Source organism: Sinocyclocheilus grahami, unplaced genomic scaffold, assembly GCF_001515645.1.
Source record: "Sinocyclocheilus grahami isolate Dianchi unplaced genomic scaffold, SAMN03320097.WGS_v1.1 scaffold204.1, whole genome shotgun sequence".
Taxonomy (NCBI): domain Eukaryota; kingdom Metazoa; phylum Chordata; class Actinopteri; order Cypriniformes; family Cyprinidae; genus Sinocyclocheilus; species Sinocyclocheilus grahami.
In genome coordinates this window covers 116639-174553 of record NW_015505383.1, presented here as the reverse complement: position 1 = coordinate 174553, position 57915 = coordinate 116639, and the positions used below count along the sequence as shown (strand labels likewise).

Sequence of the window (57915 nt, the reverse complement as noted above, 5' to 3'; positions counted from 1 at the left end):
ATATATATATGTGTGTGTGTGTGTGTGTGTGTGTGTGTGTGTGTGTGTGAGTGTGTGTGTGTGTGTGTATGTGTGAGTGTGTGTGAGTGTGTGTGTGTGTAAAGTTACCTAGATACATTAACAGGTTTCACAGTCAGCTTCAGGTCACAAGAACATTTGTCATCAGAGCCACAGTCCTTTACAAAAGGGATCTGAGCAAATTTTGACAGTTTAAAATCTTTGAAACAATATATGTTGGACTGATGCTCTTAATTAAATTCAGAGGGAATCTTACAAAAAATTCCCAAGCTTTGGGCTGAAATGCATCCAGGGCAGGGCCGGTGTCTGGATTTTGTGGACTGATGTCAACTCGCAAAGCAACTGGACTAACAAAATCAGGAGTCTCCTATTAAACAGTAAAACCAATGATGTGAAATGATCGTTCAAGCACTTTGAAATTAAATAAAGCTGAAGTACAGTGAGTATTGTTATTCTGAGCAGGCGTCTGTGGCAAATGGCTAAAACTCACCTGCACATAGACATTATGATCTACACAGCTTTCTTCGTCAGAGACGCTGAACGATTTCTGGATAAGACGCTCTGAGTTGTCAAACTGGGCTCTTGAAGTGGCTCTAGATGACTGCAAGTCAGCGTCAAGTGTCAAGTTGTACTTGATATCTGAAGAAAAGTGCATTTCCATTCACTTCCATGGAGATTTTTGGAGAAATCAGCATACTGTATATGAGATACAAAACACATGAGAGATGGCCTTACCTACTTTACCCACTAATACTGTGGGTCTAAATTTTGACCTGAAACAGACTTTGGCATCAACACACGACACCATCCTTCCTCCAAACATGCAAGGTTTACTCAGAATGCTGATCTTCTCAGGGCTGAAGGAGACCGTCGCTGTGACAGCTGCAACTCCCCTTGACCTGAGATCACAAATACTGTATGAAACATCACAGTTTCAGTATGATTTTATAGATCTTAAACAACTAGACCGAGATCCTCACCAGAGCTGCACTGCCTTCCCAGCCGCTCCGACTGAAATATCAGGGATTGAGTCATCGTTCATATCGCCTTGACTATCTAAAGAGCGTCCAAAGAACCGAAGCACCGGGTCCAGTTTGGATCCAAGTATTTTCTGCAGAAAATAACAAGACAGAAAAATAAGACTTGTTTAGTATGAAGATCAATGAGAAACAAGATTCTATGATTGAAAAAGAAGGAAAAAAGAGGAAATGTTAATATATCTTAGCTCTTACAAATGTACTCTTTGTATTCATATACAGTATGGTTTGAAAAACATTTACACCATTTTCAAGAAAATCTATTATTTAATGACTCTTTTTTTAAACAAATAATTCGTAAATTAATAATGAATTATTTCATATTTTTGTGGAGCTGCACCACATGACATTTTACAACCTGAGATAACCTTGCCTTGTCATAAAAGACATTTAAAAAAAAAAAGACCTCTCCCTGATATCATTTTATGCTTTTTTTCCTGTATGTAACTTGCACCGTCTTTCATTTAGTGGACAAATGTTTTTCAAATATTAATAAGAAAAATATCATTTATTTTATTTCAGACAGTTGCCAAGTCAAACTTTTCTCATTTTCTTTTAATTTAACCTGATGTACTAAAATAACTAATACTGCAGATAAAAATGATACTTTAACTTCAATTAAAATAAAACTAATCTAAAACTAAAAAATATAGAAATAAAAACTATATATATATATATATATAATATTATTAGTGCATTCTACCTGTGAGCTCTGCTTTCTGATGGTTTTTCTGTCTCCATTGTAGATGTAAACGGCACCTTGGCCATTGCCTTCCAGCGGAGCACCAACCACCACGTCACTGAAGCCGTCCAGGTTTAGATCGGGGACGACAGTGATGGCCGTCCCAAACCGAGCATTCTCCAACATGGAGGGTCCCTCTAACCTGCCCTGGTTGCTTAAGATGCCCTGAGAACAATATGAGGCAAGATAGTCAGGTTTTTTAGGACCTGCTTTGAGTGAAGATTTGTTTTTTTGAACAGTAAACCTGTTTCACCTTGGTAATGGTGAAGAGGTGGACTCTTCCGGTTTCAGATTTCTCCTCGCTCATGTACATCGGAGCTCCGACCAGCAGCAGATCTGTCACACTGTCAGTGTCCACATCAACAGGACAGAGAACGCTGCCAAAATAAGAGCCGATCTGCAAACCACAGAACACAATGATCTATGACAGGACTTCACTGTCTAATGAAACTAAAGCTGATTACAGGTCACAGAGAGACGAGTTTACCTGATCTCCTCTCTGTGAATCTATGATGACGGGCTGATTCTGGCTGTTGATACTGTAAACTATGACCTGTCCTCTATGAACGGCACGAGGAGCACCGGCCACATAAAACTCAGACGAGCCGTCCATCACAGACGTGACAGAGTATCCTGAACACATGACAGGGGAAAATGTTATGCATTTGTTTGATCAAAAATACTGTAAAAAGCAGTAATATTGTGAAATATTATTATAATTTAAAACAACTGTTTACTATTTGAATATATTTAAAATTTTAATTTATTTCTGTAATCAAAGCTGAATTTTCAGCATCATTACTCCAGTCTTCAGTGTCACACGATCCTTCAGAAATCATTCAGATATGCTGATTTGCTGCTCAAGAAACATTTATGATCATCAATGTGGAAAACAGTTGTGCTGCTTCATACTTTTGTGAAACTTTCCATTTTTTTCAGGATTCTTTGATGAATAAAAAAGTTCAAAAGAACAGCATTTACTTGAAATGATTAAATAATATTTTTTGATCGATGTAACGCATCCTTGCTGAGTATAAGTATTAATTTATTTTAAAATAAAATCTTCCCGACCCCAAACGTTTGAACTGTAGCAGAGATGTGAATATAACGTTACATGACCTCTATATTTGCTTTTTATAATGAAAATTACTTTACAGATAATTTTTCTGGCTGGCTCACCAAGTAATGAGCTGTGGTTTCTGTCATCCAAGATTTTCTCAAAAGCATTTTTGAGGAAAATGTGTGATTTCCCAGCTGTTTGATGGACGACGGTCCCGCTCCATCCATACGCTCCAACAGCACCCAGCATGATCACATCCTGTGGGATAAAATGCCACCCCGTCATGCCTTCATTTCTTCTGAATCAGTATGGTACATTACAAATTAGTTTGACTACTCAATCAGATATGTTGAACGATTATTTGCACCTTTTTATTGGTCTGGTGTGCGCTGAATCCTACTTGGGACATCTCCAGTTGAAACTCCTGACCTTGACTGGTGCCTCAAATCAAACAAGACCAAATCGTCAAATGCTTATCATAACTTAAAGCTGTATTTTAGGTTAAAAAAAGTGACCTGTTGTCACTGGATGAACAAATGCATTATTCATTTGGCATACGTGAATGCAAGATTTACCCTCAATGTTAAAGATTCTGTCCCCCAGAGTTCCTGCGATATTGATTAGCGCTTTCTCTGATGACACATTAAACATGTAGTTCTCTGTTGGAGTGCTAGCGATCAATTCAATCTCCTCGATGAATTTTTGAATATTGGCACTTTGTTTGAGAATCTGTGTAATTTCATAGATGACAGTAATACGTCAAATAAAAAAATAATAAATGTATATATACAAATTTGTCTTGCTGTCCAGTAAAAATATCTAAACAAACTTAAAATAAAACAAAATACATTTAATTCAAGACATTCTAAAAATTTCAACCCAAAAAACGATTAAAGCAATAAGCCCAAAGAAGTCGTAGTTTACAGTGAATTTATAACAGCTAAGGGGCGTTGTTAGGCACGACGCCAAGCGTATGTGGACTGATTCCATATACGTAGTAAGGTTTCGCAGAATAAAACAGAGTAAATAAAGTGTAATGATATAAATAAAAACAGTATTCTTCCACCAATCAATGTAGTTCCTCAGAAACAGTTGTGGTTCCAACAAAGTGGTTGTCGAGCAACACACAAAGTAAACAAAGGTGTATGTTTGTAGAGTAATTTACAACAGCTTCGAACGCGGCTCAACCAATCAGAATCAAGGACCGGAACTATCCGTTTTATAAAAAAAATTTAAAACTGTAAAACTGGGTACCTTTTTTGATTTTCTGCAATGAATCTCATTACTCATTTTATTTCACAATATGCTCTCATATTTATATATAATACTATAGATGAAAATATCATCAACATTAAAGTTTCTGTTTTATTAATGTAATGCTTTTTTTTCATGCTGATCTCTCTCTCACTCACAGCAATGCCAAAGCGAATGATGCCATCTCTGTTGCATCTCTCAATGACTTCTTGACCTTTATGACCATCAGCAGATTCTCCATCTGTTACCACAACCAACACCTTAGTGGCACCGGGACGGCCACCATTTTCCAGTAAGAAAGCTGTTTGCCTGAAACACAAACAATCACAAAATGTTTTCCCCCCCACATAAAATAAAATAAAATAAAATAAAATAAAATAAAATAAAATAAAATAAAATAAAATAAAATAAAATAAAATAAAATAAAATAAAATAAAATAAAATAAAATAAAATAAAATAAAATAAAATAAAATAAAATAAAATAAAATAAAATAAAATAAAATAAAATAAAATAAAATAAAATAAAATAAAATAAAATAAAATAAAATAAAATAAAATAAAATAAAATAAAATAAAATAAAATAAAACACAAACAATCACTAAATTTTTTTCCCCTCACATAAAATAAAATAAAATAAAATAAAATAAAATAAAATAAAATAAAATAAAATAAAAGAAAAATAAAAGAAAAGAAAAGAAAAGAAAAGAAAAGAAAAGAGTTTGTAGGGGATAGGATACCTGACATTGTCAAGTGCTGCAAAAGTGTTGGTTTCGGTCCCAGTTTTTTGCTCAATATTAGAAGCTGCTGAAAGAACCTTTTCTTTATTTTGGTCAGAACTAAAATGATAAAGAAAGGACAAATCCTTGGAATACTGCATAATGCTGACCTAAAAATAAACAAAAATCCAAATTAAGTCATATAATATAAATCAAAGAAATAAACTGGATCAGAATAAGCTGAATTACAGTACTTACTCGAGTTTTATCTGGTCCAATATCAAGATTTTCCAAAAGCTTTATGAGAAAGTTTCTAACATCAGGCCATGGATATATACTGTTTGATCCGTCCAAAACAATGGCAACATCCATGGGCCCGCCACAAGCTGAATGAGAAATTCAGATCAAGAATGACTAACTTACTCAATTAATTGCTTTATCAATTTCGGACAATACAAAATAAGATTTACTTTGAACGGCAGGAGAGAAGACCGACTGAAGCGTAAACTGTGGGCTCACGTCAGCACAGACTCCTGGGTAAAAGTACTGACTGCCACAGCGCTGAGCCCACAGAGGACCACACGTCTGAAACACAAACATTTATACTATGAACTTTCTACAGTTTAATCCATGGCAGAGTCTCTTGAGTATGAAAATGACTGAATGAATGCTTTTACTGTAAAAAGGAATAAGCACCCTGATAGTGACACAATGCTACTACAACATACCATCAATCTGTTAGGTTCAGCTATTGGAGTGAGAGTCAGGCCCAGACTCATGTTGACGTTGATGCTCTGCACACCATCTATGCTGACAGAGTCTGTGAAGACACAGACATATTTACATGACAAGTAGGAAAAATCTAAATTTTGTTAATTAAATTTTAATTCATTTTAAAGGACCCCCTTACAAAAAAGTACTATGGTGTCAGTACAACAATAGTGCTGATATCATATTCATAAACTACCATGCATTTGTACTTCATGGTAGCCCATTGTTTCATGTCCAATATCCTTTTTATAACTGCATTATAATTTCAAATAAAGAGAAATTTACCTGCAAGGTTTAGTTTCTGGCAGATGACACTGGAAGCACTGATGTCACACTTATAGAGACTTCCTTTTCTATTCTGAGGGTATCCGCTCCAGGGAGAACCCACCAGCAGCCTGAGCAGAAATAACCATTTCGCTATGCAGTCAAAGAAATTATGCAAACAAACTTTGCATACTAATTATTTTTGCCTGATGTGCTTATGATATTAAAGGAATAATTCAACCAGAAATGAAAATGAGCTGAAAATCTATCTTCAGGCCATCCAAGATGTAGATGAGTTTGTTTCTTCATCAGAACAGATTTCAGAACAGAAGAAACAAACTCATCTACATATTGGATGGCCTGAAGGTGACATATTTTCAGCAAATTTTCATTTTTGGGTGAACTACTCCTTAAAGATTGGTAGAGTGCTGTGACTCAGAGCATCAGTCCCATACTTCCAGAAATAGATTTCAGATCCACAACGTATTTTTATATATTTTGAACATCTTTTAGAAAAAATGTCTGGTGTGTGACATATCTTACCATTTTCCTTGATTATTGCTTAACTGTTGTACAGTGTAGCCAAACTCTTCTACTGCAAGACCTGTGAAGATTTTAGCTCCTGCAGTCCCCACATTAAAACCCCGAGTGTGAGCAATACAGAAACCTGCGGGAAAAGTTAGACATTCTCAGCTGTGATTTTAGATCTTTTCACCTATTTTGTTTGTTTATATATATATATAGACATTTGACATAGGTAAGCCTTTCCTTTGGCCAGCAGTATGTCGGTATATTTCAAACAATACTGAAAAGTGGAAGTGAGAACCCAACTCTTTTTAGACTTTACACCAAACACACCTTCATAAAGTTTGGGACTTATAGGCACAGATTTGTCTGCATCAACAAAGATTTATCATGTACAAAAGTATATTTCTTTTTCAATAGTATGGGTTTCAAGAGTAAGTCAATCAATCAATCAATCAATCAATCAATCAATGTATCTTGTTTACCAAATTTGTTTGATTGTTAGGCGGTAACAGGAGACTGTCTTAATGAGTCACTGAATTACTTCAATCAATCAATCAATCAATCAATCAATCAATCAATCAATGTATCTTGTTTACCAAATTTGTTTGATTGTTAGGCGGTAACAGGAGACTGTCTTAATGAGACACTGAATTACTTATTAATTAATAATCTCAGACTATTGCTTCAGACCCACTTCTTCACTTCTTTGGGTTCCTTTGTAACAATTTACCTTACAATAAAAAATTAACAATTTTGGCTATGCTCACATTTCCAGCAGTAAATCATGCTGTATAATAAATACACACAGAATACACACAGTAAAGAAACACATCAAATGTATTTGGCTTAGCGTTACACTGTTACACTGTTACACCAGTAGTTGGAGACAGTAACTGTCTTAATGAGTGAGTCACTGAATTATTCTCTCAAAGGATTGTTCAAATACATTTCAGAAGAAGAATTAAAACACACCATGACTGTTTGCTCAGAGACATGCAAAGTTTCTGCTTTGGCTTCCTTTTGAACAATTTTTGTTGTAATTATGTGTATGCGCTGTGCTATGCTCATTTCCTGTAGTGCATCAGTGCTGTATAAATAAAACACACACACACACACACACACACACACACACACACACACACAAATGTCTCTTGAAGTGTCTAAATCTATCTATCTATCTATCTATCTATCTATCTATCTATCTATCTATCTATCTATCTATCTTTGTTTTCCAGTAAAATATATTTGAACATACTTAAAAATAGATACATATACCAAAACTGGTTAAATAAATGATCTTAACCTTATTTTTTTGCTTTTAAAATTGCCAAATAGGAATTTTTCAATTTAGTTAGATTTATGCTTAAAACAATTTTAAAAAATGTAATGCGGTAGGAAAATAATTAAATAAACTTATTTCAAGATATAGTGTATTGTCTGAAAGTTCAACTGTACACTTCGTGCAATTTAAATTTGACATTTTATCTTGTTTTTACGGAGGTTACGATCTTTTTGACTGACAGTAAGTACAGTATATAAAACATTTTCATTGTTAGATCATTACCACGAAATCTTCATTTGTTACAACTTGCGAGAACGTAAACATGTCCGTCCACCCAAATGTAAAAAAGTTATGAAAATCACAAAATTCACAAATTGTAAACCTCATTTGGTAAGCAAAACAAGTACTCACTCTGCAAAAAAATCAGTAGTATCACAACTTTTTCCATTTTGTCCATTGCTGGAGAAATTGTTAAGGTGAAAGAGCAGACAGTGATGTCTCCAGTCTTGCTGTCATAATGAAACAACCTGAACTATCCTGTGGCTCAGGGTAAAAATGACTGTGAGGATATGATGTCATAGCAGCACTGTGATCAGACTTGTCTCTTTCTTTCATGTTGTTATTAGCCGACAATATGCAAACAACTGACCAAATAAGTGAAATATAAGAATACATATTCTCCAAATAAAGAAACTTGTGGCTGTCTTTACAGCTGTGAGTTCATTTGGTTTTAATGGGAGTCACTTTAGTTTTTTTAATTTCATGCTTCGTAAGAATACAAATAGGAAAGGGAAGACGGGAAAGATAAAAAAGAGCAGATTATAAATTATGGGAAAGCCAGTAATGGACACAATTTAAACATGAAATCATGTTCGAAGACTGAGTCGTAATAGATTTACAGCCTGTTGAGACGCAGTGTGCGCAGGTGCGCCTCAACCGCGCTGCTATTTTCGTGCGTTACTATTGGCTGAACTCATACTCATCTCACACACACACACACACACACACACACACACAATGATTAACTCCTGAAGGATTTTATATCTCAGACTGGGAAGTATAGGCTAATTGAGGAGTTTCCATTTTCCAAACAGGAAAGGATTTAAGCAATAGCCTATCCCAGACAACTTGCTCAATTTCTGCTGAATTCTGAAGTAATTTTATTTTAAGACTCATAATGTATCATCTGGCCAATAAAACATGTTTTTAAAACATGTGGTGTTTCAGGTGTTATTTAGGAATGAAGAAATATGGATGATTTGGTTTGTTTTACAAAGTGATCAATTCATCCATCTATCCTTATTTTTAAGGTAAGAAGGGGCATGTGCGAGGCCGTAATTCTGCTTAATTTAGTTATATTCCAAACTGTTATTTGTTATCATTTTATTTTATTATCATCTCCATAAACACACTAGTTTGTAGCGCAAATCGTTTTACTGTTTACTTTGGTATTCAGCGACAAAGCTTCGCATTTAAAGAAAATAGCTTACTGTAGCATTACAAAATAAGATGGATACGCATGGTTGGAAAATGGTCATTGGCTGAACACTGATGTGGTCAAGAAACACTTACCAGTAATGAACTTTAGCTAGACTTCAGCAATTGCTTGCAGTCGTCAAATTAGTTTGATTGTTACACTCTTAAAAATAAAGGTGCTTCACGATGCCACAGAAGAACCTTTTTGTCTAAATGGTTCCAGAAAGAACCTTTAACATCTGAAGAACCTTTCTGTTTGACAAAAGGTTTTTTGTGGCGAAATAAGGTTCTTCAGATTACAAAAAGGCAAGAAAGAGATGGTTCTTTAAAGAACCTTTGACTGAATGGTTCTTTGTGGAACCAAAAATGGTTCTTCTATGGCATCGCTTGAAGAACCTTTTGAAGCACCTTTATTTTTAAGAGTGTAGGCGGCAACAGGAGACTGTCTTAATGAGTCATTGAATTACTTATTAATTAATAATCTCAGACTATTGCTTCAGACCCACTTCTTCACTTCCTTTGGAACTATTTACCTTACAATAAAACATTTACAATTTTGGCTATGCTCACATTTCCAGCAGTAAATCATGCTGTATAATAAATACACACAGTAAAGAAACACTTAGGCTACGTTTATAAAATTCAGCTAGACTTACACAACAATTGGTTCCAGTCATCAAATGTATTTGGCTTAGCGTTACACTGTTACACTGTTACACCAGTAGTTGGAGACAGTAACTGTCTTAATGAGTGAGTCACTGAATTATTCTCTCAAAGGATTGTTCAAATACATTTAAGAAGAAGAATTAAAACACACCATGACTGTTTGCTCAGAGACATGCAAAGTTTCTGCTTTGGCTTCCTTTTGAACAATTTTTGTTGTAATTATGTGTATGCGCTGTGCTATGCTCATTTCCTGTAGTACATCAGTGCTGTATAAATAAAACACACACACACACACACACACACACACAGTCTGGTTGACTATCCTTGTAGGGACTCCCCATAGGCGTAATGGTTTTTATACAGTACAAACTGTATTTTCTACCACCCTACACCTAAACCTACCCCTTACAGAAAACTTTCTGCATTTTTACAATCACAAAAAAACTCATTCTGTATGATTTGTAAGCTTCTGTACCCATGGGGACCTCAAGTCCTCATGAGTTGGTGTGTATTCAGGTTTAAGTCCCCACCATTGTAGAAAAACCTGTACACACACACACAAATGTCTCTTGAAGTGTCTAAATGACAAAATAAGCATTTATTTTTTTCTGCGCACATTTTCTTGACAATATGTGCAAGGCTTTTTAACTCTGTGCTGAAAAGTATGTACAATATGACAAACCAGTGCATTACATAGAAACTTCACAGCAGAGTATCTGACAAGTGCCCAAGGCCAGCGGTCTCCATCTGAGAGTGAGGCTTGATTATCCTACATGTTTTCACCAACTTATTATTTTTTTAAATGTATGTGTTTGAAACATGAATACTGTTGATTGTGATAATTTATTCAATAGAATCATGGTCGGCATCTCATTCAATACAAAAATAAAAAAGTGACTGGATGATACAAAAATATTGACAGCGGATGTTAAAGTTACAGTGCTAAATATGAAATTAAGTCTGAACACCTTTTGAACCCACACAGCAATACATTTTTTTTCATGACAACTTAAAACAAAAAAAAAGTATACATTTTTTTTAAAATCACAATTATATAATAAGACGTATACTACACATAATAAGGCAGTACCACATGAATACACCGTTCACACCTTTGCATGCATTTTTCTTGTTTTACTAAAAAAACTCAACTGATCTGTTTTTACCAATGAATGAATGTTCAATTAAGCCACCAATAAAACAAAACAAAAAATAATTTAATATTTATCACTCATATTCTAAAGCAAAAAAAAAGTGTTGGGAAAAACTCTGTCTGAATATCTTCAATATTCACACTTTTGGGGGTTAAGCTGAAGTTCTAACATGCAACATTTAGCATTTTTTTGCAAAAACAGGAACATTAAAAACCAAATATTTTGAAACTGATGCCAGTCAATGCCATCTTGCAAACAGTTGACTTAACATGTAAATTGTGGTGGTTTGGGTTGCATAAAAATTTGCAATGCAAGTTTCACATTTTTCACATGGCCTTTATGGTTTATGGTTAATGAAGAGAAAGGAGAAGGAAAGAACTGGTCTAAAAAGGAAAGAACCCTGAAAAGTACAATAACTGCAGAACCAGAAACAATGTAGCTAACATTGTTTCTGCTTTAGCATAAATCATTGACTTAATGCATGATTAATTACAAATGTCTCTGTGGTGATCTCAAAACATTTCTCTGTTTGTTTGATCTTCCCAGCAACAGCAACTCTGTCAGGGTGCTGGGTAGGGGATGGAGCGAGGACTCAGTACTGCAGAGAATGGGCTTTTATTGATAATAAAAATAAACAAAACCGCAACAAAAACTACCCCGTGGGGGAAAAACAGACTGGCAAGGCAAGGCAAGACAGCTACATAACAGGCAACACAAGACAGGAAAAATCTAAACACTGGGACAAAGCCGTCACTGGGACCGCTGCAGCCTCTCCGGCCGTCACTGGGGGCGCTGCAGCCTCTTCAGGCATTTCTAGGGGTGTTGCAGCAATATCAGGCACCTCTGGGGGTGTTGCGGCTTCTCTGGCTCCCTCCGGGGGTGCTGCAGCAAGTTCCACCTCTACAGTCATGGGACCTGATGAGGCAGGCCCGTTCCTCCTCCTCCGTTGGCGGGTCATAGGAGGACTGGGACTAGGGGGTTTGTGAGGAGAATGGGAGGAGGGCCAAGCTCTGCCTCACTGATGTTGAGTCCCTCCGCTACAAACAGGAACTGCTGCGCAAAATCCTTCACACTGGCCCTCGGATGAGCGGAGGGGCAGGGAGATGGGAACAGGAAGATGCCCATAGTTCTGCGGAGTCCTCTAGTGGTCAGTTCGTACTGTCAGGGTTCTGGGTAGGGGATGGAGCGAGGACTCAGTACTGCAGAGAATGGGCTTTTATTGACGCACGACTGCAAACACAAGGAGCATAAATGGAGAGCAAATGAGGAGGGTAATGAGGGAGCACATGTGGGGCAAATTAACTAATAATCAGGTAACAAGATGGGAGGGGGCAAGACAATTGCACATGGCACACCGAATCAAAGACAAAAGCCATGTGCTCACACAAAACAAAACACAAGCACATGGCCAGCAAAACAAATCGCAAGCCATGTGCTAGAACAAAAGACACGAACACGCAGCTAATGAGAAAACTCATAAGCCGCGTGTTCACACAAGACAACAAGAAAAGCACGCGGCTGAACACAAACACAAAACACGTGGACAGAAGAGCGCACGGCCGAGCGAACTCGAGACCGCACGCTCCCACAACTGACAGAACATGGAGCGCGAGTGTCCGGACCCCGACACGAAACCGAAACTCAAGACATGAGTGCCGGGATCTGAACACCACGCTCCAACATGAAACAGTACACGCAGACGAGAGCGCACGACTCGAGCACACTCGAAGCCGCACGCTCACATGAAAACAATGACATGACGCGAGTGTCAGGGCTCTGTCACAAAACTATGAATTACACTAGACCGAAGTGACAGAACCCTGACAAACTCAACCAATGGTGTGGGTTTAGGGCGGGGCTATCGACCAATAAGAGAGCATTTGGTAATCCTGTTTGGATTTTGCAGCTGCTATAGTGGTGCATGAAATAAACATTTTAGCTTTAACATTTCTATTTCAGTCAAGTGATTGTTTTTCTAATATTTACATAAAAAAATTAACAAGATAAGTCAATGACAGTCCAATTTTATGATTCTACACATTCACTGCAACCCATCTGGAATACCTGTGAAATGTGGGCATAAAGACGCTTTCTACCTCAGAAAACAAGACAGGTGTCACACTCAATACAGATGACGCAATCACTTTGATAAAGCCATTAATTTATCATTAATGTGATATTGCAAACATAACTTTATATACACTTTAAAGCTTTACATTTACAGTACAGATCTTTTTCTCTTCATTCTTGAAGACAAAAAGCGTGAAAAACGTCAGTGCCAAAAAAATTGCTTTGTGAACAAAAAAAGGAATGTGCCAATATTCATAGCCCATAACACTAATAAAAATAAAAGCTTTGAACTGAAAAACATCACTGTACAGCGCTTCATCAAAACAAGCTCTAAAAGTGAGTTATTGGAATAGACCTCCATATTTAAACCGGTTGCCAAAAAGAGTGTATGGTTGTGATTACAGGATTGTAGATCGCTGTAGACGTTGTCAGGACAGGTTCCTGATCCTTGCTATGCTAATGAGGAATGCCGTAGGGGGGTTACAGATGAGGGTTTAAGGGTGGCTGGTGGGATGACGAGTTCAGGCTAGATGAACCTTTGGTATTTTGCTGTTCAAGCTTGACTCTTGTGGTTTGGCAAAATGTCCACCAATCTTGTAGCGTCTCAGAGGTTCACATGAGTTCGCATTCAGTCAAATTTTGCAGTGAGCAACATGAAGATAAATCAACGTGTCAAGCAAAGCGCTGGGTTCTCTTTGGTATGCTCTACAATTCACTATTTGTGAACCCAGATGTTTTACATGACTCTGATTGTCATATTTCTGAATGTTCCTGGTGATGCTTCTGCTTTGTGATCTCCATGACCTTGACTAGCAGTTTAGTATGAGTTGACCTGAGGGGTGGAGGCTACAGATCCAAAGGCTTCAATTAGAGTCTTTCATATCGTCCTTCATGTCCTCAACTGATTTTCTCTTGAAGAATCCAGCCTGGAAAAGAACATTCAATATACACTCTTAAAAATAAAGGTGCTTCAAAAGGTTCTTCAAGCGATGCCACAGAAGAACCATTTTTGGTTCCACAAAGAACCATTCAGTCAAAGGTTCTTTAAAGAACCATCTCTTTCTTGCGTTTTTGTAATCTGAAGAACTTTATTTCGCCACAAAGAACCTTTTGTGAAACAGGAATGTTCTTCAGATGTTAAAGGTTCTTTATGGAACCATTTAGACAAAAAGCTTCTTCTATGGCATCGTGAAGCACCTTTATTTTTAAGAGTGTAGTCAACATTCATAGTCAACTGTGCTTTATTTCACAGAGTGTGCCGTGATCGATAGTCAGCATCGCATGCGCAGAGGAACTAACATAAGCAAATTAGTGATGCTTACCTTCCATAAGGCGAAGATAACAAGTGCCAGTATTAAAAGTCCTATAAGAATACTTAGGATAATAATCCATAGTGGGATTCCACTTTGCATGTCTTTGGTGACTTGAATCTTCACCTGCAGTAAAGATGTAACACTAGTCACGATCTCAAAGCTAAAATGGAGTTCAAGTGCTAATTTAAAAGTACTGTAAGAGACTTTTAGAAGTCACAATAACAAATGAAGTAGCAACAGTTATTTTCTTCCGTATTGTAACACACATCCGAGTGAAACAGATTATTGAAAAAGAGAAGGATGTTATTTCAACTTGGTTCAGTCCATCGGTTGTTGATTGGATGGAGGCAGATCTGAATGCAAGCTTTTAATCAATTGTAAGAAAGCGGAGGGTTTAAGTGATTAAGTCTGCCATACGTCACCAATGAGAAGTATGCTGTTTCACTGGAAGTTATGACTTGATTAAAAATGAATAATAAAAAAGGAACCTACGCATGGATGAATTGTTCACAATAGGATCAATAACATGCATTTAGAAAATAGATAGGGTGAACTTTCCACTTGAATAGTATGAAATAAAGTATTATTTAGAGATGCAAGAAACATTAGTACCATATTTGTTAACTGCTTAACTTTTAATTATCTGTATCCAAAGAAAAAAAGAAAAGTGTTCACTTAAAGGAGCTGGCTCAAAGAGCGACACATCAGTAGTTCCTGTTTTCGTAACCCAAGATGTTTTCATGAGTTTCTATATTTTACTCATTTTGTTTACTTTCTACTTTAGTTCTTTTTTAACTTGTGTATATTTAGACTTGTGTATCAGTTCAGTGTTTGTTCGTTCTCATCACTTTATGGTTTGGTTTGTGCCAGTTCAGTTCTAACATCACTACCTTCCTCCTGTTTTCCCTGCTTGTTGCCTACAGCTCAGAATAATCAAGGGTTACCCATCAATAGCAAAAGGGTTGTTACTGTAGTCATGACATAATTTTAGGGTGATTCCAGATGGATTATTCACAGAACATTTACAGATCAGGTAAAACTGGCTGGTACTAGGGACGTTTTATGTGTGAAATTAAAAACAATCACTTACAGCACTTTTACAGTACATATAGACTCAACCGGATGCAAGTTTTAATCTTAATGGTCAATGAAGTTAAATTAAGGCTATCTGAGATGCTGCTCATGTTGATATTAGTGCAGAATCCAGGGCTGGCTCGTTTTCATACCTCTCTGATCTTGACGTTATCATTTAACACAAACAGGTCCGGGTTCTTGCTCTCCAGCTTGGCGTCGACAGCCATGTGAATGTTGGAAAATTCTCCCTATAGATGAATTATTATTATTACTACAGCATACCGACAGATGACATGCAGCAGAACTGTGAAAGTAAATGAGAAGATGAAGGGTGTACTTTGATGAAGGTGGGTCGCCACACTCTGAAAGTGGTGTTGATCTGCTTGAAGTCTCCAGGTGGGATGGAGCAGCTAAATGACACGCAGGGATTTCCTTCTTCTTTGCAACTCTGAAAGAGAGAAAGAAAAACGAGATAAGATACACACTTATCATCAGATTTGCATTTCACATTCACTCAAGAGAAAAGCAATGCTTACTCACCAAAAGATATACACTCAAGGTCTCTTTTTTAGGATTCACTGTATAAGGCTTGTCAGGCTTGATGCCTAAAGGGTTAATCAGTCTACTGGCATCACAGCTGATGTCCTATAAGAATGAAATGAGGCACTTGAGATATTTTTGAGCCAGTCACGTACTGTAGTCTGTGCCATAAATGAGGAATCGAAGCACCTACCGCTGTGTGGGTGAGATCTGTCAAGTACAGCAGAAAGTTTTTGACAGATGTTTGATATGGGAACATTATCTTGAGCAGCAGTGGAGGACTTGGCATTTCAGGATCTCTCTCAAGCTGTTGAATGCAAAGGGAAATCAATCAGAAATGGATCAATAGAGCATTCACATACAAACCAGTTTAAATTAATCTGGATCATAACCACACCCAATGACAATCTGACACTGGCATTGGGCTCCATTTGACTCCCAAGATGACTCCTCGGCCACGCTTAGTTTAGCCATTTTTACCATTTTGACTACTGTGACACAGACATAGTTCTCCTTTAAAGTTCCTCATTTTGTTCACATGAGGCCCTGAAAGAAGTGATTCAAACTCCAGGTTGATGTTTTGATTCTTACCGTGTAGCGGATTTTCACCTCGTTCCCGATCACACTAGTGTGGTTAAAAACACTGGGAATCGTCTCCTTCTCTTTAAATATGATGTGGTCCTCCTTCATATACTTGTTTCTAGAATAAAACATGTATTGATACTCTGACCAGTACTCCTGGTGTATATTTAATTTGAACATAATATGATATTTAATTAAATTTCACTACACAAATGGTGCCAGTTACTTTATATTTGTTAAATCTAGAGTCAGTTTTAGATATATTACAGAATGAAATAGCTATAATGTCAAATACAGTAAAACAAACTGAATAAATCTCATCCGTACATGCATTAACTTTTACTTCTAGGTTCAGTTCTTCTCAGTTGCTTGTTTTGGCAAAGCTGATTGGTTGGTTTAAAAAGCCACTTACACAGTGAATCTCAGGTTGGCTTCGTGCTTCACAGGGATGACGATGCTCACAAAGTTGTCTTTCAATGCTGAATCTGACTCCTCACTATCACTGCAGTCAAAATTTTAATTATACATCAAAATACTGTACCCCTATTCTATGGAAGCTTGTTTCCGCCACTGAATGAAAATAAAAAAGGTAATTGCAATTTTAACTTTTTTCCCCTACAATTGTGAGTTTACAACTTGCAAATCAATTCTCACAATTCAGAATTGCATGATATAAATTCTCACTTTTTTCTCAGAAAAACTCCTAAATAGCGAGTTATAAAGTGATATGAGTGATATGAAGTTGCAATTGTAAGAAAATTTTATTTTTTTTACTTGGAAATGGACTTTAAACTTTATATTGCGAGTTTATCTTACAATTCCAACTTTATTTCTCGTAATTATATATTTAATGTAATTCTGAGAAAACAAAAAACAGAATTGCAAGAAGTAAACTCATAATTGCGAGAAAAAGTCCTTACCTTTTAAAAAGTCCTTACCATTTTTTTTTATTTAGGGGCAGAAACCATTCTTTATTTAATCGAGTCAAACAGTATAAAGTGGATTTAATTAGTAAGTAGTCATGGACATAATTCTTACGTGGTTGCAGTAACATTTATCACAATGTCCTTACGAATATGAGAGGGATTGGGCTCAAACTGGATTTTGAAGTTTTCCTGTTGGATAGACATGATATGAGTGTAAACAGAATGAGATATAATAATGCACATTATTTTAATTATGTTAATTTAGCAGCAAGAGGTAAGTCTCACCTTTTTATCGGTTTTAAGGAAAGGATATCCAACTGCACATATTATTCTGGTATGATTCATTTCACAGTCCTTATCTTTGGGCTGCAAAAAAGTGACAACAGATATTAACTGTTTTTGACAACATAATTTTTTTTTTATTGTAAATATATTTGTACATATATTTAAAGGACTTTCACTGATTTGTTCCATCTAAAAGTTTTTATTGCGACATTACAGATGAATAAACAGAATGAGATATAATAATGCACATTATTTTAATTATGTTAATTTAGCAGCAAGAGGTAAGTCTCACCTTTTTATCGGTTTTAAGGAAAGGATATCCAACTGCACATATTATTCTGGTATGATTCATTTCACAGTCCTTATCTTTGGGCTGCAAAAAAGTGACAACAGATATTAACTGTTTTTGACAACATACATTTTTTTTATTGTAAATATATTTGTACATATATTTAAAGGACTTTCACTGATTTGTTCCATCTAAAAGTTTTTATTGCCACATTACAGATGACAAAGCCTACCTCAATTTTTACATAGTTGAGATTTTCTGTGTGGCTCAGCGTAACCTTGGTATTGTAAGCATGGTCTCCGCTGTTGTGGATGTCGATGGTGACATAAAACTTCTCCTGGTTGCTTTTTATAAGAAGACTATAGAAATACAGAAATAAGAGATAGACAAGTCAGTTTGCATCTAGTGCTCTAGTTCTCTTCTGTTATCTTGTTTTAATGTCTTTCAGACAAATCTGAGGCTGATGACTTTGACAGAACAACTTGTGCTGAACCTAACAGGGAATATTTATTCTCTCAAAAGTCAACAGAAGGGGGCAGCAGACAACAGGAAATGACAAAATTACATGGGAATAAACAAGGAATCATTTACCATATGAATCATACAGCCACTAAGACATGACATAATTGTCATTTTACATATATAATATCAAAGAAAGAAGCAGAAAGAAAATAGGATGATTTAACTGATCTCATATTAAAAGCTACTAATAATACCTTGAGATGTTTGCAGTGGCTTTAAGGTGTAGATTAGCAACACACTTGTCGTCATTCCCACAGTCCACTAATGCAATCTACATCAAAGAAAATACATAAAAATGTAAGAAAGGAAGATTTATTCTGACATATTCTTGAATGGTCGTAAAAACAAACTTAAAAAGCATCTTCATCCCTTTAAGCTTGCCAAACATTGTTTGCCAAAAAATGTTGGTCTGAAACATTTTCCTGCCTGCTGTACAGTATCAGATTTTGATTTACACCCTTTCCCAACAATGTCATTTAATTGCAACAAGCATTTAGCCAAATGTTTCCCACAGATATTTGTGTCAGGATTTGTTTTTATTCTTGATTGCTTTTACTGAGGGGAACACAAGAACAGCAGAACTTCAGGGAGTAGCAGAGGCAAACGCTACTACTCAGTGTTGTCTCCAGGAAAATGCGCTCTTCCTCTTGATAACCTTATCTTGTGAGTTTGCAAAGCTGTCTGCTTGGGTATGTGTGTGTGTGAACCCACTGAGTTATACAAGAAACATCCAGTTCTGGATGGACTTGGAATAAAAACAGGACTCATTCCAGCCTATCACATCCCGAAGCACAATAATCCCCTACTCTATGCATCACTTATTTTTTCCCCTTTGAAAAAAAGATATCTATGAAGAATTTCAGTCAGGTTTCAGGCCCCATCATAGCACAGAAACTGCACTTGTTAAAGTTACAAATGTCTTGCTTCTCGCGTCAGACCAAGGCTGCATCTCATTATTAGTTTACTTGATCTTAGTGTTGCATTTGACACTATAGATCATGACATACTCATAGATCGATTACAAAACTATACAGGTATTCAGGTGCAGGCTTTAAGATGGTTTAGATCAGTGGTCTCAAACTCAATTCCTGGAGGGCCACAGCTCTGCAGAGTTTCGCTCCAACAGCTCCAAATCACACCTGCTTAGAAGTTTCTAGTGATCCTGAAGACCTTGATTAGCTGGATCAGGTGTGCTTGATTAGGGTTGGAGCTAAACAGTGCAGAGCTGTGACCCTTCAGGAATTGAGTTTGAGACCAGTGGTTTAGATCCTACCTGTAGGACTGTTATCACTTTGTTTATTTAAACAGGGAATCGTCTCAATTATCACCAGTAAAGTATGGAGTGCCGCAAGGATCTGTCTTAGGCCCTCTGCTATTTTCAATATGCAAGTAGCCCCTTTGGTAATATTATTAGAAAATACAGGATTAGTTTCCATTGTTATGCGGGTGATACTCAACTATTTCAACAAGACCAGATGAAACTTCTAAATTATCTAAGCTAACAGAATGTGTTAAAAATTTAAAAGATTGGATGACCAGTAATTTTCTCCTATTAAATTCGGATAAGACAGAGATATTAGTTATTGGACTAAAAAACAGTACACAGAATCTCTTAGATTACAATTTGAAACTAGACGGATGTACGGTTACTTCCTCTATAGTCAAAAATTTGGGTGTTATATTAGACAGCAACTTGTCTTTTGAAAATAATATTTCACATGTTACAAGCAACTTGTCTTTTGAAAATCATATTTCCCATGTTACAAAAACGGCATTCTTCCATCTTAGAAACATTGCCAAGTTACGAAACATGATACCTGTTTCTGATGCAGAAAAGCTAGTTCATGCATTCATGACCTCTAGACTGGACTATTGTAATGCACTGCTAGCTGGTTGTCCTGCATCTTCAATAAATAAGCTACAGGTAGTCCAAAATGCAGCAGCTAGAGTCCTTACCAGGTTAAGAAAATATGATCATATTACCCCAATTTTACAGTCTCTGCACTGGCTACCTATTATGTTCCGTATCAGTTACAAAATATTACTACTTATAAGGTCTAAAAGGTTTATACCCTGCATACCTAACTAGTCTTCTATCATGCTACAATCCATCACGCTCCCTAAGGTCGCAAAACTCTGGACTCTTGGTAGTACCTAGTGCTAGTACTAGTACTAAAGGAGATAGAGCTTTTTCGCATTTGGCTCCTAAACTCTGGAATAACCTTCCTGATAACGTTCAGGGTTCAGACACACTCTCTCTGTTTAAATCTAGATTAAAGACGCATCTCTTTAGCCAAGCATTTACATAATGTAACTCATAATCTTGTACTCCAGTTATATCTGATCAAATGCACATTATCATTCTTTGCTTGGTTTGAACACATCATCATTTTTTGCTTGGTTTGAACAGCAGCTATGCTAATCTTGCTCTATTTGCTTCTCTGTTTCTAGGTAACTAGGAATTACACAAGCTTCAGTCTGGATCCAACCTTTACAAAGATCTGAGGTGACTGAATACCTGAGAAGAGATGATGCCAAACTCTCAGAGGACCTCAGATGACACCAATCCTGAACCAGCATACAAAACTACCACATTTTGCTATAAGTTTGATTGCAACATATAATCATTGCTGTTAATAGCGTTTACCGTTTGTTTGAATACATGTAATTAACTAAGTGCATGATTTTTACCGTACATTTCTGCCATATGGACATCAACTTGAGATAGTAACCACTGATAAGCTACTCCTAAATAAAATGTAGAAACTTTTCTGTGAAGCTGCTTTGCAACGATTTGTGTCATGAAAAGTGCTATACAAATAAACATGAATGGAATTGAATTATTTCTATAGTGCTCAGTCCAATACAGATTGTTTCAAAACAGCTTTACAGTGATAAACAAGAACGTAATGATTCAATGATGCAATTCAATTCTGCTGTAAAGCACCTCTAAAAAGACAAGGATAAACAGTCACTGTTCAGTTGAAATCAGCTCATTATTGATTCAGTTCAGTTCAATAACTGTGTAAAGTCAATAAATGTGTAATGTCTATCCATGCATATAATACAAATATTGCCTGCTGTATTGTAAATTCAGTGGTTTGTAAACTAGTTACACAAGGGGGTGCAAGGGGATTCAATGGGCTCTGGAGAAAAATTTTACAAAAATGTTTTGAAGCTGTCACACTATTTTTTTAAATTAAATATTTAACAGTTTTTTATTTAAATCTGAATTCACAGAACTGGTTTCTGCTTTCTAAAAACAGGTCAGAATTCATGAGGTTAAACATGATTTTGTTTTATTTAGCACTATATTTTTGAGTATTTCTATATTCATCTGACATATATTATTATTTATTTTAAAAGTTAGTTAATTTGTAAAGAAAATAATATCATGCTTGACATGTTGGAAATATTCTGTAAAATAAATTGAGTAATTCTATATTAAACGCAAATGTTATTATACATTTTAAATACATTATTTAATTTTAAACAACGTGTTTATAATATCATGTTTGTCATTTTTTAAATATTTTGTGGAAAGTATTTGAGTATGTTATTATAAATTTTAAATGCATTATTTAATTTGAAAACAACATGTTGTCTTTTTAATATCATGCTTGACATTTTTTAAATATTTTGTGATGAGTATGAGTATATATTATCTCATGTTATTATACATTACAAATAATATTATAATAAGACTTTTCCCAATGGGCCAGTCGACTAGTCGGCCAAATGTATTTTTTTAATTTATTATAATAATTTTTTTCCCAACATAAACATGAAATGACATGCTCACTTTTTTGCTCATGAAAGGTGTAGTATAATTATTCAAATTGGAACCAATGTGAACAATTTCATTGTGAGATTTGATTACTTTTTATTATAAATTTTAATTTAAAATGTATATAAATGTATTTTGTAATTTAGTTATATAATAGCATATTATATATATATATATATATATATATATATATATATATATATATATATAAAATTATACATTACAACTAAATTACAAAATAAATTTATATACATTTTAAATTAAAATTTATAATAAAAAGTAATCAAATCTCACAATGAAATTGTTCACATTGGTTCCAATTTGAATAATTATACTACACCTTTCATGAGCAAAAAAGTGAGCATGTCATTTCATGTTTATGTTGGGAAAAAAATTATTATAATAAATTAAAAAAATACATTTGGCCGACTAGTCGACTGGCCCATTGGGAAAAGTCTTGACATTTCTTATGCCAGTCTATCCCTGTTTCAGCTAAATAATCTCAACATAACTGTGTGTGAGAGAGCAGTTCAACATGGAGAAAGTCTCCCAGCGCTTGTAAAATTAGAGAGACTTCATTAGCCTAATTTACAGCTGCCACCCAAATTCACTCCTTCTTTAATGAGTGTTATTACTGCAGCAGCCAGTGCAGCGGTTACTGGAGCAGTGAACGTTACACTCTATGATCCACTCCGGCTCTGATAGAAGAAGAGAGAATGAGATCTTACAGTCTTGTTGAGTGACGTTGGTAATTCCCCGTCTAGGACTGGACCCGAGTCTTCATCCGCTAAACCGAATTCCAGCATGACCATAATGGGGTCTCTGAAATCCAGTCTATCCTGTGGGGCATAATAAAGGATGGATGTTGCAAATTTTTTCAGCTTAACGTCTGTCTAGCAACACATAAACAGACTGAAAAGCTACAGAAATGGTATTAGATTCATTCTGCGACTAACTGCCTCTATTATCAACTATATATTATTGGCTTGTATGATCGAAGTCATATTCTCATATTGATCGTGCAGTATTGCAGCCGTCCATCACTGACACAAGGGGGTATCCCTTCTTTCAGCATGTTCAGTTTGCTCACGGACAGCATACTTCCTCTAGATCTCCGAGGGCAAGTATGCAGTGAAGCAGGACGTGCTGCAGTCTCTCAATGGAGGCTCGGATGATTTTACTGGCCTCTGGCCTTTGATCAGAGAACCTCTGGCTTTTATTAAACTCAAGTCCTCTGGTTTCAAATGCTTAGTTCTATGCTCGTTATCTACTGAGAGATGTTAAACGTAACATAATCTAGATCAGCCGCAAGAAAGATAGACAGTTAATGGTTTCGGAGAAGAGGAGGGACTGGCTTTCTAAGAAGCCCGTCTGGAGAGAGTGCACAGTCTCCATTACAAGCTACCACTGTACATTTATAGATTTGGCAGACGCTTTTATCCAAAGCAACATATATTAATACGTGCACTAACAGATTTTTTAATATTTAACTTAATCCTAATCACTATGTTCAGAAAGTTTACACACACACACACACATTTGATCAGAGAACCTCTGGCTTTTATTAAACTCAAGTCCTCTGGTTTCAAATGCTTAGTTCTATGCTCGTTATCTACTGAGAGATGTTAAACGTAACATAATCTAGATCAGCCGCAAGAAAGATAGACAGTTAATGGTTTCGGAGAAGAGGAGGGACTGGCTTTCTAAGAAGCCCGTCTGGAGAGAGTGCACAGTCTCCATTACAAGCTACCACTGTACATTTATAGATTTGGCAGACGCTTTTATCCAAAGCAACATATATTAATACGTGCACTAACATATTTTTAAATATTTAACTTAATCCTAATCACTATGTTCAGAAAGTTTACACACACACACACACACATATATATATATATATTTATTTATTTATTTATTTTTAATTAAAACATTTTTAAGGTCAATTGGAGGAATGATAAAAGTTTGCAAATAAACTTTTAAAAATATATTTTAAAAAAGTAAAATATACTTTTATTTATTTTATTTTTTTTACAGATTTGATTAATTCATAAATATTGTATTTTGGGGGGTTGTACCACATGACATTTTTAACCTTGCCTTGTCATAAAAAGGTCAAATCATCTGAGACTTATTGACCTGTGATATAATTTACCATTTTGTTTTTTCCCTGCATATTTCTACATGTTAATAGCACCACACATCAAAGTTTTTCAAACTAATATTTAAACAAAACTGCTTCAAGAAACAATAATAATAAAATATTATGCCAAACTACTTAACAGGGTTATTATCATTAACAAAAAAATAAAAAATATTACAAAAATAAAATTAAATATAAAAATGAATTAAATATTAAAAACTTATTTTATTTCAGCTAGATGCCAAGACAACATTTTCAGTTAGTTTAAATTGAATTAATAATATAAAAACAAAAATTTTAATATAATAATTATATTATAAATTTAAATAAATATTATAAATGAAAACAAAAAACTAAAACTATACAAACATTTTTAAAAAACTAATAAAAATATAAAAAAGACAAAAAGTTAACAATTATTAAAATAAAAATACAAAAGTTTAAAGTAACATCTTATTCAAAATATTAATTAAAACTATAGTAGTATATCAGTATATCATATAGTAGATATTAAAATAACTGCTACTTCTTAAGATTTCATTTTAAAGAATTTCATCCATTTAATCTTCACTATAATATCAGGATGGTTGTACCAACCTGACATTTTTGCGTTTAGGCCCCTGAAAAATATCAAAATATATTTTAATTCAGAAAATTAAAACATATTTTCATCACAGAAGAGGGACATACAAGTAGTTGTATATATTAGTATAATTTTTAATGAATGAACAACTAATAAAACTAGAAACATCATAATTCTGGGAAAGTAGTTCTGATTATTGCCATGTTTGTTTGCCTTTAACGTTGCATATGGCATCCAAAAAAGGAGCAACATCTTGTTTTTTGTTACTTGTTCCAAAAAGGAGTTTGATACTGGAAAAGCTACACTATTAAGTTACTGTCATGCTACTGAAAACTCTAGTAGTGCTTCTTCTTTATATATACACATATGCACACAAACACCATATACTGAACACAAAGAAGCGAAAAATCACATGACAGAAGTTTGTGCGTATGAGAAGACTGATTTACTTGCCGACGTGTAGAAGGTATGCTCTCTGCAAAGCTCGTCCACGATTGACTCGCTCTGTTGCAGTCTCCTGTTGTCCGTTTGGTTAAACCGTCCTCTAGCAATCGCTCTCAGCGAGTCCAGTGTTAAACTGTACCTGATGACTGCAGGAAAACACCATAAGAACATAAAAAACAGAACATAAAGAAACATAAAGAACAGTGCATCAGTGACTCACCAGTTCCTGTGTTTGTGTCTTTGTCAGACTTGATTCGATATTTGAAGCACACTTTGGTCTTCACACATACTGTGGTCCTCCCTTGAACCTGACATGTCTGTTGCAGATTGATCTTGCTAGGGTCGAAGGTCATTTCGGCAAGAAGCTCTGCAACATCCCGAGACCTGGATTAAATAAATTCAACAAGATGTTTACTTGAACAGAGCTGCATATGGAGGATTAATAGGTGTCTCGTTTCGTTCTGTGCAACAACAGCTGGATCGTAGATCATTCAGTCCAACTAAACACTTCAGATGGTCTCCAAAAATTAAATATGTGGTCAATTACAGGCAAATTGAGAGCTCCTAAAAGGTTGGGTGGTGCAGTTTGGGGACTGAAGATGGCAGAGGTCACTAGACTCCATGGCTTTGCTCTACAGCGTTTAGGGGTCATTTTGTGGAATCTGGAATGCTGCCAAGAGTTTCTTTGGTGGTTGGAGGCACTCTCACACAGTTTCAGAGGCCAGCACAAATGGATCATAGCGGAGGGACTTAACCCCTGACGGACAAGCCTCTGCGATGTGGGACATCTAGGCTGAAGTCCAAATTTGAGACAGCTGCTGCAGATGGGAACGAGGAAGCTGGACGTCCAGAGGGTAGTGGGTTCAAGTTACATACCGATGATTTTATTTTAGCCCCAGACATTAGTGGGAACTTAAAATATTGTACTACAGGATAGATAAAGAGGTATAAATTCAATGTAAGTTCACCAGAAGAGCGCGGCCCCTCCTATTCCTCCGATAGTGACGTCAATGATGCCGTCATCATTCAAATCCATGATGCCGTGGATTGATTGGCCGAAGAACTTCATGCTCTCTCCGTCTCCTCCGGCAGCAATGCGCTAAACACAGACATAAACAGATCATATAAACAAGGCTGATTTCTGTAGGCGCTTATGAATGTAGAGCAGGGTCTTAAACAGGGGAGCAACACTGGAGGAGGAACAGTCATTTATTGTCTGATTAAAACAAAAAAATGTGTGAAAATTACAATATACTGTACATTAAATAAAAGGCAACAATTTACTAATATATATAAGTTTACATAAATATAATAAATACTGCATTAAATTACACAAAATACCATACTTATTTTATTATTAAAGTTATCATATATTTTATTAATATATAATATAAAATCTAGTCTATATTAATGTAATATTGCATTATAGGCATTAAACAGAAAATAATATTTATTTATTATTATTTTAAATTGCACAATTGGTGGCTGACTAAATACTTTTTTTCCCCACTGTATATATATACATACATCATTATATGAGTTAAACAGAAATGCAATATTTAATTAATACATTTTATAATAATATAATATATTGCATTATGTGCATTAACCAAGAATACAACATTATTTTTGTAACATATTAGTTTATATAAAATGATCAAATAAATGCATTATATGAATTAAACAGAAATACAATATTTATTTTATTAAGAAGTTTATATTAATATAATGACTATTCCATTATACAGAATGCACTACACAAAAGCACATTATTATTATTATAATGGTAACACTTTAGTTTATGGGACAATTCTGACTATTAACTAGTTGCTTATAAGCATGCATATTACTAGGGTATTGTCTGTTTGTTAGTACTTATAAAGCACATATTAATTCCTTATTCTGCATAGCCATATTTTAGATCCTTTAATCCACCCCATACCTAAACTTAACAACTATCTTACTAACAATTAATAAGCAGTAAATTAGGAGTTTATTGAGGTAAAGTCGTAGTTAATAGTGAGAAACTACAGTGTGATCATATTTATTTTTTTTATTATTATTAACATTTATATTACCGGTAATATAAAATTAAACATCAAGTCCATATAAAGTTAAATAACTCTGTTCAGCTAAATGTTTTATTGTCCCATCCTTATTCAAGTATATAGGCTCCAGCATCGCTGTGACCCTACATAGGACACATAAGTAATTTGGAAAACCAATAAACAAATGAACAAGTATATGTACATATATTTTAATGGCTTTGCAGTGTAAGTATCACAAATACACTGTAAGCATTGAATACATGAATATGTTACTGTTTGAATGTTCAAATGCAACTGTTTTATACAGGCATCCTTTCTACCCACCAAAAATGCTGAAGACCACTTGATGCTATGCTTAGAAGATTCTTTACCTGTACATACTTCTCCTTTATTGATTTCTGAGAGCCGTGGTAAATATACACCGCTCCTCTGTGGTCGTTCTCCAGAGGTGATCCGATCACTATGTCATTGAAGCCGTCCAGGTTGAGGTCAGGAACGGCAGCGATGGCAGTGCCGAAGCGTGCGCCGCAGGGCTCGTTCTCACTGACGCTCTTACAGTTGCTTTGGGAGTGAGCCGTACAGCAGGTCTGATTCACCGGCTTCAGCGTCATCTCATGTTCAAACAGCCCGTCCTGAGGGTAACAATCAGACACATGATGTAAATGCCTGAGACTGCAGATCTCAGTGTGGCCTACAGCCTAGTGGTTGAAGATATGGGTTCAAAAAAATGTAGGTTCGAACCCTGCCAATCAATAGCTATGTTTCCATCCAAAGTTCTGAATTTAACTTATGCAGAAAATTGGAATATCGAATAGAACATTTGCCAATAAGCACCGTTTCCAATCCATGTGTTCAAGAAAACAAAATCGCCACTTCCAGGGAAACTGGCTGAAAGTATTAATAAAAAAAAAAAAGATAAATTTGCTGCTACCGGGGAAGACTGTGGCTCTTTTTTTCCTACATAAAAAATTACTTGTGCCTCAGAGCACGCAGAAGAAATACAATAACAAACTGCTCCATGTTATCTTGAGTTCAGATGATGCTTGGGAACGCAATCTTATGAGACAGTTTTTTTGGTAAATGTTTCCATCTTAGTTTATGTGCAAGTTTTCTTATGGGTTAAAAAATTATCCACCTCAATTGACTTTTTTATGCTCATTTTAAGATTTCTTTGACATTTCCATTCAACATTTTTGTTCTTGAGTAAAGTTGTGGTCAGATTAGCAAAATGTTTGCAAGACTCATTGACACTCAAAAAAAAAGGCTCATTGTCCATCGTCAATAGTGTAGTGATGTATGAAGCTCAAACCAAGCAGCTTTCTGTTGATCAACACAGTGAATTTATGTGACCAATTTGAATGCAAGCTAAATCTGCGCAGGGAACCTCACTTCACTATAACTTCATTCCAAACTACCAATTGTGCCGATTTCAATCGAAATTATTGGATTTTCTGCAATATTTTGCAGAGTTACTCCATGGAATTGGGCGAGAATTTACAAAGCCCCTAAAATGAACAGTTGCACACTAAAAAATTATCCACCTCAATTGACTTTTTTATGCTCATTTTAAGATTTCTTTGACATTTCCATTCAACATTTTTGTTCTTGAGTAAAGTTGTGGTCAGATTAGCAAAATGTTTGCAAGACTCATTGACACTCAAAAAAAAAGGCTCATTGTCCATCGTCAATAGTGTAGTGATGTATGAAGCTCAAACCAAGCAGCTTTCTGTTGATCAACACAGTGAATTTATGTGACCAATTTGAACGCAAGCTAAATCTGCGCAGGGAACCTCACTTCACTATAACTTCATTCCAAACTACCAATTGTGCCGATTTCAATCGAAATTATTGGATTTTCTGCAATATTTTGCAGAGTTACTCCATGGAATTGGGCGAGAATTTACAAAGCCCCTAAAATGAACAGTTGCACACAAAAAAAAGACTTTTAAAACATTTTTGAGAAAAGATGAGAGATTTTATTTTAAAGCCCCGTTCACACCCCCAGCGACATACAGCAATAAAGAGACATGATTCCATTCATTTTCAGTTAAGAGCTGGCGAGCGACAATGACCGTTGGCGACAGAATATAGGTGTTTCAAGCATCGCAAGTCACGTGACAAAAGTTAAGAATAGTTTAAGTTTATGCGAATGAACAGTGAATTTGGTAAATGACAACCAATAGGAGTGAAGAATCAATATGCAAATAAACAAGAAATAAAGATCAGTTGTAATTCGGTGGTGAACGCGATTTCACCAAATACAACATGTATACATGGAACAACATTCCAATCAACCAATCAGAATTGAGGGATACGTTTTCAAGAAATGTCAGATTTAGGTTTACAATCAGGGTTAGATACTTCACACCCTTGTTATTCACCAATCATTTCTCTCTGATTTTAGGAATAAATTATGGGTAGGGTAAGGTTTAGGGGTAGGGATTGGGTCAGGTCTATATTTTTGGACAGTAATGTTGATCCAGGAACATGTCTGACTTGGCAAAATCACAGCAACTGGAATTCGGTATGCAAATTGTATCATTGTCGGTTAGATTTCCTTAACATTGGTTAGACCTTCTTGGCAAACACTGTATGAAGGTCAAAGGCTTTTAAGAGGTTTTAAGAGTTGAATTTATGCCCAAGGATTGAAAGGAGTCTGAATGTTAAGTGATTTGATAATTGTGGAGATAAAACATGAACAATATGTGACATTGGAACACAAAAGCAGTCTTAAGTCGTTGGGGTATATTTGTAGCAATAGCCAAAATACATGGTATGGGTCAAAATTATTGATTTTTCTTTTATGCCAAAAATCATTAGGATATTAAGTAAAGATCATGTTCCATGAAGATATTTAGTACATTTCCTACTGTAAACATATTAAAACTTCAGTTTTGATTAGTAATATGCATTGCTAAGAACTTCATTTGGACAAAGCGATTTTCTCAATATTTAGATTTTTTTGCACCCTCAGATTCCAGATTTTCAAATAGTTGTATCTCGGCCATGATCTCGGATGTATAAATCTCAATTTCGAAAAATTGACCCTTATGACTGGTTTTGTGGTCCAGGGTCACATATGTGATGTTTATAAACAAATTTCGGGAGGAGCACGCACAGTTAATTAACACGGCCAGTTCATCATTAGCGATTACACCATTTATCCAATCAGCACATGAGAAAACTCCTATAAATAACCAAGTACGTCCTACCTTCGTTTTCTCTCGACTTTCAGCATTTGGTTCGCTCCTTTTGCTTTTTACCACAGACCCAATTTCCCGTCCAACGAAAAGACCTATACTGGGGATTTTGCCGGCCCCATGATCACGCCTTCTCCCCCGGGCACCAGGCATCATCGCGGCCGCTGCTCTTCTCGTCAAGCCACACGCTCTGGCCAATAGACCGTGCAAATCCCCGAGATCGCCTCGCTCGACACTACCATCGTCCCACACAAGACCTGGCTCTCCTCGAAGCGCTAGGCCGCAGCAGGCCTTCAACGAGAGGCCTTCGCGCCCCAGATCTCACAGCAGCAAAGCCTCACTCGCTTCCCGCTGCGGATCAGCCTTTCACCGCGGCTCTTCCGGGCGCAGCGCCGTACGCAGCCAGGCCTCCAGCTCTCTCAGCAGACGCTAGCTCAAGGCTTCCTCCACGAACGGCACAGGCCGTGTTGCAAATTAATTAATTTTCAGGTGAAGTCGCTAAAGGCAGGTTTTCGTGGCTAAAATTTGTTAAACGACGTTATGACATAAACGGATGTTGATGCCATTTTGAAACCACGAAGCAAACGTTTTTTCCCAAAAGTTTATCATCCACACTGAAATGTCTGAAAGAGTTACATTCGCCTTACTGTGCATGTATAAAACCTTACTGAGATGATACAGACAGAACGGACATAATAAATTCTACGCAATTCTGCTGGCAGGATCAATTCATTTACGGAAATATTCACCATTTACTGATACGCCCACGGCGCACTCATTCAGAATTGATCTAAAACGCAACTGCCCTCGTGTTTTGCCGCAGGACAGCAATCAAGTGAGTAAATTTCCTGTCGTCTTTTTAGGTCTGTAATATAAAGAGCGTGCAAAGTAAATATCCTTAGCAACAGTGTGCAAGTGAATCGCACATAACTGCAAAATTAGCCTTACCGGTATAAACATGTCTATTGGTACAATGCAGTGTTGCCAGACGTACGATAACTGTCGTATTTGTACGATCATTTTTGGTGATGGAAAAATGAAGCTTTGCGAAGCACCGAGGCTATTTACGTCATAAATAGAACGAGGCATCAGTTTACTGTCGTGTCGCATCCAGTGCAGACAGTCACTAATTATAATGGTTTCTATCGTATTTCGTCGCACTGCTCGCGTCCAGTGTAGACACGGCACGCCTAGTTATCTATCGTGGTAATTTGCAGGTCGTATCAAAGTTGTTGGTTTAGATAAATAGCTGTATTCTGTACGTTTGACTCGTGTACGATAATTTTCTTCCAAATACAATAATTGAGCCTCTGGTATGATACTTGAACATTTCCAATCCGGCGGCACTGGTACAATGTGTCACATGACTAAACATGCGTCATCGTTTTCAAAAGCCTCCATTTCCTCAGTCCATACTACGATGAGAAAACGGCATTTTCAAATTTATCCGCTCTGGAAAGCGCTTTAAAAGCTCTGTTTTCCTGGATTCCTTATTTTAGTGCGGATGGAAGGCCCAAACGAGAGGAAAAGATGCGTTTTCAACGGAAACGTATTAATGTGGACAAGGCTTGAGGAGTTGCCAAACCTAGCAACAAATTGACTGCAACACAAACTAAGTCTGCAACACTGCAGGCTACCTAGGCTTTTCAGCTTGTCCCGTTAAATGTCACTAACCCTTCCACTTTTTCGTGGCCTACAGCTATAGCAGCCGAAGCAAGCGCAAAGCTGCTTCCGCTTGCAACACAGGCCCTCACGTCTCAGTATTTCCGTCCTGTGACTTCTAACCCCTTTCTTTTTCCTTTCAGTGGCCTCCAGCTCCCGTAGCAAACGCTAGCGTGAGGCTACCTCCACTAGCAGTGCAGGCTACACAGGATCTTCAGGACGTCACAACCTCACCCCCTTCCCATGGCCTACAGTTACGGCAGCCGAAGCAAATTGGCCTCCAGCTCCCGTAACAGACGCTAGCGTGAGCACGCCTCCGCTAGTGGTGCAGACCCATTCACAGCCCTTTCCTTACCCCACTCCCAACCCCCTCCCCTACCCTCCCCATGGCCTGCAGCCCCACCATCCAGCTCTAGCGCGAGGCTTCCTCAGCTAGCAGCAAAGTCTCCGACGCCCACCATTCCATCTCTCCTTCCCTATGTTTTTCCCACCCCGGGACCAACCAAAGCTTGAGGCCACCTCCGCTAATGGCGCAGGCTCCGGCGCCCCCATTCCCCCCCTTCTTCCCTATGTTTTGCCCCCTCCCGGAGCCGACCAAGGCGTGAGGCCGCCTCCGCTAATGGCGCAGGTTCTGGCGCCCGTTATTCCCTCTCTCTTTCCTGCTCTTTCTTCTGATCTCGCCCCCTGAGCCGTTCCAAGTGTGAGCTTGCCTCCGCAGGCGGTTCTGGCTGCTACTTTCCCCACCCCCATCCCCCATGCCCGCTCATCCTACTGTCTGTCCACAGCCACGCCCCTACCTATGCCACCAAACCCTCATCAGTCACCCCCTTTTTTCCCTAGTCCATCCCTGCCCATCTCCATTAGCACCCTGCTCCTGCAGGAGTTTTTAATCGCCCCCTTGCCTCAAGTAACGACTGCTCTTGCAGGTACCTCCGCAGCAGTGTACGCTCCAGCAGGAGCCTCATCTGTATTTCCCTACTGCCGCAGCAGTATCTGCTCCCGCAGGAGCCTTGTACCTGTATTTTCTCCAACGCCCACCATTTCCCCCTCTCTTCCCCCTCTTTCTTCCGCTCCCGGAGCCACCCCAAGTGTGAGCACGCATCCGCAAGCGGTCCCGGCAGCTGTCTTTCCTACCTCTCGCATGCCTGCTCTTCCGCCACCCCTTTTAACGCCAGTCCATCCCCGTTCACTCAAACTCCCGACCCACCATGGCTAACCCCCTTTTAACATCACCTAATCCATCTATAACGACCCATTCCCACTCCATCCATCCCAACAGCACCCCGCTTTACCTGTATTTCCCCACTGCCGCAGCAGTGTCTGCTCCCGCAGGAGCCTTTTCTGTATTTTCCCCACTGCCGCAACAGTGTCTGCTCCCGCAGGAGCCTTTTCTGTATTTCCCCACTGCCGCAGCAGTGTCTGCTCCCGCAGGAGCCTTCTCTGTATTTCCCCACTGCCGCAGCAGTGTCTGCTCCCGCAGGAGCCTTCTCTGTATTGCCCACTGCCGCAGCAGTGTTTGCTCCCGCAGGAGCCTTTTCTGTATTTCCCACTGCCGCAGCAGTGTCTGCTCCCGCAGGAGCCTTCTCTGTATTTCCCCACTGCTGCAGCAGTGTCTGTTCCTGCAGGAGCCAGCCCATCCCGGTTCACTCGAACCCTTGACCCACCATAGCCAACCCCCCTTAACATCTCATAAAACATCCACAACGGCCCATCCCCACCCCAGCAATCCCAACAGCACCCCGCTCCAGCAGTGTTTGCTCCCGCAGGAGCCTTTTCTGTATTTCCCACTGCCGCAGCAGTGTCTGCTCCCGCAGGAGCCTTCTCTGTATTTCCCCACTGCTGCAGCAGTGTCTGTTCCTGCAGGAGCCAGCCCATCCCGGTTCACTCGAACCCTTGACCCACCATAGCCAACCCCCCTTAACATCTCATAAAACATCCACAACGGCCCATCCCCACCCCAGCAATCCCCACAGCCCCCCGCCCCCGCAGGAGCTTTACCTATTTTTCCCCACTGCCGCAGCAGTGTCTGCTCCCGCAGGAGCCTTATCTGTATTTCCCCACTGCCGCAGCGGTGTCTGCTCCCGCAGGAGCCCTATCTGTATTTCCCTACTGCCGCAGCAGTAGCCGCTCCTGCAGGATCCTTTTCTATCTTTTTCTTCTGCCACGATTGTCGCATCTCCCGCAGAAGCCTTTAGCTCTCTCTTTCAGCACGGAACGCTTCCACAGAAGAAACATTTTTTTCCTAGATACTGCCACAATAAATGTATACCAAAGGACGTCCAGCACCCCTCTAACATTAAGCCTTGTTTTGGGGGGGGGGGGTCGTAAATGCACGCATCTGGCTGCTGTCCTGTTTTAAATTGCTTTTTGGGGGAGCGCTTTTGGGCCGGGTTGGACACCGAGCTCGGACCCCTCTCCCCGGACAGCACGCCAAATATGTATAACCTTTATTTAATTATAAGAAAGTGTGAACTCGTGAAGTGCAATCAAAACAGTGCTGCCTTGTAAACACAAGTGCATCACTAAGAAACACTGATCACTGGAAAAAACCTCAAAACCGATGGAAATTGCTCCATTTAAGCCACTATTTGGAAGCTGTTGAATGCAGGTGCTCCACAGAGGCTGGTATTTTGCTGGAGATTTTACAGTTACATTAGATTTCCACTCCCATGATGCCAAGCTCCTACCCGCGCTCTCATTCCAACCCTTCCCCTGCTCTGGGAGCACTTATCTCAGGCTGAACACCAACACAACACACACTCCCTGAGGACAGATCCAGATTTACTGCTCCCACATGCTCTCGGCGTGCCCTACACGTGTTTTCAGTAAGTGGAATTAGGCACATCACACACAGATTAAAGACACATACACACCTCATTGAGTCTGTAGACGTAGACTTGACCTTGTTCGTCCCTCTCTGGACCCATATACATGGGAGCTCCTACCAGAAGGATGTCAGTGTAACTGTCACGGTCAATGTCATGCGTCTGGAGAACGCTGCCGAAATAGGAGCCGATCTAAGAAGAACATGACAGACTTCATAAATACCACTGAGAACAAAACTGCAATGGAAACATGCAAAAATCCCTATGTAAAACATATATAATTCAGGTAACACTTTAGAATAGGGAACACATATTCACTATTAACTAAGACATTTCCCTGAACAAACGCCTAATTAATAGTTAGTAAGATAGCTGTTAAGTTTAGGTATGGGGTGGATTAAGGGATATAAAATATGGTCATGCAGAATAAGGCATTAATATGTGCTTTATCAGTACTAATAAACAGCCAATATGCTAGTAATATGCATGCTAATAAGCAACTAATTAATAGCTAAAATTGAATCCTTAAAATAAAGTGTTACCATAATATATGCATATATTAATTCTTTATACATTATAGCAGTATTGCTTTTCATTTACATTGTTTAAACAGCATTTTAATTTAAAGTGTTTTTTGTTTTACTCTAATATCATAAAATGTTTTATATCGCAGTAATGAAAATCTATTAAGAATCATGGTAATAAACTTTTAATTAAAAAAATTAAATTAATAATGTTACAGTGACAATTTGGGGAGGAAATATGCTTAATTGTCATGAAAACAAACTACAATTGGGGGGGGGGGGTCGTAAATGCACGCATCTGGCTGCTGTCCTGTTTTAAATTGCTTTTTGGGGGAGCGCTTTTGGGCCGGGTTGGACACCGAGCTCGGACCCCTCTCCCCGGACAGCACGCCAAATATGTATAACCTTTATTTAATTATAAGAAAGTGTGAACTCGTGAAGTGCAATCAAAACAGTGCTGCCTTGTAAACACAAGTGCATCACTAAGAAACACTGATCACTGGAAAAAACCTCAAAACCGATGGAAATTGCTCCATTTAAGCCACTATTTGGAAGCTGTTGAATGCAGGTGCTCCACAGAGGCTGGTATTTTGCTGGAGATTTTACAGTTACATTAGATTTCCACTCCCATGATGCCAAGCTCCTACCCGCGCTCTCATTCCAACCCTTCCCCTGCTCTGGGAGCACTTATCTCAGGCTGAACACCAACACAACACACACTCCCTGAGGACAGATCCAGATTTACTGCTCCCACATGCTCTCGGCGTGCCCTACACGTGTTTTCAGTAAGTGGAATTAGGCACATCACACACAGATTAAAGACACATACACACCTCATTGAGTCTGTAGACGTAGACTTGACCTTGTTCGTCCCTCTCTGGACCCATATACATGGGAGCTCCTACCAGAAGGATGTCAGTGTAACTGTCACGGTCAATGTCATGCGTCTGGAGAACGCTGCCGAAATAGGAGCCGATCTAAGAAGAACATGACAGACTTCATAAATACCACTGAGAACAAAACTGCAATGGAAACATGCAAAAATCCCTATGTAAAACATATATAATTCAGGTAACACTTTAGAATAGGGAACACATATTCACTATTAACTAAGACATTTCCCTGAACAAACGCCTAATTAATAGTTAGTAAGATAGCTGTTAAGTTTAGGTATGGGGTGGATTAAGGGATATAAAATATGGTCATGCAGAATAAGGCATTAATATGTGCTTTATCAGTACTAATAAACAGCCAATATGCTAGTAATATGCATGCTAATAAGCAACTAATTAATAGCTAAAATTGAATCCTTAAAATAAAGTGTTACCATAATATATGCATATATTAATTCTTTATACATTATAGCAGTATTGCTTTTCATTTACATTGTTTAAACAGCATTTTAATTTAAAGTGTTTTTTGTTTTACTCTAATATCATAAAATGTTTTATATCGCAGTAATGAAAATCTATTAAGAATCATGGTAATAAACTTTTAATTAAAAAAATTAAATTAATAATGTTACAGTGACAATTTGGGGAGGAAATATGCTTAATTGTCATGAAAACAAACTACAAAATAATATATATACTGTATATATGTTACAATAAACTATGTTCCTTAAAATTAATTGTGTATATATATATTATTTATAGAATATAATGTCTAAGTATAACTTAAGATTTTCTTTTGATTTTGTGGTAAATGTTTTGTTTTAAATTAATTTGATATAAATTACATTTTAAAATATAATCTCTTTATATAATTTTTTTCTTTTGATTTTGGAGTGAAATGTCATGTGAACTTGTTTTAAAATTCATTAATTTATTAATAGAATATCCATTCTATAAATATTTATTCATATTCATTCTTCATTTTGATTTTGAGATGAAATGAGATCTGAACATTTTGAACAAAATTTAACAAAATAAACAATTAATTTTCTATATATTTATTTATAATGTTGTATTTCCTCCATATAATATCCTCATATTTATATTTATAATAATAATTATATATATGTATATATATATATATATATATATTCATTTTATATAATAATTTATAAAACATATTATTTATATTAAAATATATTATTTTTAGGAATATAATGTTTTATTTATATAATTTATTTTGAATTTGGTGTGATCTGAACATGTTTTAAAATTCATATATATTAATTTATAAAAATTTAATTCTTGATATAATTTCTTAAAATATGACCTGTTTTTGCCAGATCCACCCAAAATTGTTTGAGGTTGTGATTATAAAGGTACCTGCTCTCCTTTCAGCGTCTGTGTTATGGTGACATTTTCTCCGTCGAAGCGGTACACCATGACCCGCCCGCTGTGGTTAAAGCGCGGTGCTCCTGTGATGTACAGCACCCCATGGGGCGTGTGCGCCGACTGCACGTCATAACCTGCAAGCAAAACCACCACACAACTAACCCAGCCATTTACAGCAGTCTGCATGCTTAATACGAAACAGCTGGGGCCCAAATCATAAACTGTTTCATTACAGCAGACAAAACGGTGCTTCCGCGCAGCTTGTTCGCCAAACACATTTATCAGTCATTTCAACTTACTGCTTTTGTTTCATTCTGGAGCGACATCCTTAAAAGGGGATGTGTGGAGAGTGTGAGCGTTTGCACTTGGCGTGTGAGTGTTTCTGGGACAGCAGAAGATCGTGAAAATGTGTTTAGACTACTAGCACCATACTGTCCTCTATTGTAAGCTCCCTTGTCTCTCTGAGGAGAATATTATGAAGGAAATAAAATTCCTGATGTGTATATTCAACATTTGTATTGTTGATTATTTGGTTACAATCATTTAAGGCCTTGGCTTATTGCCTTTCTAGTTTTCTAGGCCTTAACTAGGCATGAAGTTTGAGGTATAGCTAGTTACTTAAGCTGTTAGTGACTAAACCAAAGCAGTTGTTGCCATGGATGGGACACAAACTTGATCTGTGGTGCTCATGCAGGTGAGTTCAAATATGATTTACGACATTTGCTATTTTATTCATGATTTTCTGTCCACTCGTACTATTAATAAAAGTGTCCCAAAAGAAGAAGTTAAATGTCATTCATAGTCCTCACCTACGTATCCCGCTATGCCTTCGTATCTCTGCACTGCAGGGTCGTGGAAGGTGTTTTTTTTGGGAACGACAAACTCTTGCCCAGACTGCATCACTACAGTCCCGTTCCAGTCAAAAGCACCCACGGCTCCCAGCATCACACCTGCCTGTCAGAAAGATACATTATATTACAAATATTACAATTACAAGCACATTTAAACTCCAATTACCATATGTGAGGTGCTATACTGCATGTGTGATCAATGTTTATATGTGAATAAATGCCTAAATTAAATCTGTTCATCATATAAATCGACCATGTGTCTTCAGAAGACTTGGATTCATATGGATTACTTTAATGATGTTATGATGAGCTCTGAAAAGTTTTGGTAGAAATGGCTTTTAATGGAGGGGCAGAAATCTTTCGACCTTCATTAAAATCTTATTCATGTGATTTGAATAGGATGAAAGTCTTATGGGTTTGGACTGAGATGAGTAAATTATGAGAATTTACATTTTAAGCTCAATCCGCAGAATTTCCACTTGTCCCTCATTTTCTTTAAAATAGCTATTTTTCCTTACAAATTGGAATATTGCAGAAAACTAGTTTTTTGTTGCACATTGCAAAATTGATTTGGCGAATGTGTTTCCATTGTAGTTTATGCACGTCTTCTTATCAGATAAAAAAAAAATTATCTCCATGAATTGAGCACATTCATTTTATATGCATTTTAAGATTTAATGCGCATCATGGCATTTCACAAAATCCCAAAATGTGCATGAATATACATGGACAGAAACATGGCTAATGAGACACTTACAATGGAAGTGAATGGAGTCAATTCATAAATGTTACAATACTGATTCAATAGTATAGCTACAGACAATATGTTTATTCATATGATTTTACTGTGAAAAAAATCATATTCTGTATTATATCCTATTTTACTCTGCAGTGCCTAAAAACTAAAACAATTGTAAAAATGTAAACAGCTCTCATATATCACACACGTTTTAAATGGGTCATATGATCCGATTCAAATTTTTCCTTTCTCTTTGGAGTATTACAAGCTCTTGGCGCATAAAGAAGATCTGTAAAGTTGCAAAGTCTAAAGTCTCAAATCCAAAGAGATATTCTTTATAAATTTAAAGAGTCAGCCATGCCTACCTAAAACGGCTTGTTCTAACACGCCCCCACATATCTACCTCACTATGTGGGAAGATTTGCATAACACCGCCCAAATGTTCACGCAAAGAAAGAAGGCGTAACTTGAATTATCGCTGTAGTATTGTTGTTGCCACCGCCATGTCATGAAGGCGCTTTGAGCTTCGTAGTGAAAGTGAAACTACTTTGTTTGGTCTTCCAAAAGAGGACGATATCTGCTTTGTCATGCCTAGAGCTGATCTGTGCTGGTTGCTGAGGAAATACTACAACTCTGCGCTGTGGATCGCCAGATCGGCTTTCACCGTGGATGAAGCGGAATCCAGCCCGGAGTCGTCACATGTCCTTCCGGACGCTCCTTCGTCGAAATCGCCAGCCGCGCCAAATATTCAGATGTAGAGGAGAAACAATAATGTACAGTATGTGGAAAATAATGTGTTTTTTTAACCTTAAACCGCATAAAAACATTTCATTACACCAAATACACAAAATAATGTTCTTTTTAGCAGCATCATATGACCCCTTTAACAGAAGATTTAATGTAAGTGCTCAAGTTCTCCAAAAACTGGCTCCATTTACTTCCATAACTCCATTTGTGCCATTCTTCCTGAATGTGATAATTTACAAAAATTTGTTCTGTTTGCATTTTATGACTAAGGCCCAATGTGTTTACAGACTACCCAGCGATGCGTTCAAAAATTTGCTAGAGAAGTAACACTGCTGTCTCTGTCAAACTGAGAAAGGATGTGACTCGCTGACAGACTCATAGCACTTGCTTCTGCGATTCATAATCAAACACTGAAGCGCTTTTGTGTTTCCTCTGTAGGTACATATGACACCCCAGCAGCAGGATGCCAGAAAGAGATAAATCAGACAACAGGATGGGTCTGAATCTGATCTGATCTGATCTATACTACAATAGTTAAGAGAGCAGGACACTTACTTTAGACGTGTGAGCGCTGAATCCCGACTGAGACATTTCCATCTCAAACGAGGAGGTGTGTTTCTCAGATGTGGCTGTTAGACAGAGGCTATTTTTACATTTTTGACACAGATTTGACGAAAAATGCTCAACAGTAAACATTTTAAAACGATTCACATATTTGCAGTAAGAAAATATATGTAAGTAGATAGTTATAAAGATAAGAAACTGGGAGGGTGCTGTTTGTGAAAAACTTGCCATCGTGATGTTAGGATGTTGTGAATGGTTGACAGGTTGTTGCTATGCAGTTGCTAAGGTGTTTTCGGTGGTTGCTAGGGCTGTGCTAGGTGGTTGTTAGGGTCCTAAGCTAGGTAGTTGCGTACCTACTCGAATCTCTATGATATTCTATTCACTAAATATTTGGGTGAAGGAAAAATAATTCACACAAAAATTAACATTTTTAAATGTACTCACCCTCAGGGCATCCTTGATGTAGACGAGTTTGTTTCTTCATCGGAACAGATTTGGAGAAATGTAGCATTATGTTACTTGCTCACCAATGGATCCTCTGCAGTGAATGGGTGCCGTCAGAATGAGAGTTCAATATTATGAATGGAGAACTTGTATTTTAGTCAGAAGCAACGGTTTGAAGTTAAAAATGTCTTGATGGATTTGTTTCTTACAAACATGCACTTTTTGGCATCACAAGCCATAAATTGGTGGACTGGAGTGGTGTGGGTTACTTGTGGATTATTGTGATGTTTTTATCAGCTGTTTGGACTCTTATTCTGACGGCACCCATTCACTGCAGAGGATCCACTGGTAAGCAAGTGATGTAATGCTACAGTTCTCCAAATCTGTTGGATGGCCCGAGGGTGAGTAAATTGTCAGTAAATTCTCATTTTTGGGTGAACTACACCTTTAATGCCAGCCTGCAGTTTTTTATTGTCTGATTTATTGTCTGCCATGTGAAAATCTTATGTCTAACCGTATGTTTAATGCTTAAGGTTAGGGATTTACACATTTTTGTTGTACTATTTTAGGTACGTTACCCTCTAAGGCAAAGATCTTGCTTCCTAAGGCATCCACGATGGTCACTAATGCTCTTTCATCCGACACATTGAAGAAATGATCGCTTTTGAGCTCGCTAGCAATGGATTCAATTTCATCAATAAACTTCTTTACATCTTCAATGCTTTTATTCTGTCGATTATAGTCGCCAAGGACCTACAAAAGACAAATTACACGTGCCACGTTAAAAATTAACAGCAAACTATATTATCTACAGAAACCATTCACCACAGTGTTTATGCTATTTAAATTTTTTTTATTATACATGGATGAATATACTTACAGCAACAGCGAACCGCTCAATCCCATCTTTTTCACACTGATCAATGTTATTTTTCAAATTGAAATGGTCATGTGACTCGCCATCTGTGACGATCACCATGACTTTTTTGACACCTGGTCTTGCTCCTCGCTCCACTGTAAAGGCCTCTTTCCTTTAGAAAACAAACAACATCAGGTCAGCAGATTCTGTACAAAGTTTAAAACTTCCTTTGTTTGAACTGACACATTGAAAATGATGATTATTAGGAGATTTTTCTGAAATACAACAGGCTCCAAAAGTCTAAAACCACCAGTGAAAATGCTTTAAATTATTATCATTTAATACAATTGTTTTCATTACAAATGATAATATCAGCGTAATAACTTAATTATTATTATATTATTATAACTACATTAATTTCAAAATTTCTTATTCCACCTTTTGCTTAATGATTATGTTACCCAGAATAAATTTTATTATAAAATTTCTGTTTAAGATTTTAAGCTTACTTTCAAATTTTAAATACAATTGTGAGTCTTGTTTTTTGATACCTTGCTGTATCAATGCCGAGAGCTGTCATGGTTTTGTGGCCGGTTCTTTGAGGTATCAAAGCAGCTTTCTCAAGAAGGTCTTTTGTGTTACTGAACTGGCTGAGGTTGAAGTTGTGGCCGACATCGTCTCCATAAGACACAATGCCCACCTGGAGAGGCAAAAGCCCAAACAAAAACTCACACATAAAGCTCAGGCGGCCCTCAGACACACCGTTGTCTCTCTCGCGTCTGTCTGTGCTGACTCAAAAGTGAAGTCATTTTCTCAAAAAAAGCTCTGCGAACATTTATTTAACCATGGAATATGTGGTCTTCCTCCAGCTAAACCTTTTGGAGCCGCATTTTCCAGCGGTGTGCTCAAGAAAGCCTTTATTTGCCTAAAATCAAACCACCTAGCAGCTTCTCCATGGAAAGTCTTTATGTAATCTTTTTTTTTTTTTTTTTTTTTTTTCAATTACTTTTTGTACTTTTTGTTTTTAATTTTAGTTAAAGCTGCAGTCCGTAAGTTTTGCCTCTTTGTCGCCATCTCTGTTTGAAAACCTGCAATTGCAGCTATTTGTGGAATTATCTTTCTTGCGTGGGTTGTGCGCCGGCACGGCTCTAATGAGTGGCTGTCAGTCACCGCACCGGTGTGGATACTGCACTTTTTATATTCACAGATTATACATCTTGAAAGTATTACCCAAATAAAGAGTTTTCACTGGAGAATGTCATCTGAACAAGTAACAACTGCCACTTTTGTTCTGACCAACTGAGGAAAAAAGCATTACAATAAATTGCGCTATCAATGGTGAATAAATCTAACGATCGGTTAGCTCATATCACATCAAACTGTGCCAATTATTATTATCGTTATACTTTGTTTTCAAATTGTTGATGTTAATAACATCAGCATTGCGTGAGTGCATGTATTTAGTGTATATTAGCATTACCTGTAGATTTCAATTTCTGTACAGTCTAATGTCTAATTGGCATACCATTCGAATCTTGGTTTTGGCTACGGGTGAATCTCCAGACACTGATGATTGTCATTTCGACCTTTCTGGATTGCAATCCGCCATTTATTCCAGCTGCTGTGAGAAAAAGGCTAGAAACGATCCGTCACCTGCAGCATCCTCACGTGTGATATAGCATACTAGCCGGGACAACTTCTTTATGTTTACAGACGTGACGTAATGACACAGCGGTATGCTCGAAATTCCAGCGAAAACCTACCCATACCACTCAAATTAGAAAACTTTATTACAAGCTTAACGTTGTGAATCGAGCTAAAGTAAGGCGATAGTTTTGAACACTGGCTAGTCATGTACTTGCTCAAATATTGGTTTTGGATAATTTTTTAACAAAAAAGTTACGGACCGCAGTTTTAAAGTTTTAGTAATTTAGTTGAGTTTTTTCCCCCATTTTATTAGTTATTGTTTTTTTAATATGTCTATATAGTTTTAATAAATTTTATTTTATTTTTATTTTTAGTTATTTTAGTAAATTTAATAAAACTAAATGAAAATGAGGAATATTGCTTTGGCAACTAGCTAAAATAAAACTGCCCTGCAACTACATGAAATACAATACATTTTAGTTTAAGTACTACAATCACTAAAACTAAAACTGAAATAAAAATAAATGAATGCTAAATAGAAATATAAAAAACGAATAAAAATGATAAAAACAAGAATACTAGAATTTCTAATTTACAGAGAAATGAAAATGAAAGTGAAAAATGTAAAAAAATAATAGATTATTCAAAATATTAATATATGTATAGTACGTAAGTAATACTAAAATTACAATTTACCAAACTTGTATACATTTATTTTGCCCTGTGGAACCAAAAAAAAAAAAAAGTGATTTTTTTTTTGTCCATACATTGAAAATCAGTGGGGTCAAATGTTGTTTGAAACATTCTTTGAAACATTCTTTGAAGTGTGTGTGTGTGTGTGTGTGTGTGTGTGTGTGTGTGTGTGTGTGTGTGTGTGTGTGTGTGTGTGTGTGTGTGTGTGTGTGTGTGTTCCAAAAAAAGGAAAGTCAGTCATACAGGTTTGAATCCACTACAGGGGAAGTAAATGATGACAAAATCTCAATTTTTGGCCCAACTATTCCTTTCAGAAATCAGCTCGTGTTAAACATCCAATGATGCAGTAAGCGGATATTTTATTTTAAACTGATGTGATTTCTAAAGTGTTTCAAGACAAACTACATGGATGCTCTCCAGAGCACTATAATTTTAAAAACTCTCACCCGGGCTGGTCCAATTTCAATGCTCTGGAGAAATTTGACCAGGAACTCTGTGATGTGATTCCAGGGGTAGATGCTGTTGGAGCCGTCCAACACTATGACAATGTCCATATCCTGCTTGCACTCTGAAACAAGCAAATAAACCTAATGAGCACCTTCATTACAATTATATAGCGAGAAAGAGAAATAAATATCACATTGCTTTCGTTTAAATTCCTAAAAGGAAGCTGAATGCCAACAGCCACGAGTAGGTTTACATAGGAAATAAATTGCATAGCTGACTGAAACTGTGCACACTTAAAAATGTTATGAAACATATTGAGCCATGAAATTAGAAGTGACACTGACCTCGCTGTGACACAGAAAAGCAGTGATTAATCACAGCTTATGTTGTTTTTCCAGACACTTTTTGTATATAGAAGAAATTGTGCTTTAAAATTATATGAGCTTTCATTAGAAACTCAATATAGTCTGTACATCTGTTTATACCGTGGTAAATAAAGGCTGAATGCTAACCAGCACTATTTGCCATTTAGAATCAAATAGAAAATTTGAATTTGAATTTAATGAAGCAGAATTCAAATGAAATGATGCGGCGGACAGTCTTTCCTGTGCTGGTTGTTGCTATGAAACATCATACAGTATGTATGTGTGTGTTTATGATGAGTCACTGGTTCTGTGTTGCATTGGGAGATGTCAACTCTCCTAAAACTGTCCTAACATGGACATGTGGCGCAGGGGGGACCAGCTGTGGTTTACACGGCTGGAATGTGCTAATGTACACTCACAACACGTGTGTGTTGTACCTCGTACAGTCGGAGCGATGGAGTTGAGGACTTTGAAGGAGGAGCTGACGTTCGAGCAGATCCCAGTGATGTACTGCTGTTTTCCACACATGTAGCCGTACTGAGGACCACAGGCCTGTCCAGAGAGAGGGATTGAGGCACCGAGTATCTGACGTGACATGAAATGGTCCTCACAGAAAAATAGCCTAGAATTTTTATCCTCTTATGTACACTGCCCCTCAAAAGTCCGGGATCATTACGCTTTTTTTAGATGTCTCTATTATGCTCATCAAGGTTGTATTTATTTGATCTAAAATACAGTAAAAACAGTAATATTGGGAAATTTTATTGCAATTTAAAATAATGGTTTTCTATTTTAATATACTGTAAAATATAATTTATTCCTGTGATACAATGTTGAATTTTCAGCATCATTACTCCAGTCTTCAGTGTCACATGGTCCTTCAGAAATCATTCTAATATGCTGATTTATTATCAATGTTGAATTTTTTTCTTTTTTCTTTTGGAACCTGTGATTTTCAGGAATCTTTGATGCGTACAAAGTTTAAAAGAACAGCATTTATTCAAAATGATGCTGAAAATTCAACTTTGCATCACAGGAATAAATTGCATTTTAAAATATATTCAAATATAAACCAGTTATTTTAAATTGTAATTGTATTTAATAAAATCACTGTTTTTACTGCATTTTTAATCAAACAAATGCAGCCTTGAAGAGACTTCCTTCAAAAACATCATACCGAACCCAAACTTCTGAATGATTGTACTGTACATATACATATATACAGTCATGTGGAGTGACTCTTCCATTTTCGAGCAGATCCCAGTGATGTACTGCTGTTTTCCACACATGTAGCCGTACTGAGGACCACAGGCCTGTCCAGAGAGAGGGATTGAGGCACCGAGTATCTGACGTGACATGAAATGGTCCTCACAGAAAAATAGCCTAGAATTTTTATCGTCTTATGTACACTGCCCCTCAAAAGTCCGGGATCATTATGTTTTTTTTGGATGTCTCTATTATGCTCATCAAGGTTGTATTTATTTGATCTAAAATACAGTAAAAACAGTAATATTGGGAAATTTTATTGCAATTTAAAATAATGGTTTTCTATTTTAATATACTGTAAAATATAATTTATTCCTGTGATACAATATTGAATTTTCAGCATCATTACTCCAGTCTTCAGTGTCACATGGTCCTTCAGAAATCATTCTAATGTGCTGATTTATTATCAATGTTGAATTTTTTTCTTTTTTCTTTTGGAACCTGTGATATTTTTTTCAGGAATCTTTGATGCATACAAAGTTTAAAAGAACAGCATTTATTCAAAATGATGCTGACTCGGGGTGGTCCGCGCTGGTTCTCAGTGCCCCGCCTCGGTGCCTTTCTTCCCGGAGGTGCATGAGGAGCTCACCAGGTCGTGGACGGCACCTTTTACTGCCGGAAACCGATCTGCTGGTTCCCCACCCTCGACGGTGGTGCAGCTAGGGGGTTACAAGGGTCCCCCCGGTGGAGTGGTCGGTTGTGATGCAGTTGTGTCCTAATACCGCCTCCACCCGGCAGGGAAAACCATGCCCCACCTTCCGGGTCTGTAGGAACTCGATTGGCCAGCGATGCTTATACGGCCTGTGGAGAAGCTGCCTCCACCTACACGCTACGGCGTTGTTGCAAGTGCACCAGGCCAAGGCACTGAGGGACTTGCACGAGGGTGGTCACGACCCGGAAGTTCTCAGAGAACTCCGCACCGCGACAGACCTCGCGCTACGAGCGACGAAGGTTACGGCGCGGTCTCTGGGTCCTGCGATGTCCACTATGGTGGTCCAGGAGCGCAATTTCTGGCTTGGTCTGGCCGACATGCGCGAGACGGACAAGACACGATTCTTGTACGGCCCCGTGTCCCAGACCGGCGACACAGTGGAGAACTTTGCCCAGCAGTTCTCCGCTGCCCAAAAGCTGCCTCGGCGTGCAGCTGCTGCCGTCGCCGAGGGCGACCCCTGCCACCGCCCCTGCTCCCGCGGCCTCCAGCAAAGCTGCGCCATGAAGCCGGACGCAGGGCAGCCGCCCTGCCCGTCCAGGCCCAGACGGACAAGACACGATTCTTGTACGGCCCCGTGTCCCAGACCGGCCTTTTCGGCGACACAGTGGAGAACTTTGCCCAGCAGTTCTCCGCTGCCCAAAAGCTGCCTCGGCGTGCAGCTGCTGCCGTCGCCGAGGGCGACCCCTGCCACTGCCCCTGCTCCCGCGGCCTCCAGCAAAGCTGCGCCATGAAGCCGGACGCAGGGCAGCCGCCCAAACCTGGTGGCAAGCGTAAGAGCAAGAGGCCCTGAGACTGGCAACCCAGAGGTGGAGGGACCTGCTCTTCGGGAGATGGTGAACACACCACTCCCTCCCCCGGAGGAGGGCCAGGCGGAGAATCTTTTGTTTTTTGTTTTTTCCGCCACTTACCTAACAGTCGGTGGTACCCAAATACTCAACAAAAGAGCAATTTCCTCTATCTCTGGGTCCCCACAGAGATGGGGGGTTGTGGACGATCCAGTGGCTTCGGGTCGGCTTGCTAAAACTGCTCCAGAGAGTCCGTATAGTAGACCCTGTTGAGCTCCTCCGTCCCCTCGGGTAACAGGTACGTTTTCCCAGTGTTATCCAGTCTTACTGAGTGGGTAGTGCCATAGCAGCAGTAGCTGGCCCTCTTGTGGTAAGCCCCACCCTGCGCCAAAAAGTAGGGGCGCAGGAGGCTCCCACAGGACACTGTAAGTGGCCGTATCTGTGGCCTTTTGGTAGGGATCCCAATTCGTCGGCCATCCGACGTGACGTAGAGATAGAGATGACCAACTGAAAGGGAACGTCTCGGTTACATATGGTAACCCTCGTTCCCTGAAGGAGGGAACGGAGATGTCATGTCCCGTCGCCACAGCTCCTGTACCACCGCTGAGTGGCCAGGTCACTGGCTCAGCTCCTCAGTGAAAACCTGAATATGTGCTGCATCTGCTGCCTACTTATACTCACGCTGTGATCAGCGGCAGCTGGATGCAATAATCGCATGCCAATGTACATTGGCTCGTTTAGTTTACACTCGAAGTAGATTGGTCTCTCTAAGCGAGATCCCAATTTGTCGGTAATCCGATGTGACGTCTCCGTTCCCTCCTTCAGGAAACGAGGGTTACCATACAAAAAAAATCCAAATGGAATTTTATAATAATTTGGACTCAGTTCTAATGGGATCAAACAAGAACCTACTGGATAAACTGAAATTCCTACTTTTCCATTACTTTTTTTTCTCAGAATATCAGTTCAACCAGTCAGATTACATTTGATTCATAAAGGAGTGTACTGGAAAAGATGTGTTTTCATGAACTGCAATCACAGATTGCCGGCAATTTGTTCAGTCATAAAATAAAACCATTAAGCAGAATAGTGCCAGCATGTCATGGCTGTTTTATAATTATAAACATTAACTGGAAAATCTGAATGTTTCTACAAACCTTTTTTAATGTAACGATTTAAAAAGTCTGTGATCAGACACTATTAATTAACAGTGGCTAAAGTAACAGAAGACATAAAGATGTTCCCTACCAGAAAGCCACTGCCGTCTGGGTTAACCACCAGCGTCGTCCCCATAGTCATGTTTTCCTTCACTTCATTTATGTTCGGAATTGTTGTGTTTTCTGTGAGAAAAATAGACAAATATGCACTCGCAGTGAAAATCTTATAAAAAGAATATCTAAACAAAAACTCCCCTGCATTTTCCCATAGGCAGACGAATGCTTTTGCTCAAACACAGACCCTTGAGATTGACTTTCTATTTGACTTTTTAAAAACAAAAGGTATTGCAGGGGTCCTTCATGCGGAGTTTTAATGGAGAAAAAACACATTCTCGCAGTGCTTTTGTCCCTTCCTGCTTCACAATGTAAGCCACATGCATGAAAACTAGTAAGAAAAATAATATTGTCAACCCATACAACCAACATTGCCCATATTTTAGATAATGCTTTGTGATTTCAAACACTAACACCGAGACATGTTTAAAATGATGAATTATAAAAGTCAAAACACTGAGGGTAGAGATTCATTTGTTCTGAGATCAGAATTCCTGTTGGAAGTGTTTGATATTGTGGAAGATCCCTGAAGTAATTAAAGACGACATGCAACATTGAGTTATCTGGTGAAGGATTATGTAATTATGGGTAGATTAGACATTAAAATGTTTTTTTGGATCACTTCCTGTCTAGGCCTCCTCTGAGAGTCAGACATTCAGGCAGAGGTTAACATCCAAACAGATTTAGCGCTACAGGCTAATGAATCTTACAAACAAAACATTATATCATTGATCAAAATGTGCAGTGATGCAAAAATACTCTCTTAATGTGAGCATTTAATCAAAATAGATCATATTTACATTCAGAATGCACATTCTTGGTCTTTTTTATCTGATAATTCATGGTTCACGTTTTTACAGATCTTTTACAAACCTCGCCCAACATTTCGTTTTCTACAATAAATATGTTTTACTCAGAAATGTGTCACAATACTACACTAAAACGAGTTGCACATTCTGTTTCAGGCTGATCTGAAGTAACGCTGCACTACTGCACTTTGGCCTCTCTACTGCCACCTGTGCACATTGCAAGTTACTTGCAGAGTTGTTTTGACGTCAGTTGTGTTTCAGTAACTCTTCTGCGCAGATGAATCTGACGAATTTAGGTAAACATTGTGAGTCTGTAATCACAATATCAGGCTCATCTGAAAAATGTTGTCTGAGCAAGTAGGTCGCATATCTGCAACCATTATAGCTAGGGTTGGGTATCTTTTGAATTTGATCAATTCCGATTCCGATTCCGATTATTTTCGATTCCCAGTTTCGATTCCAATGTGATTAAATAATGATATCAAACATTTATTGGAGCTGAATACCATGAACAAAAATCAATAGGCTACATAAAAACTCTTTAAGAGCTGTTTGTGTGCAAAATAGAACTGCATGATTCTGGATAAATTGAGTTTTTTCCCCCCAATGGAAGTTGTGGTTCTCTCATGATTCTGAAGAAAAAACATTAGACAACTAAACAAAATCACATATCATTTATGAATTAATGATTAAATGACTCACTCAATATGTACTTGTTTCATTACTGGATGAATCCGCGTTCTTGAAGGAATCACTTGTATGATTCAAAGACAAATACATTTTAACTGCCCCTTTTCGCCACCTACTGGCATAACAATGTAATCGATAAATCTTCATTTGAAGTGTCAAATAACTTTCAAATGATGATTTACTCTATCCCATACACATCGTACACACAGTTTATATCTGAACTATAAACTTTTATCCCAGTACTTCTGTGATTTGAATGTTTGTAACACAGAAATAATAATACTGTGTGGTTGAAAAGACTGTGAAGCTGTTTCGTTCATGACAGATGACAGCTGATCTATTTAGGTCAACGGCAGCGCGAACGCAGATTTAAATACTCAAATCACACTGGTGTGATCGTATGCTGCACGGACGAACCAAGTGATCACAACATTGATCGCACATGTCAAAGGTTGAGGAATGAAACAGACGAATCATTGTAATTTAGGAATAGAATCACGTTGGTGTTTGAATCGTGTTCGCGATTTATAACGATCTATTGAATTAAAGTGCTTTGTCATGTTGGTGGTGACGCCTCTTTTGCAACATGTTTAGCTATCACTTATAACGATCTATTGAATTAAAGTGCTTTGTCATGTTGGTGGTGATGCCTCTTTTGCAACATGTTTAGCTATCACTGATATTATACTTAGCGTTTTTTGGCTTCTGATCGCAAATGTAGCCAAACTTTGGAGCGCTTAGATTAGCCAGCAAGGTCCTGGCATATCGCTTGGTCCGGTCCTCACAGATGAAGGAAAAAAAGTGCATAGGACTCGATAGACGGAATCGAAATTTTAATTTGACAAGTGTCCGATTCCTGACCTTAAGTATCTGATTCTGGAATCGGAATCGATTTTCGATTCCCAACCCTAGTTATAGCCAGAGATTCTTTTCTTAACTTTAACAAAAAATTGCTCCAATTGCTCCAAATATAAACAAATGAATGGGCGTAAGGCAAGAACACAGGCTGATTTTTCTTATTTACTAGCTCAATAATGGAATTTGTTCATTTTACCCCCCAAAACAGTTAGGGCCTCTGTACTTGCTTGTTCTTTTCACTTGTACTGAATCGCTTGAATTGTATCATTCCTCATTTGTAAGAAGCTTTAGATAAAGCATCTGCTAAAGTAATGTAAATGTATGCAAATGACCTATGAGTCAAGGTCAAATTCTCTCTGGCCAGTATCAGTATGAACTCTCAGGCATCAGTCTGCTTTTCCTCCTCTTGTATTCTCAGATAGCTCCTCTAGAAAGTGTACACAGATGTTTCAGCTGTGGGGTCTTCAGGTTAAGTGTCAAGACATTAGTACTCACACAAGTTTGTGTAAAGGCTTCCTAAATTAAATTATCATACTAGCTCCTGAAATAGAAGGATGGGACTTTCCTCTGGAACGCACCTCTGCATTTGGTGACTGATAATAAGCTGATCTGTTGACTTATAAGGACAAAGCAACATGTAAACATGAGATTTCTATGACGTAGAGTACACTACAAATCAAAAGTTTGGGATCGGTATGAATTTTTTACATTTTGAAAAATGTCTCATGCTCAACAAGAGTGCATTTTTTGTTAAAAAGGTCAGTAAAAACATCAATATTGTAAAATATTCTTGCAATTTAAAATAACTGGTTTCAATTTGCATATATATTATAAAAAGTAATTTATTCCTCTGATGCAAAGGCTGAATTTTCAGCATCATCAGTCCAGTCTTCAGTGTCACACGATCCTTCAAAAATCATTCTAATATGCCGATTTGAATATGAAGAAACACTTCATATTATTATCAATGTTGAAAACAGTTGTGCTGCTTCATATTGTTTATGCAAATTGTGATACTTTTTTTCAGGATTCTTCGTTCAGTAGTTACAAAAAACAACCTTTATTTGACTTTATTTACTTTTGTAACATACATTTTCTGGCAAGTTTACTGTCAATCGAATGCATCCTTGCCGAATTAAAGAATTAATTGTATTACTAACCCCAAACTTTCACATGACCGTGTATTTCTGAGTGAAAAAAATGAAGGAAAAAAAAAACCTGACCAAATATTAGTGTTAATATTTATGAAATTAGTGCTATTAGTGTTAATCTCATCTACAAAATTACTGAGGAAAGTGTTCATTAATGAAGGTCTGGTCTGGCATGACCAGAAATACACATCATTGACAACTAAATGATATTAAAAGAAACATTCTGTTGCTAAAAAATTAAACCGACTAGATAAAATATTGGCTTATTTTAATTTCTAGTATTTCTGTGTCAAAAAAATGTAATCAGGACTGAAGAAGCGTATACCATTTCCCCTCTCTGGAGGTTTTATTTTGGAAAGATGATTTGAAAACCCCATTCTCAAATCTGGAGGAGTTTGCACGCCATGTCAAAGTGCCATGTTAGTGCATAGCATATTCCTCACGCAGCAGACTTTAGCATGGTCAAAGTACCATTGAGGAAGTATGACAATTTCTCACCAACTGAGGTAATGTCTGTTACAGTTCTCTGGTATAAGCACACCCACAGAGTTTGATTCGCCAGTTTTCCAGTGGGAAAGAAAAGCATAACATAAATATGCACATGCTTATTTTTAAATATTACAGTAAAATGGAACATATGTGAGATGTCAGAACTATGGGGAGAAAAGAGTTTCTTTTTTTTTGCCATAATAACTGTTAGAGAGTTTGAATATGATATTGACGTATTATGATATTTTACCCTTGAACCTCACAGTGATTTATGCACTTTTTAGTGAGATGAGTGTAAAAGGTTGTTTACGTTTCATTTTGTTCTGTACTACACCTGAGTGCACTTAGCTGAATAAAGAATATTCGCCATGTTCCTCAGATTTGTAATTCCGTTTTTTGACAACAGTGCTAAAAGTAGACATCCTTGTGTAAGCACAATTTTTAAATATTACAGTAAAATGGAACATATGTGAGATGTCAGAACTATGGGGAGAAAAGAGTTTCTTTTTTTTCCGCCATAATAACTGTTAGAGAGTTTGAATATGATATTGACGTATTATGATGTTTTACCCTTGAACCTCACAGTGATTTATGCACTTTTTAGTGAGATGAGTGTAAAAGGTTGTTTACGTTTCATTTTGTTCTGTGCTACACCTGAGTGCACTTAGCTGAATAAAGAATATTCGCCATGTTCCTCAGATTTGTAATTCCGTTTTTTGACAACAGTGCTAAAAGTAGACATCCTTGTGTAAGCACGTAAACAACTCAAGTCATTAACATTCCTGTGCACAAATAGGCCTTGACACAGCAGTGCATACAACTGTGAGCCCAAAAAATCTTCCCTGGTTACAACTTTGAACACCAGTGACCTCCGAAGTCTACAAACAATATATATATATATATATAAATTTTAATATACTTCATGTCATTCCAAACCTGTGTTTATGCCTGTGGAACACAAAAGGAGAAATACTGCAAAATGTCCTGGCTGCTCTTTTCCATACAATGAAAGTGAATGCGGTTGGAGGTTGCAGGAAGTTCAAAAAATGCCAAAATGGCACCAAAAAGCAGCAAAGCCTTGAATTAAATTTTTTTTGCTGTTTCGCTGTTTTTGTGATCCTCAAAAAAACTCTAAAACCCATCCAGATCACGTCTGTCAAATCGCCTAACTATACTGAACAGGTCATTGGCAAGGTTTACAAGTCAGTTTAGGCCACCTCTGAGAGGTTTATGTAAAGCTGTCTTGGGGGTTTCACACCAGCTGAGGTTTTTCTCTGGAAGTAGAGGGTCAACCATTACAAGCAGTGCCAAAACGTGCAGCTGGACCAGTTTTTAAGAGACTACAGCTTTTGCTGAGGGGAACTGTTTCATACAGTATAGGGAATCCTTTCCATTTATTTATTTATATTCTTAATGGAGTTGACAGGCCTTAGTACATTAGCTTGATGACTTTATTGAAAGAAAAAACAAGCAGTTACAAAAGCAGACTACATCAGTGTTGCTCGTAGGTTTACAGTGCCAATTCTAGCATTATTTTGGGACGGTTCCGAGTATATAATTTATTATGATGTAGAAAATTAATGCATCAAAACACTCAAGCATGTGAATTGTTTTAGTTGAGTGTACAAAATGGTATATAGAGACAAAAAAGCAATGACCAATCAGAATTCAGTATGCAAATATTACAATGACATCATCAATGTCCGATTTTGAATAGCGAACGTTCTAATCACATACATCGAGTGGAGATTTTCAAACTTTCCAATCTAAAAGTTCTTAAATATAAAGTTTATACACAGTAAATACCAAAACGAATAGCACACCTAAGCATTTTTAGATTTAATATAGGAACATACCACTTTCCCTCACTGTTCTCAAATTGTTGGACGGTGTATCCGAACATGTCCTCCACTGGTCCACTGAATGACATCTGGTTCTTCTCGTCCACATTGAAACATGCCAACCATGGCAGCAGAGCTATCAAGAAAAGATACAATAAAAAGACAACACAAACATAACATACAATATGCATCTCACTTTATCTTTTACATAAAACCATGGGTTATTTTGTCCAATAAAAGAAACGTTTCCAATGTAAATGCTAGTATTTACCAATAACTACGGAAATCTCTGTTTGGAAGTCTGACAAATCCTAATTTGATCCTTTGCCAAAACAAGATGAATTGAACACAAAAAGTTAATGAAATTCCTCTTTAGTTGTTTTTTAATTGTTAACTATTTATAATGAATAATAATTTAAGTCAATAAATAAACACAAAGATTTTCCATTTCCCTTTTTTGTTTTGGGAGAGAGAGAGAGATAAATAGTCACAGTTGTTCATACCCAGTTGTGTGGGAATGAAGCATGCAAATCCTACAGGGAGCGATACTTGCATAGTAGGCAAAAGAATTTCCCACAGCAATGTGTAGTAGCCGTCCTGACCTCTTGGATAATGTGCTCTTCATGAAGTACTTTATATAAAAGAAGGACTAAATATAGTGTTTAAATGCTTCATTCTGCAGAGGCCACAGAGAGTCTTTTCACATGTTGTGTGCAATGGAATTCCAGTCATGATTTATTCAATTCCAGGATTTGGAAGGGAATTGTGAAGATTAACAAATCACTGTGGTGTTGAGTACATTGCTGGACCTGGCTGAGAACACAAAGAGACAGAGAGACAGAAATCCAGTTGTGCCGCCTTATGTCTGTTGTCCATAACAGTCATGTTCTGAGCTAATGAATGTTGAACATGTAGTCGTGGCTCAATGAGGAAACAGAGAGCCAGTGTATGTTTGTGGGCATGCCTCGTATGAATGTCCACTCAAAAGTAATTACGATTCCCAGCCAAGCCTCCAAACCCGCTTTCCATTTAGTCTTATACTTTACTTGAAAGACCAGACCAAAGACCATTTATGCATTCACCACTATGACAGGCGAGACACAACCAATGTGTTTTGAAAAACTAGCAGAAGAAAAAGAAAATGAAAGATGACGAAATGCAGAAGAAGAAAAAAACATGTTCATAAGAGAATGGCTGACCAGTGGGTCTTTCTGTGCCTTTCTGGGTGAGGTTTGCAAGTTAGATAAGAAGTATGAATTTCCTTTGCAATCTAGATGTAACCAATGTGTTTTGTAATGAGAGAAAGAACAATAAGCTGAACAGAAACATGAAGACATTTAAAATATGAAGGTGGAGAAGAAGCTGACAAACACAATGAAGCTGAAGACTAAGAACAATGTGAAGATGAAGTTGAGGCTTAAAAGAAGCCGATAAAAGTAAAGCTCAAGAAAATGATTATGCAGAAGAAGCTGAAAAGGAGCTATTGAAGCTCAAGAAGGCCAGGAAGAACCTAAAGAACGATGAAGATGATAAAGAAGAAGCTGAAGAAGAAGAATGTGAAAAAGACACTGAAGAAGATGACTAAGAAGAAGATAAAGAAGAACTTGCGCAACAGAACAAATATCTATGGGTTCGGAAAAACAAGAACAGATAGAAGAAGAAAGTACAAAAGAAGAAGCTGAAGTAGAACAACATGAAGATGAAGACAAAGAATGATAAGAGAAAGAAATGGACTGAAGAAGAAGAAAATGATGATGATCATGATGAATCAGAAGAAGCTGTAAAAACCTCAAAGCTGAAGAAAAACATCATGAAGAACCTGAAGAAAAACAAGAAGACAAGGAATGATAACAGGAGAAAGCTGAATGAAGAAGAGAGAGAACAAGATGATGAAGAAGATGATGATGAATCTTAAGAAAAAGCAGCAAAATCCTCAAAGGAGAAGCTGAAGAATACTTGAGGATTTGCAAGTTTGTTAACAACAAATGTCCAACAAATGTGTCATCTTAGACACAACAAACATGTTTTGGAAAAGCAGAGCAACAAAAACAAGACAGAGGCAGAAGACAGAGACAAAGAAGACGAAGAAGAGATGTGCCAGCCCATGGGCCTTTACCATCCTGAATGGTGGCTGTTCTGTTTTGGGTCGGATTTGCAAGTTAGATAAACAGAATGAATTTCCTCTGCAATCTATTGACTCTGTAAACAAAGACGTGGAGGGCCAAAGGCAACCGGACAGCTGGTTTCCTCCTCGACCACGTCTGTCTCCTCACAGACACACACCATCCTCTAAAAACCAGGAGAACTGACTCCTCTCTTAGTGAAGTGGGTGTTTGAAAAAGCAAGACTTCCTGCTAAGGTTTAAAGGGGTCATATGATGCTATTTTAAAGATCATTATTTTGTGTATTGGTGTAACAGAATATGTTGACATGCTTTAATGTTCAAAAAACACATTATTTTTCAAATACTGTACATTATTGTAAGTCCTCTATGCCCCGCCTCTCTCAAACACGTCGTTTTCAACAAAGCCCCCTCCTTTGACAAGCGCAGTCTGCTCTGATTGGCCATTTGCCCCATTGCATTGTGATTGGCCGAACACCACAAGCACGCGTCGGAA

At 37.6% G+C, this 57915-nt stretch overlaps 2 protein-coding genes across 2 annotated transcripts in view; both read right to left on the bottom strand.

Annotated features, from left to right (window-relative positions):
- The window catches only part of LOC107595535 (integrin alpha-2), a 13378-nt gene extending 5201 nt beyond the window's left edge, over positions 1 to 8177 (bottom strand). The window contains exons 1-19 of the mRNA XM_016285961.1: positions 8086 to 8177; positions 6408 to 6531; positions 5886 to 5995; positions 5558 to 5649; positions 5300 to 5414; positions 5088 to 5215; positions 4851 to 4999; positions 4270 to 4420; positions 3433 to 3586; positions 3225 to 3298; positions 2977 to 3115; positions 2285 to 2430; positions 2051 to 2194; positions 1759 to 1962; positions 999 to 1129; positions 754 to 917; positions 509 to 657; positions 275 to 385; positions 109 to 191 (exon numbers count right to left, since the gene is read on the bottom strand). Coding sequence (XP_016141447.1) covers positions 109 to 191; positions 275 to 385; positions 509 to 657; positions 754 to 917; positions 999 to 1129; positions 1759 to 1962; positions 2051 to 2194; positions 2285 to 2430; positions 2977 to 3115; positions 3225 to 3298; positions 3433 to 3586; positions 4270 to 4420; positions 4851 to 4999; positions 5088 to 5215; positions 5300 to 5414; positions 5558 to 5649; positions 5886 to 5995; positions 6408 to 6531; positions 8086 to 8131 — 2414 coding nt within the window. The 5' untranslated portion in view covers positions 8132 to 8177. The remainder of the gene's footprint in view (positions 1 to 108; positions 192 to 274; positions 386 to 508; positions 658 to 753; positions 918 to 998; positions 1130 to 1758; positions 1963 to 2050; positions 2195 to 2284; positions 2431 to 2976; positions 3116 to 3224; positions 3299 to 3432; positions 3587 to 4269; positions 4421 to 4850; positions 5000 to 5087; positions 5216 to 5299; positions 5415 to 5557; positions 5650 to 5885; positions 5996 to 6407; positions 6532 to 8085) is intronic.
- Positions 8178 to 12802: 4625 nt separating this feature from the next.
- Positions 12803 to 55488, bottom strand: itga1 (integrin, alpha 1). The gene is made up of 28 exons (XM_016285997.1): positions 55313 to 55488; positions 49437 to 49554; positions 45863 to 45977; positions 45060 to 45181; positions 42825 to 42973; positions 42295 to 42445; positions 41993 to 42167; positions 40962 to 41035; positions 38879 to 39023; positions 38061 to 38203; positions 36618 to 36761; positions 27945 to 28205; positions 26494 to 26624; positions 25746 to 25909; positions 25535 to 25671; positions 23087 to 23197; positions 18766 to 18842; positions 18282 to 18408; positions 18053 to 18133; positions 17588 to 17664; positions 16962 to 17051; positions 16559 to 16667; positions 16161 to 16274; positions 15968 to 16072; positions 15765 to 15875; positions 15580 to 15675; positions 14363 to 14476; positions 12803 to 13966 (listed from the first exon to the last, which is right to left on the bottom strand). Exons 1-28 carry the CDS (start codon positions 55486 to 55488, stop codon positions 13904 to 13906), a joined length of 3480 nt encoding a protein of 1159 aa, XP_016141483.1. The 3' UTR covers positions 12803 to 13903.
- Positions 55489 to 57915: the final 2427 nt, after the last annotated feature.

What these genes read in the sequence shown, in the direction of transcription:
- itga1 (XM_016285997.1), bottom strand. Translation starts at nt 55,488, where the DNA reads ATGCATATTGTATGTTATGTTTGTGTTGTCTTTTTATTGTATCTTTTC. An exon ending in CATCGCTCCGACTGTACGAG is followed by an intron (nt 45,182 to 45,862) that starts GTACAACACACA and finishes TGCTTGTTTCAG; the next exon opens with AGTGCAAGCAGGATATGGAC. An exon ending in CTCGGCATTGATACAGCAAG is followed by an intron (nt 42,446 to 42,824) that starts GTATCAAAAAAC and finishes TGTTTTCTAAAG; the next exon opens with GAAAGAGGCCTTTACAGTGG.